Source organism: Erythranthe guttata, chromosome 6 (assembly GCF_056151865.1).
Source record: "Erythranthe guttata isolate IM_541 chromosome 6, IM_541, whole genome shotgun sequence".
Lineage (NCBI taxonomy): Eukaryota > Viridiplantae > Streptophyta > Magnoliopsida > Lamiales > Phrymaceae > Erythranthe > Erythranthe guttata.
Window position 1 is genome coordinate 15397948 of NC_142538.1, and position 60770 is coordinate 15458717.

Here is a 60770-nt window from a genome sequence, read left to right on the forward strand (position 1 = left end):
ATCAAACCCAACATATATGCCAAGTCGGCGTTGGGGACCCATTTTAGTCCTCTGAGGAGGAGGAATTGGCACTTGCACAGCGCAACCAAATGTGCGAAGGTGCGAAATATCGGGCTCAAAGCCTAATGCCAATTGCATTGGAGAATGCATATGATAAGCAGTGGGGCGTAATTTAATTAGTGTTGATGCATGCAATACTGCATGGCCCCATGCTGCACTAGTAAGTCTAGATCTCATCAGCAAAGTACGAGCAATTATTTGGACACGTTTAATCAGAGATTCCGCCAGTCCATTTTGAGTGTGAACGTATGTTACTGGGTGCTCGACATTTATTCCCAGTGCTGCACAATACTCATCAAAAGTTTTTGATGTAAATTCTCCGGCATTATCCATCCTTATATTTTTGATGGGATAATCAGGGAAATGTGCTCGGAGTTTAATAATTTGTGCTAGCAAACGCGCAAATGCAACATTTCGCGTAGATAATAAGCATACGTGGGACCATCTACAAGATGCGTCCACCAAAACCATAAAATATCTAAATGGCCCACTTGCATGGTGTATTGGTCCACAAATATCACCATGAATACGTTGTAAAAACGATGGTGATTCATAACCGACCTTTTCAATGGAAGGTTTTTTAATGAGCTTTCCTTGTGAACATGATTCACAGAAATATTCATTGGACATCAAGATTTTTGTATCTTTTAATGGATGTCCCTTAGTATGTTGTGCAATCCTACGCATCATAGTCGTTCCTGGGTGACCCAGTCGATCATGCCATAACCCGTATATATCGGGATTAACAAATTTCCATGGCATAGTGGCGTAGGATTCGAAAGCTCGAATTTGGACACTATACAGTCCAGAAGCTGTCGCTTCGAACTTCTCATGAACAATTCTTTTGTCCATGACATATGATGTGACGCATAGACACTCCATGGTATTTTCAACCAGTGTCTCTAAATGATATCCATTGCGTCTCACATCTTTAAAACTCAGTAGATTCTTATTTGATCTACCGGATATCAATGCATTTTCAATATGCAAAGTGGTACCATTAGGCAACATAATTGTTGCGTTCTCGGAGCCATCTATTATTTCAGCGGAACCTGCTATGGTTTTAACTTGTGCCTTGCACAAAGTCACACTCGAAAAATATATTTTATTATTGAATATTGAGTGTGTAGTTGCACTATCGAGTAGGCAATAATCATATTTGTCCATATTTTTCATGTACGCGTATCACAATCAGCTCGACCTCGGGTATTTATCCTCCAAGGGAGATATGTACATATGGGTTTACCCAAAACAACTCGATCTTGGAATCACATCATCCAAGAGAGGTTAAACATGGATACACACAAAATAACTCAATCTCGGGAATCACATCTTCCGAGAGAGATATATATACACTGGGTACAAGTGATACGCATTTTCCTCACGTATAAATTACCGCAAGTATACGGTATCGCATTTTGCAGAACAGTGGTTCCGGATATCGATCCACAGGGACCTTGTAGATTCAAATGCTGAGTAGTGTAATTATATTATCGTTATATTATCTAGCCGATCGTAAATAAGTGGATTGGTGATAAACCCTAATTTAAAAGCATGCAAGATCGTAAACATGCAAATATGGAATGTACGTAAATAAAGCACGACAACTCAACGCGGGGGGACTTCGATTTAAAGGGGACTTCTAGGGCCAAATCCACCTATATATAATCAACAACGATCTACAACTCCGTTATCTAACGCCACATTCCTATTCGTTAACCCAGGCGCTAAAGTACTCTAACCCCCGTCTCCAGTGTAGTTAGAGTCTACCCACAGGTCCGACGTCTCCGTTCAGAACCTGCTATTAAGAGAGCATTTAGGCCAAGTTCTTAAGGGCTACCCGAAGTGCATCACGTCTCCGTTTCCACACCCCGAGCTATGTTTTCCTAACTTCAAACAAGAAATCCTCTCTCGAGTTCATTCCTAATTAATATCAATCTGAGAGCTGATCAACACAATCAGAAGCATTTAATACAGGAAAACATAAACGAAATCAAAACACGACAAATAGATAACAGAAATGACGATCGAAATCAATATATACAAGGCTTCATTGCCCTAGAAGAAAATGTTCTTAGTTCATAACAAACATAGTATCAAAAGAATGTACAAAGGAAATGAAGAACAAAACGTAAAGAAATTTCGTAAGAAAAACCCAAGTCGGAACCCCCGTTGATGATTCCCGCGAAGAACCGTCGAAAACCGTAAAAAGTCGAAGAAGAACGAAGAGTGAGGGCTTGCTTCTATTTATAGTAAATTGCAAAGCTTCCTCAAGAAGCTTTGCTTTTTAAAATATCTGCCCTCGAAAATCGTGCCAGATCGCGATCCAATAAAGTCGGATCGCGATCTGGCTTCTCGAAAAAACGTGAACCGCCATCCCAGATCGCGATCCAGGAAGTGCGGATCGCGATCTGCCCCAAAATCACGATGCTACTGGAATTTGTCACCAGATCGTGATCCGACTTTCCTGGATCGCGATCTGGGTCTGAACTTGCTCGCTACTGGAATTTGCATCCAGATCGCGATCCGACTTTCCTGGATCGCGATCTGGGTCTTAATGGCCACTTTCTCGGCTTCAAAAATCGGTTTCGCTTCCAAATGGCTTCGACTTGGCAACAAAAGCTAACAAAACCTAAAAAAGGAAATAAAACAAGAAACGCAATAATATATACAAATAAAACCGAAACTCGGACGAACGAAGACCAAAACTCGAAGATTTGATAAGCAAAAATCGTGCAAAACGAACACTTATCAACAAGATAACCCAAAACCCCTTAAATTTGGGCTTGTGATTAATAGCCTCTAAGTTGGCTCTTGACGGGTTTTATCACGTCTTAACTCAACGAGCTTCAGGCTCGGAGATATACTCAGATATTTGGCCTTTAAATCGGCTTTTGACGGATATTATCACGTCTTGACTCAACGAGCTTCAGGCTCGGAGTTATAGTATGACCTCTATATGGTCTCTGTTAAACTCTACGGGTACTACGCCCGGAGTTGATAGCCTCTAAATCGGCTTTAAACGGAGATTATTATTTCCCCAACTCCACGAGCTTCATGCTCGGAGTTTATATCTTGGCCTCTAAGTCGGCCCACAGATCTGATGATATAGCACGTGTTTATAACACTGCTTGGGACCCACAAGCTTGCAAATATAAATTTCAGCAGTAATTCAACAAATAAATAAGCAATAGATTAATATACACGAATCCGTCATATCCTTTGAGAAATGATAGCGTATAAAATATCGAAGTATTCGCTAATCATTCTCGTTTGTCTTTTCGACAATAGATCGAGGATCTGAATTTTCGTAAAATAAAATAGAAAGAAGAATACGAAAATAGCAAATCACTATCGAGCAAAACCTCGTGCTGATAACGTGTTATAGAATAAATTATATAACAATATGTGTGTGATAATGGATTAGTGTGTATACTATGAATTCATAATATCAAACTTGGTAATACAGTAGAAGAGAGAGAGAGAGGATAATTTGGCAGAAGGAATCAGTATCTTATTCATTCATATATTGCGGATATATATACACAGTTTACAAGCTTTGTCATGTAATGACTAAGCATTCGTTATTGCAATAAATGACACGTATCAGGAGATGTATAACTTTGCTTACACTATAAGATATATATAATTCTGAGTCCACAAAGTAGATATGAATAATTCATATTATAATCATTCATTTTCGCATGTTCTTTAGGAACAGCGATCCTAGCTGGAACATTCACAGCTGGAATATAAGACTTCGTAACTTTACTGGCATCATTAAATGCATCAAGAAGTCTATTGGCAATATTTTGTAAGTGAATGATTCTATGGATCTCATTTTCACATTCAGAGGTACGTGGGTCGAGATGAGATAAATGTTGCTCACACCATGTGAGATTCTCGATTGGTTTTTGTTTATCATTATCACGGATATTCTGAATATCCTTACTAATCGGTATAAATAATGTCTCATCAAAATGACAATCCGCAAATCTAGCGGTAAATAAATCACCCGTCATTGGTTCCAAGAACCTAATAATCGACGGTGAATCAAACCCAACATATATGCCAAGTCGGCGTTGGGGACCCATTTTAGTCCTCTGAGGAGGAGGAATTGGCACTTGCACAGCGCAACCAAATGTGCGAAGGTGCGAAATATCGGGCTCAAAGCCTAATGCCAATTGCATTGGAGAATGCATATGATAAGCAGTGGGGCGTAATTTAATTAGTGTTGATGCATGCAATACTGCATGGCCCCATGCTGCACTAGTAAGTCTAGATCTCATCAGCAAAGTACGAGCAATTATTTGGACACGTTTAATCAGAGATTCCGCCAGTCCATTTTGAGTGTGAACGTATGTTACTGGGTGCTCGACATTTATTCCCAGTGCTGCACAATACTCATCAAAAGTTTTTGATGTAAATTCTCCGGCATTATCCATCCTTATATTTTTGATGGGATAATCAGGGAAATGTGCTCGGAGTTTAATAATTTGTGCTAGCAAACGCGCAAATGCAACATTTCGCGTAGATAATAAGCATACGTGGGACCATCTACAAGATGCGTCCACCAAAACCATAAAATGTCTAAATGGCCCACTTGCAGGGTGTATTGGTCCACAAATATCACCATGAATACGTTGTAAAAACGATGGTGATTCATAACCGACCTTTTCAATGGAAGGTTTTTTAATGAGCTTTCCTTGTGAACATGATTCACAGAAATATTCATTGGACATCAAGATTTTTGTATCTTTTAATGGATGTCCCTTAGTATGTTGTGCAATCCTACGCATCATAGTCGTTCCTGGGTGACCCAGTCGATCATGCCATAACCCGTATATATCGGGATTAACAAATTTCCATGGCATAGTGGCGTAGGATTCGAAAGCTCGAATTTGGACACTATACAGTCCAGAAGCTGTCGCTTCGAACTTCTCATGAACAATTCTTTTGTCCATGACATATGATGTGACGCATATACACTCCATGGTATTTTCAACCAGTGTCTCTAAATGATATCCATTGCGTCTCACATCTTTAAAACTCAGTAGATTCTTATTTGATCTACCGGATATCAATGCATTTTCAATATGCAAAGTGGTACCATTAGGCAACATAATTGTTGCGTTCTCGGAGCCATCTATTATTTCAGCGGAACCTGCTATGGTTTTAACTTGTGCCTTGCACAAAGTCACACTCGAAAAATATATTTTATTATTGAATATTGAGTGTGTAGTTGCACTATCGAGTAGGCAATAATCATATTTGTCCATATTTTTCATGTACGCGTATCACAATCAGCTCGACCTCGGGTATTTATCCTCCAAGGGAGATATGTACATATGGGTTTACCCAAAACAACTCGATCTTGGAATCACATCATCCAAGAGAGGTTAAACATGGATACACACAAAATAACTCAATCTCGGGAATCACATCTTCCGAGAGAGATATATATACACTGGGTACAAGTGATACGCATTTTCCTCACGTATAAATTACCGCAAGTATACGGTATCGCATTTTGCAGAACAGTGGTTCCGGATATCGATCCACAGGGACCTTGTAGATTCAAATGCTGAGTAGTGTAATTATATTATCGTTATATTATCTAGCCGATCGTAAATAAGTGGATTGGTGATAAACCCTAATTTAAAAGCATGCAAGATCGTAAACATGCAAATATGGAATGTACGTAAATAAAGCACGACAACTCAACGCGGGGGGACTTCGATTTAAAGGGGACTTCTAGGGCCAAATCCACCTATATATAATCAACAACGATCTACAACTCCGTTATCTAACGCCACATTCCTATTCGTTAACCCAGGCGCTAAAGTACTCTAACCCCCGTCTCCAGTGTAGTTAGAGTCTACCCACAGGTCCGACGTCTCCGTTCAGAACCTGCTATTAAGAGAGCATTTAGGCCAAGTTCTTAAGGGCTACCCGAAGTGCATCACGTCTCCGTTTCCACACCCCGAGCTATGTTTTCCTAACTTCAAACAAGAAATCCTCTCTCGAGTTCATTCCTAATTAATATCAATCTGAGAGCTGATCAACACAATCAGAAGCATTTAATACAGGAAAACATAAACGAAATCAAAACACGACAAATAGATAACAGAAATGACGATCGAAATCAATATATACAAGGCTTCATTGCCCTAGAAGAAAATGTTCTTAGTTCATAACAAACATAGTATCAAAAGAATGTACAAAGGAAATGAAGAACAAAACGTAAAGAAATTTCGTAAGAAAAACCCAAGTCGGAACCCCCGTTGATGATTCCCGCGAAGAACCGTCGAAAACCGTAAAAAGTCGAAGAAGAACGAAGAGTGAGGGCTTGCTTCTATTTATAGTAAATTGCAAAGCTTCCTCAAGAAGCTTTGCTTTTTAAAATATCTGCCCTCGAAAATCGTGCCAGATCGCGATCCAATAAAGTCGGATCGCGATCTGGCTTCTCGAAAAAACGTGAACCGCCATCCCAGATCGCGATCCAGGAAGTGCGGATCGCGATCTGCCCCAAAATCACGATGCTACTGGAATTTGTCACCAGATCGTGATCCGACTTTCCTGGATCGCGATCTGGGTCTGAACTTGCTCGCTACTGGAATTTGCATCCAGATCGCGATCCGACTTTCCTGGATCGCGATCTGGGTCTTAATGGCCACTTTCTCGGCTTCAAAAATCGGTTTCGCTTCCAAATGGCTTCGACTTGGCAACAAAAGCTAACAAAACCTAAAAAAGGAAATAAAACAAGAAACGCAATAATATATACAAATAAAACCGAAACTCGGACGAACGAAGACCAAAACTCGAAGATTTGATAAGCAAAAATCGTGCAAAACGAACACTTATCAACAAGATAACCCAAAACCCCTTAAATTTGGGCTTGTGATTAATAGCCTCTAAGTTGGCTCTTGACGGGTTTTATCACGTCTTAACTCAACGAGCTTCAGGCTCGGAGATATACTCAGATATTTGGCCTTTAAATCGGCTTTTGACGGATATTATCACGTCTTGACTCAACGAGCTTCAGGCTCGGAGTTATAGTATGACCTCTATATGGTCTCTGTTAAACTCTACGGGTACTACGCCCGGAGTTGATAGCCTCTAAATCGGCTTTAAACGGAGATTATTATTTCCCCAACTCCACGAGCTTCAGGCTCGGAGTTTATATCTTGGCCTCTAAGTCGGCCCACAGATCTGATGATATAGCACGTGTTTATAACACTGCTTGGGACCCACAAGCTTGCAAATATAAATTTCAGCAGTAATTCAACAAATAAATAAGCAATAGATTAATATACACGAATCCGTCATATCCTTTGAGAAATGATAGCGTATAAAATATCGAAGTATTCGCTAATCATTCTCGTTTGTCTTTTCGACAATAGATCGAGGATCTGAATTTTCGTAAAATAAAATAGAAAGAAGAATACGAAAATAGCAAATCCCTATCGAGCAAAACCTCGTGCTGATAACGTGTTATAGAATAAATTATATAACAATATGTGTGTGATAATGGATTAGTGTGTATACTATGAATTCATAATATCAAACTTGGTAATACAGTAGAAGAGAGAGAGAGAGGATAATTTGGCAGAAGGAATCAGTATCTTATTCATTCATATATTGCGGATATATATACACAGTTTACAAGCTTTGTCATGTAATGACTAAGCATTCGTTATTGCAATAAATGACACGTATCAGGAAATGTATAACTTTGCTTACACTATAAGATATATATAATTCTGAGTCCACAAAGTAGATATGAATAATTCATATTATAATAGTCCTTCTATTTTTACTTGTTTTTTTTTTTTTTTTTTTTTTCTTTTTTTCTTTTCTTTTACGGGCTTGAAAATAAAAGAAATATTAAAACAATATATGAAGTAATTTTTTATTGTTTTTGGGCAAAATTAAAAAGAAATTCTAACATTCAGGGTTTTGATGTAATTTGTAATATTTTGCTGTTTAGTAATGAAGTATTTATGTTAAAAAAAAAAAAAAAAGAGTTTATATTTAAATATTTTATCCGTCAAACTATCGTATCCATTACTTTGATGAATTAATTATAATATGTCTCGCGTTATTTAGAATATATGACATTTCAGAAAATAATTCTTGAGTAATTTTTTTTTTAATTGAATGAACAGCAGCCAACTGTATATGTGCACTAGGCAAACATACACTCTCGTATAATAGTTTGCAAACCATACGAGAGTAATTTAATTAGTTTTTGCAACTCTTTTCTCGTACAAATTGATGAGCATGTTTGCATATCCTACTCACATTGTGTGCATTAATGCAATAAATATGTCTGTCTCTCTCTATATATATACATCTCTCTATAAATGATCTAATAGCATGAAACCCCCTGTGTTATTTGTAATTGTTGAAAAAGTCCTTATGTTTTAAAAATTAACAAAAATCCCCCTATGTTTTATTTTAAAAAACACACAGCCCCTTATTTAAAAATTAGTTGTTGACTTACGTGCAATGACTCTAATGTCCCTACTTATTTTTACTAATATTTTAATTTTGATCAAACAAAATAAAAGAAAATATATAAAAAAAAAAAAGAAAAAAAAAAATAAAGGGACTCTATCTTCTTCCCGGCACCCCTCATCTCAACCCACCATTTTACTCATTCCTACAACAAATTCTGCCTAAAAATAACACCAGACACACAAAATCGAAAAAATCGACCAAATTCTTCCTTAAAGAAACAACAACAGTGAGCTTTGGCCAAATTCAGTCAAATTCTTCCTTCAAAAAAATTCGGCAAAATTCATATTCTTCATAGCTCACACCGCTGCCCCAAGGGTCTCTTCTCCATCAACAGTGAGCTTTGGGTTATCGAGAATGGTGAATTCCAAGTTTTGGGTTGTCGAGAATGGTGAAGTTGAGGTCAAAATCGAAGTTTTTTCTTCCAATCTTTTACATGGAAAAAATGACTAAAAGGCTATGTATTCTTCCCTTTTTATTTTTCTGGATTTGCAACAAAAATGACATTGAGGATATTGGTTCAGTTGATGGTTTTTGGTGGAAAAAATATTCAGAAAAAGTGGGTCAGAAAGATGGCCTTTCTGAAAATAGGAATGACTGAATTGAAAATTTTAAAAAGTTCATTTTGGTGCAGAAATTTTTGGGATAAATCTGTAATTATAAAAACTTCTAATATAGAGGGTATTTAGGTTATTTCAGGTTCGAAAACGTACCCCAGACGCACATACGGCGAGTGTGGCGCACGATAACCTGTCAGGGGTCTTTTTGGCTTTGAATAACTTTCATAGGGGGTTTCTTGCTAATTTTTTTAACATAGGGGCGTTTTCAGCAATTAGAGATTTTACAGGGGTAGTTTTTGCAAAAAACCCTACAATTATATATATTTAAAGGGGTTTTTTACAAAAAGAAAAAAAGAAAAAAAAAAAAAAAAGTCAACGGCGGAGACCGGCGGTCTCCGGCGGAATCTGGCCGGAAAAAAAAAACATTTCAGAAAAAAATTTATTTTCTGAAAAAAAAAAAAGTTTTGGTGGTTAATGTGATATATTTGTTTAAATTCGGGGTCAATGTGTAATATTAAGGAAGTTAGAGCATAATGGATGGAATTGATAATAATTATATTATTGAGGGTATTTTTGACTAAAGACATGGGGATGGGCTTAATTGAGAGACTGTTTTTTTGGTGGATTAAAATGCATTTAAGTCCCATGTGATGGGCCTTTTTGCCATTTGCCCTATTTAATTTCTTTACACTTTTTTTATTAAATAATTTTTTTGATATATTGAAAAAAATTTAACCTTGTATTTCTAAAAGAGCCAACATTGTATATCATTCAAAATTAATATTTTGCAATAGAATTACCGCGAAGGATGGTAATTAAAAATAATTATTATAGTATTCATAAATCAAAAATTGACATTTGACGCTGATTAAAAAATCAATTTCAAATCCAGTGAAATTTATTATCAATTAAGTTCGTTTGGCTAAACTTATTTAAAAAAGAATAGTTTGTAATGACCTAGTTGATGTAGTAAGAAGAGTAACACATCTAACATTTTTTTTATCAGCATTTTCTAGGTCAATTTCATCATATACAACTTGTTCAGTACGATTTACATTGAGTGTGGATAAAATTGAAGGTTTACCTGAACAAGTGTATGGAGCTAGTGAGCAAGCTATAGTCTCATGAAGTGTGTGTATGTGTGTGTAATTCCATGGTTTGTGTATGTGTATGTATATATTAGGGATGATAATATAAATTAGAGAAAATATTTAGGCAATAAAATGAAGGCATTAAATTATTATTTATTACAAAGTTGAAAACTATAACATAGAGAAGTTTCTTGTTTTTGTACAAGTTTTGGTATCGGATGCACCATCACCTTCAGTCTTTATCCATTCTTCCTTTTTATCTTTCTTGATTTTCACGCATTAATGAATATTCTTTGTTTTATTACTTCATTTACATTTTCTTATTTTTATTTTATTTACAATATACATATTTCATTGATTTTCCAACAAGTAATGATTCATCAACAACCTTATTTTTTCGAACATTATATTATAATATATAATAATAACTAATCAAACGTGATACATATGTACCATGCATCCTTTTGATTCATTAATCTTAATTTTAAGGCAGCGACTATTTGCAAGACGAAAATTACTTAGAGCAAGACCAAATTAATTTTTTTTATTAAATTCAGTATAAAAAGACTATAATAACCTTAATAAAATACAAACAAAAAAAAATTATTTTATTAATTTCCTTTTGCAAGACCAATTTAAAAAAGAAAAAATAATAAAAAAAGAAAGAAAAATTAATAAAAAAAGAAAGAAAAAAGAAATTGAATTGAGAATTGAAAAACGAGAAGGGAAGAAGGGAAGAAGAAAACAAAAATAATCAATTGCAGCAAAAAAATCATCGTCGCCCCGTTGCCGTCGCCCCGTCGTCGTCGCCCCGTCGCCGTCGCCGTCGCCGTTGAAGTCCACCACCTCCCCGTCGTCGTTGAAGTCCGTTGTCGAAATATCCGCAAAAAATCGACATGCACATGTCGAAATATCCGCTTAATATCGACACCACGGTGTCGAAAATTTCAATATAATTCGACAGTTAAGGAGTGTCGAATTATTTTGAAATTTTCGACACTACTGTGTCGATATAAAGCGGATATTTCGACCTGTACATGTCGAATTTTTTGTCCGTGAAATGAGGTGTGAAAAACGAGAAAAACGATCTCAAAGTAGAATATTTCTTACCTCTTTGTGTTCTTCGACCTTAGAATCCTCCATATTTATGTCTTGTGTATCCATAATGTCCTTCTTTTCAAGTTTTAGTAAGATTTGAGGGTTTTATGCGATAAGGGTTTTGGAGAATATGGAAGATTTTTTTGTGGAAAAAAATGTGTAAAATGAAGGTGAAGAAGAAGATGTTGGTGTTTTGTTGGGGGAGTGAGTTCCCTCTCTTTTTTCCTTTTTTTTTATTCTTTTTTTTTTGTATTTTTTTTTTGGTCTTGCAATAGCAATTAGCTTAATTTAAATTAATAATATCTAAATTATTATTGGGGTTATATTTGTAATTTCCAGTCTTGATCTTAGTAAATTTATTTATATTTTGGTCTTGCATGAAGTAAGATCTTGAACTTAGTAATTTTCGTCTTGCAAATATCTGCAGCCTAATTTTAATTCATTTCAATGTTGTACAACTTAAGTTTGCTAATGACTTAAGCTAAGCTTTAGTAGGTATCTTCAAGCCTCTTGACACACACGGTTCATACTCAAATTGAAAAAAAAAAAGTAGGGAAAAGTAATTGCATTTTTTGTTTATTAAACTTTAGTGAGTCTCAATATTAAATTTAGTATAATTACAAATACCCCCTGAGATAACACTAAATAACTTACAAGCCTCTGTGGTATTACTAATTACAAATACCCTTGAGTTACTTCTCTGTTTTACAATTACACCCTAACAGAGTTATGAGTAACATAATCTTAAAAACTCCATGAAATATCATTATAAATTTCCAAATCTACTCTTGGGGTAAATGTGAAATTTTATCTTACTTGAGGGGTTTACTCGTAATTTACCCAGAATTTGTTTGTTTAGCAATAAGGGTAATCTAGACAATTAATTAATTATATTAAGTTTTTGTAACAGGTTGTTAATTTTAAGGGCATATTTGTAATTACCAATACAACAGAGATTCGTAATTTATTTAGTTTTATCTAGGGGTGAACATATACCCGCCCAACCCGACCGACCCGCCCAACCCGAACCGACCCGCCCGAAACCCGCATGTTTTAAAATTCAATATTGTGCCAGCAGTTTTAAATGTGAGAAACCCGCATTGAGCGGGTCGGTTGGCAGTTTTTGTTTCTGTAACCCGCTTCAAACCCGACCCGCACGCATACCCACATTATATTTATATATATAAATGTTTTATGTAAAAATAATTAAATATATATTGAATAAAGTTGACATTTCCCGTCATCTGTCTGCCTCTATTCCCAAATCTAACCCTATCAATTCTTCTGATAAAATTCTCGAGAAAAGCTTATGTATTTCTCTGTATCTGTCTTTCTTAACTTCACGTTACATCATATATTTATATGCGGCTGAGAGAAATAAACCCTAGTTCTACAGCTTTGCCGTAAGAAAGGAAATAACCAAAGATAAGCTAAAGAAAATATATATCGTGATTTGGGTAAATCTGACCAAATCTGCCAATACTCCCCCTCAAGTGGGTGCATGAGGATTACGAGTGCCCAACTTGCAAAGAAAGTAGTCGAACTGTGGCTTTCCAACAGCCTTGGTGAAAATATCGGCCAATTGTGCATCTGTACGTACGTAGTGTGTCGAGATAATGCCATCTTGTAGAGCATTTCGAACCGAATGACAATCAATCTCTATATGTTTTGTTCGTTCGTGAAACACCGGATTAGATGCGATGTGCATCGCCGCCTGGCTATCACAATGAAGCTGTATGGGTAATGTATGTGAAACACCAAACGAGTTTAGCAACCCCTTTAACCACTTCAACTCACAAGTTGTCGTTGCCATGGACCGATACTCTGCTTCTGCAGATGACCTCGATACAGTATGTTGTTTCTTGGTCTTCCAAGATACCGGAGACGAACCAAGGAGTACAAAATACCCCGTTAATGAACGACGAGTAAGGGGACAACTCGCCCAGTCGGAATCGCAATAGGCAAACAACTGAAGATCACTATCCGCTCGGAGCATGATGCCTAGACCAGGCCGACCTTTCAAATATCGAACAACACGAAGCGCAGCCTCCCAGTGACGAGTTCGGGGAGATTGCATGAATTGAGCCAAAATATGTACCGAATAACACAACTCCGGTCGAGTAATAGTTAAGTAAATCAATCGACCAACCAGTCGCCGATACGCCTCGGGGTCATGCACAAATTCACTATTATCGAGAGCAAGGCCATGGTTTTGCTCTAACGGGATATTGGCAGGCTTTGCACCGAGCAACCCGGCCTCGCAAATAATATCCAATGCATATTTGCGTTGAGACAAAAAAATACCTTCTTTGCCGCGAGCCACTTCGAGACCTAAAAAATATTTCAGTCGCCCAAGATCCTTCATATGGAAACACCGATTGAGATAACTCTTGAAACGATCTATAGACTCCCGATTATCCCCTGCTATAATTAAATCATCCACATATACAAGTATGACCAAGAATACCCCATCACGTCGCATTGTGAATAAAGAATAATCCGAATAAGATTGGGAAAATCCATAAGACAACAATGCGCTAGATAATTTTGCGAACCAATTTCTTGGTGCCTGGCGTAAACCATATAACGATTTGCGCAAACGGCATACCTTATGAGGAGAAGAACTGAGAAAGCCAGGTGGCGGTCGCATGTATACTTCCTCAGCCAAGTCACCATGGAGAAAAGCATTTCGAACGTCCATTTGATGGAGTTCCCAGTCATGTATAGCTGCCAAAGCTAATAATACCCGAACGGTTCCCATCTTGGCTACCGGTGCAAAGGTTTCATGATAATCAATCCCTTCCTTCTGCCTGTTCCCTAAAATCACCAGGCGAGCTTTGTAGCGTTCAACCGTGCCATCGGAATTATATTTTATCTTATACACCCATTTGCAACCAATGGGTTTCTTACCCTGTGGCAAAGTCACAACAGACCAAGTTCCATTGTCTTCAAGAGCTTGAATCTCTTCTTTCATAGCCTGACGCCATTTTTCATCTTTCACTGCCTCGGAAAAATGTGTTGGCTCGACACCTGCACTCACGGCTGCAAGAAATTTTCTGTGTTGCACAGTGAACTTATCACAACAAGCATAATTAGCTATAGGATACGGAGTACCTGAGGAACTGTGAATAGGCGGTGGCACCGAGACGGGATCAAGAAGACGTGTGGTGTGACAAATGTAATCTGTTAAGTGACTGGGTGCTTTGCGAGTACGAGTAGGACGTGTTCCCTGGGTTGTTGCTGCTGCATCACCCTCGTCATTCGAAGTAGGGCGTGTTTCCTGGGTTGTTGTTGCTGCATTACCCTCGTCGCTTGAACTCCCCCTGCCAACAGTGTCATCAATTTTCTCCCTATCATCTGATGGCTCAGATGTAGATATCAAAGTAGAGTCGAAAAATTCCGGACTACCCAATTCCTCATTTTGCAACTCAATTTCCTTATCATCAGAATTATTCGTTGTACTTGCAAAAGGAAATTCATTTTCGCTAAAAACAACATCCCTAGAGACGAACAACTCCTTAGTCTCCAAATCGAACAAACGCCAACCCTTCTTCCCATAAGGATATCCCATGAAAATGCATTTCCGACTGCGAGAAGCAAATTTATCGGAGTCTCGCTTTCTAGCGAAACACAAACAACCAAAAGTCCGAAATAAATCATAAGAAGGAGGACGCCCAAAAATTAATTCATATGGAGTCTTACCACCCAAAGCAGAAGATGGAACACGATTAATCAAAAATCCGGCAGTTAAGATGCACTCCCCCCAAAATCGAATAGGAAGTTTAGCTTGAAACCTTAAGGCACGAGCTACATTGAGTATGTGCCGATGCTTTCGTTCAACACGGCCATTCTGTTGCGGTGTACCAACACAAGACGTTTGGTGTAAAATACCATTGGTTTCAAAATATTCTTTTAGACATGTAAACTCTGTTCCATTATCACTTCTCACTGTTTTAACGACTTTGCCAAATTGTCGATTCACCATAGCACAAAAATTTTGCAAAATAGCAGAGACTTCTCGTTTCTCAATTAACAAATAAATCCAAACAGACCGAGAAAAATCATCAACAATGGTCAAAAAATATACTGCTCCACAAGTAGAAGGAGTACGATAAGGCCCCCACAAGTCACAATGAATCAATGAAAATAACTCAGTAGCTTTATTATCACTTAAAGGAAAAACATCTCTTGTTTGTTTGGCACGAAGACAAATTTCACAATGCTTAAATATTCCACTATTGGTGTCAAAAGTAAAATTGGGAGAAGACCCGACTAGACGAAATGAGGGATGCCCGAGACGTTTATGCCAAAGCTCCTCGTTATCTTTGCAGCCAATCTTGTGAGCCCGTACCTTTGTCACACCACGCAATACGTAGATCCCGTCACGATAGTCACCCACTCCAATCACCGTCCTCATAGTGCAATCCTGTATTACACACAATTTTTTAGTAAGAGTGATTACAGAATTTGTCTCATTTAGAAACTGTCCAACAGATAGCAAGTTGCAGTTTAAGTTAGGAACAAATAACACATTATTCAATTTAATTTGTTCTCCAATAACCGCTGTCCCTTCTTTTGTTGCCACTATTTCTGCGCCATTGGGAAGTCCAACAGGACAGTTATGGACATCATGTGATTTAGTGAGAAGTTCATCACAGCCGGTCATATGATGTGATGCGCCGGAATCGATAATCCATTGATCGCAAATCTTACCGGTTTGTTTGTCTGTGAACGTCAATTTCTGGTCATTGAGTAAATTCCTCAAAGTGGCCCATTGTTCACTTGTCAAGATAGACAAGTCGGCTTTATCTGCATCAGTCAATGAAGAAGTAGAACCTTTGGCGAGTGTCGTTTGCGCTGCATGTGCACGAGCAATCCCACGACCGCGGCCTCCCCCTTTGACCGAGCCTTTACTACCTCCACGCCCCAACCCTTTCGGACGATCTCCCCACCAGTCCGGATACCCGACGACTTGGAAGCAACGAGTTTCTTCATGTCCCGCTCGACCACAGTGGTTGCACAGTTCTGATTTGTCTCGCGTAACATTTGGGCCAGCCCGAACTTTGCTTTGAGCGAGGTAGGCGACTACATCACTCCTATCATCTTTATTTCGAGCAACTGTACGGTGTTGCTCTTCGGTCATAATCATTGCATAAACCCGATTCAAGTTTGGCAGTGGATCTAAATTCAAGATGGTAGAACGCACTGTTCCAAACATGGAATCCTCAAGTCCCATCAAAAATTGATGGACTTGTTCGTCATCTCGTCGTGCCCGCAATTGCTGTGTTATCTGACATTTGCAGCCACCACAATTACACGTCAAAATAGGTTCGTAGTCATTGATCTCATCCCACAACATCTTCATTTTTCCGAAATATTCAGCAACTGAGTGTCCTCTCTGTTTGCAGTTTCCCAACTCAGTCTTCAAGTGATTGATTTTCGGCCCATTCGCGACCGCAAATCTCAACTGCAAGTCTTCCCAAAGTTCTTGAGCGGTTTCCCGATAAGTAATTGTTGATCGAAGCGTTGGTTCAATGGTATTAAAGAACCAAGCAATAAGCATGGAATTAATCATCCACCAATCGTCAAGTTTAGGGTCTTTCTCGGTAGGTTGAGTAACGGTCCCATCGACAAAACCTAATTTCTTCTTTGCCCGCAACGCAACTCTCATGGCTTTCGCCCACTCCTCATAATTCGAACCCTTCAACTGAACATGAGTTATGAGGCTTCCAGGGTGATCTGCCGAGGTCAAGGTGTACGGTGTGATTCCGCCTTCAACCTTATTCTTTGTATCGCCCATGGCAGCGAATTAAAGGAGAAAATAATTGCCTCAATTGTATGGCTCTGATGCCATGATAAAATTCTCGAGAAAAGCTTATGTATTTCTCTGTATCTGTCTTTCTTAACTTCACGTTACATCATATATTTATATGCGGCTGAGAGAAATAAACCCTAGTTCTACAGCTTTGCCGTAAGAAAGGAAATAACCAAAGATAAGCTAAAGAAAATATATATCGTGATTTGGGTAAATCTGACCAAATCTGCCAATATCTTCTCATCTTTTACTTTAATTACAAATCACAGCTGCATCTATTTTGCAACACCGTCGCGGCTGGCTAGATTCGCCACCACAGCCATTGATGCCGTCTGATTCTTCGACCGTCGAGCCCAAAAATCGTTAGTGGCAACTCCACTACTTCAGTCTTCACTCTTCCCAGACCACGGTAGTTCTAAATTTGATGGTTGGTTGATGAATAAAGAGATCTCCACTTCTTCGCCTGTGTTCTGAAATTATTTTTTTAGATGTAAGAATAGGTCTGTGTCTTTTTCTCTGGACATTAGTATGCATTGTTTAAAGGTAAAAAGAATGGTAATATAGTTTTTCTTCACCCGACCCGCCAACCCGCCCGCCAACTGCCAAACCCGACCAACCCGATCCGTGCGGGTATTTAGGATAATTAGGCAGGTGCAGTTTGTGGATTTGTCAACCCGCCTATGTCGGGTCGGGTTATTTTTTTGCCCAAACCCGCCCAAACCCACCCGTGTTCACCCCTAGTTTTATCTCAAGGGTATACCCGTAATTTATCCTTAAATTATGTAACTCACAGTCCTATAATGCATCAGATTTTTTTGTCCAAAAAAAATTTGTCCTCGTTGCTCATCACCTAAGTCTTGTCTCTCTTCTTCAATACAAACACATCTACATTAAAAAACATGGCAATATACACGTGTCTACTGTAATATGTGTACGTATATTATATCTATTTTTTTCTCAATTATTTATGTTCATAATATCTAATAGTAAAGCCCACATTGTAATATGAATCTATCTATCAACAAGCAAACAGGTATATTAAACTATATATGCAGAATCTTGTTGAGGTCATAATAATTAATATGGATTAAATTAAATTAAATGAAATGAATGAATAAATGATGTTGGTGGTGGAAAATTATGAAGGCATGTGACTTGCACACTACACTACTTAAAGTGTTCATCAGTTGAAATGTAACACATCCATCAATTAAAGTCATGTTTGTTAATTTAAGTAATTAAATTAGTTAGCCACTAATTACCCTACTTTAACTGCTCTCTAGACTATAATCATAGTAACTTAACCACTTTTCCACAATTGTTCCTTTTTTTTTCTCTTTTATGTAATGTTTGGTCGCTTGATCAAATAAGAGTGTTTAATCATTGACTGGAACAATTAAATTCAAAGTATTTTCACCAGCATTTGTTACTGCAGTAATCAATTGGAGATTGATTAGTGACAACAATTTCGATTAAATAGACGATGAACAGACGTTTAAAAGGTTAAAGCTTCGGAAGAAAACCTGAGCAGCTCGTGTGAAGAGAAGTCGATCGTAGCTCGTCGAAGATCTTGTTTTCTTGTTGGATTGACTTGCCATGTAATAATAATAATTATAGAAAAAAAAAAGCAACAGAATAAATTATCAGATCCATTAATTTGATGAATCAATCTGCAATTCAACAAAATCAAATATATTCCTGTACAACTTAGTGAAGAACACGCCTTCCCGAAGCTACAAATAAATATAAACAACAGTTCGTAAATCTATTACCACTACCTACATTTAAAAAACTTAAATGCTACAACACTTCACCGTTAATAAAACACTACGATCACAATCCCTGAGGTCAACAAAATATAGCAAACTTTTCGAGAAAAAAAACGCAATTAGGTATTATTCACATTAGTTCCGATAATTCCACTCCACCGTAGAACGCTGCATAACCAGGATTTTGCCTTCATCTGGCTAAAATAAACACAAAAAGTTCACTTGGGGGGTGGGGGGGGGGGGGGGGGGGTGGCCCCCCATTACCCTTAGCTCAACCACTGAGAGGGGAAAATGGCATTGGTTATATACTGACGTACTCTGCTCAAAATGTAGCGTTGTGGCTTCAAAAGTGGGCCCCACTAACGAAGAAGCATCGACTTTAGAACTGCATCGAACACCTTCTTTGCATATGAACCACATGTTCGACTGTGGGGGCAAACTTCAAGAATCAGGCGGCGATAGTTGACTCTACATAAGTGCAGCCGGGTACTTTTATAACTCCGTTCTTACTCATTTTATCCCTCACGTTAAACACGTTACTCCATCTATCAGCTTCCGCGTAAATATTCGATAACAGTACATAAATACCGGCATTATGAGGCTCGAGCTCGAAGAGTGTACTCGCCACCACCTCACCCAAGTCAACATCATAGTTGACCCTACAAGCCTCGAGTAGAGCACCCCACGCACCAGCATGTGATTCCACAGGCATTGACCGTATAAGTTCGTAAGCAGATTCAAGCTTTCCCGATTTTCCAAGAAGGTTGACCATACACGCATAATGATCTGGAGTTGGATTGATCGAGTAGCTCTTAATCATCAATTCGAACAAACGGCACACATCATCAACGAGTCCAGCGCGAGTGCATGCTGACAAGATAACGGTGAATGCCACGTCATCAGGCCTTATCCCTTCATTTATCATCCTATCGAAGAGGTGAACCGCTTGTGAACCGAACCCGTGAATGCATAAGCCCTGGATTGTGGAGCAATACGAAATCAAATATCGTTCAGGCATTTCTTCGAACAGTGAAGATGCACGATCCATGTTGCCACACTTTGCGTTCATGTCAACAAGAGCAGCAGCCACGTGGGCGCGCCTTAGGTCAAAGGATCCGTTTTTCATGTAGGAATCGATCCATTTTGCTAGCTCGGAACACCCTAATTGAGAACAGGCAGACATCAAATTCACCATTATGAATTCATCTTGCTTCAAATTTGAATCCTGCATTTCGGAAAAAGCTTTGAATGCCTCACATGGCTTCCCGTTTTGTACATACCCCGACATTGAAGCAGACCATGAAAACAAATCCTTGTGAGTCAACTGATCGAACAAGGATCTCGCAGCTGCCATGTCACCTCCCTTGGCATACCCGTCGATCAGGGTGGTAAACGAAACCTCGTTTCTTACAGGCATTTCGTCGAACAGGTTCCTTGCGCAATTCAAATCGCCCGACCTCACCAACCCCTTGATCATCGGATTCCACGTTGCCGTATTCCTCTTAGGCATTTCATCAAACAAGGATTTCGCAGCAGCCATATCCCCAAAGCTCAGGTACCCCACCATCATGGCTGTCCAAGAAACCTCATTCCTCACAGACATTCCATCGAACACCTTACGCGCGCAGCCGATCTGCCCACACTTGCCATAAAAGTCGACCAACCTAGACCTCACGAACACATCCCCATCAGTGCCACACCTCACCGTCACCCCGTGAAGAACCTTGCCTTCCTCCAAAGCCGAAACGTTAGAACAGGCTTTAATCACAGAAGGGAAGGTGTACTTATCAGGAACCACATCTAACCCCCTCTTCATCCTTCTGAAAAACGAGAAGCATTCGTTCAGAGAAGAGTTCTGGCAGTATGATTTCATCAAAACGTTCCATATATAAATATTTGGGCGGGTAACGCAGTCGAAAACGGCGGTGGGGTATGAGAGATTAGAGGGAAGAACGGCGGCACAGATGGAAATGAAGTGGGTAATCAAGAAATGGTCTTGCTCACAGCCTCCGCGAATGATTTGGGTGTGCACTTGGTTGAAATCCCGGATAGTTTTGCAACCTCTCAAGAGGGATAATATAGCTGAAGACGAATGCTCCAATTCTGAAGAGAAGCGCATTAGAGCTTTCTGTAATTTAAATAAACCCTAACTCCAAATTGCAGCCATCTCCGGCGAACGTTGCGACGGTGGGAAAACTCCGACACTCCCACTAACGGGGGAAACAGGAAGATTTATTGAGAGATTGTGTTCAAGCAGCAATTTTTCTAGGCATTTTATACTAAACCTTTTTTTAAAAAAATTATTGTTGCTATTTTTCTATAAATGTTAAAATATTGACATTAGGTTGGATTGTAGCTCAAGCAATGGAATTTGATTTTGACTCAATGCTACTTTGCCAAAACCATGCACTAAATTTAGATAGATATATGAGGGGATGGTTTAAACGTGCACATACATACAAAATTTGTAGAGCATAAATATTTTCTAGGACACAACTTCTCTCTCAATTTGAAGAAAATCTATAAATTTAATCTTGGGAATATTTTAATTTTATTTTAATCCGACAAAAATCGTAGACGATGCAGTGATCAATTCGCAGTATTCTCTAATCATAGTGCCTTCACTTCTCTAATCGTAAATTGTTTGGTCACATTTTAACCGACCAAACTCGAACACTTCGATTCGAGATTTTTAAATGTTTGGCCCCTCATTACCCTTAGCTCCACCACTGAGAGGGGAAAGTGGCATTGCTTATATACTGATGTACTCTGCTCAAAATGTAGCGTTGCGGCTTCAAAAGTGGGCCCCACTATTGAAGAAGCATTGACTTTAGAACTGCATCGAACACCTTCTTTGCCTATGAAGCACATGTTCGACTGTGGGGGCAAACTTCAAGAATCAGGCGGCCATAGTTGACTCTACATAAGTGCAGCCGGGTACTTTTCTAACTCCGCTCTTACTCATTTTATCCCTCACGTTAAACACGTTACTCCATCTATCAGCTTCCGCGTAAATATTCGATAACAGTACATAATTACCGGCATTATGAGGCTCGAGCTCGAAGAGTCTACTCGCCACCACCTCACCCAAGTCAACATCACAGTTGACCCAACAAGCCTCGAGAAGAGCACCACACGCACCAGCATGTGATTCCACAGGCATTGACCGTATAAGCTCGTAAGCAGATTCAAGCTTTCCCGATTTTCCAAGAAGGTTGACCATACACGCATAATGATCTGGAGTTGGATTGATCGAGTAGCTATTAATCATCAATTCGAAAAAACGGCACCCATCATCAACGAGTCCAGCGCGAGTGTATGCTGACAAGATAACGGTGAATGCCACGTCATCATGCATTATCCCTTCATTTATCATCCTATCGAAGAGGTGAACCGCTTGGGAACCGAACCCGTGAATGCATAAGCCCTGGATTGTGGAGCAATACGTAATCAAATCTCGTTCAGGCATTTCTTCGAACAGTGAAGATGCACGATCTATGTTGCCACACTTTGCGTTCATGTCAACGAGAGCAGCAGCCACGTGGGCGCGCCTTAGGTCAAAGGATCCGTTTTTCATGTAGGAATCGATCCATTTTGCTAGCTCGGAACACCCAAATTGAGAACAGACTGACATCAAATTCACCATTATGAATTCATCTTGCTTCAAATTTGAATCCTGCATTTCGGAAAAAGCTTTCACTGCCTCACATGGCTTCCTGTTTTGTACATACCCCGACATTAAAGTAGACCATGAAAACAAATCCTTGTGAGTCAACTGATCGAACAAGGATCTCGCAGCTGCCATGTTACCTCCCTTGGCATACCCGTCGATCAGGGTGGTAAACGAAACCTCGTTTCTTACAGGCATTTCGTCGAACAGGTTCCTTGTGCAATTCAAATCGCCCGACCTCACCAACCCCTTGATCATCGCATTCCACGTCGCCGTATTCCTCTTAGGCATTTCATCAAACAAGGATTTCGCAGCAGCCATATCCCCAAAGCTCAGGTACCCCACCATCATGGCTGTCCAAGAAACCTCATTCCTCACAGACATTCCATCGAACACCTTACGCGCGCAGCCGATCTGCCCACACTTGCCATAAAATTCGACCAAACTAGACCCCACGAACACATCCCCATCAGTGCCACACCTCACCGTCATCCCGTGAAGAACCCTGCCTTCCTCCAGAGCCGAAACGTTAGAACAGGCTTTAATCACAGAAGGGAAGGTGTACTTATCAGGAACCACATCCAACCCCCTCTTCATCCTTCTCAAAAACGAGAAGCATTCGTTCAGAGAAACGTTCTGGCAGTATGTTTTCATCAAAACGTTCCATAGATAAATATTTGGGCGGGTAACGCAGTCGAAAACGGCGGTGGGGTATGAGAGATTGGAGGGCAGAACGACGGCACAAATGGAAATGAAGTGGGTAATCAAGAAATGGTCTTGCTCACAGCCTCCGCGAATGATTTAGGTGTGGACTTGGTTGAAATCCCGGATAGTTTTGCAACCTCTCAAGAGGGATAATATAGCTGAAGACGAATGCTCCAATTCTGAAGAGAAGCGCATTAGAGCTTTTTGTAATTTAAATAGACCCTAACTCCAAATTGCGGCCATCTCCGGCGGACGTTGCGACGGTGGGAAAACTCCGACGCTCCCACTAACGGGGGAAACTGGAAGATTTATTGAGAGATTCTGTTCAAGCAGCAATTTTTCTGGGCATTTTATACTAAACCCTTTTTTTTTTTAAATTATTGTTGCTATTTTTCTATAAAAATAATAATAAATGTTAAAATATTGACATTAGGTTGGATTGTAGGTCAAGCAATGGAATTTGATTTTGACTCAATGCTACTTTGCCAAAATCATGCACTAAATTTAGATAGATATATGAGGGGATGGTTTCAATGGGCACAAACATACAAAATTTATAGAGCATAAATATTTTCTAGGACACAACTTTTCTCTCAATTTCAAGAAAATCTATAAATTTAATCTTGGGAAATTTTTAATTTTATTTTAATCCGACAAAAATCATAGAGGATGCAGTGATCAATTCGCAGTATTCTCTAATCATAGTGCCTTCACTTCTTTAATCGTAAAATGTTTGGTCACATTTTAACCGACCAAATTCGAACACTTCAATTGGAGATTTTTAAATGTTTGGCCCCTCATTACCCTTAGCTCCACCACTGAGAGGGGAAAGTGGCATTGGTTATATACTGATGTACTCTGCTCAAAATGTAGCGTTGCGGCTTCAAAAGTGGGCCCCACTAACGAAGAAGCATCGACTTTAGAACTGCATCGGACACCTTCTTTGCTTATGAAGCACATGTTCGACTGTGGGGGCAAACTTCAAGAATCAAGCGGCCATATTTGACTCTACATAAGTGCCGCCGGGTACTATTCTAACTCCGCTCTAGCTCATTTTATCCCTCACGTTAAACACGTTACTCCATCTATCAGCTTCCGCGTAAATATTCGATAACAGTACATAATTGCCGGCATTATGAGGCTCGAGCTCGAAGAGTCTACTCGCCACCACCTCACCCAAGTCAACATCACAGTTGACCCTACAAGCCTCGAGAAGAGCACCCCACGCACGAGCATGTGATTCCACAGGCATTGACCGTATAAGCTCGTAAGCAGATTTAAGCTTTCTCGATTTTCCAAGAAGGTTGACAATACACGCATAATGATCTGGAGTTGGATTGATCGAGTAGCTCTTAATCATCAATTCGAACAAACGACACACATCATCAACGAGTCCAGCGCGAGTGCATGCTGACAAGATAACGGTGAATGCCACGTCATCAGGCCTTATCCCTTCATTTATCATCCTATCGAAGAGGTGAACCGCTTGGGAACCGAACCCGTGAATGCATAAGCCCTGGATTGTGGAGCAATACGAAATCAAATATCGTTCAGGCATTTCTTCGAACAGTGAAGATGCACGATCCATGTTGCCACACTTTGCGTTCATGTCAACGAGAGCAGCAGCCACGTGGGCGCGCCTTAGGTCAAAGGATCCGTTTTTCATGTAGGAATCGATCCATTTTGCTAGCTCGGAACACCCTAATTGAGAACAGGTAGACATCAAATTCACCATTATGAATTCATCTGGCTTCAAATTTGAATCCTGCATTTCGGAAAAAGCTTTGACTGCCTCACATGGCTTCCCGTTTTGTACATACTCCGACATTAAAGCAGACCATGAAAACAAATCCTTGTGAGTCAACTGATCTAACAAGGATCTCGCAGCTGCCATGTCACCTCCCTTGGCATACGCGTCGATCAGGGTGGTAAACGAAACCTTGTTTCTTACAGGCATTTCGTCGAACAGGTTCCTTGCGCAATTCAAATCGCCCGACCTCACCAACCCCTTGATTATCGCATTCCACGTCGCCGTATTCCTCTTAGGCATTTCATCAAACAAGGATTTCGCAGCAGCCATATCCCCAAAGCTCAGGTACCCCACCATCATGGCTGTCCAAGAAACCTCATTCCTCACAGACATTCCATCGAACACCTTACGCGCGCAGCCGATCTGCCCACACTTGCCATAAAAGTCGACCAAACTAGACCCCACGAACACATCCCCATCAGTGCCACACCTCACCGTCACCCCGTGAAAAACCCTGCCTTCCTCCAGAGCCGAAACGTTAGAACAGGCTTTAATCACAGAAGGGAAGGTGTACTTATCAGGAACCACATCCAAGCCCCTCTTCATCCTTCTGAAAAACGAGAAGCATTCGTTCAGAGAAGAGTTATGGCAGTATGATTTCATCAAAACGTTCCATAGATAAATATTTGGGCGGGTAACGCAGTCGAAAACGGCGGTGGGGTATGAGAGATTGGAGGGAAGAACGGCGGCACAGATGGAAATGAAGTGGGTAATCAAGAAATGGTCTTGCTCACAGCCTCCGCGAATGATTTGGGTGTGGACTTGGTTGAAATCCCGGATAGTTTTGCAACCTCTCAAGAGGGATAATATAGAAGATGAATGCTCCAATTCTGAAGAGAAGCGCATTAGAGATTTCCGTAATTTATTTAAATAAACAAGTACAAACCCTAACTCCAAATTGCGGCCATCTCCGGCGGAAAACTCCGACACTCGGGCCAAACTGGAAGATTTATTGAGAGATTCTGTTCAAGCAGCAATTTTTCTGGGCATTTTGAATTCCGGGGAAAAAACAGACTTACCCAGAAGCCCTCTTGGCGGCAGCATCTGAAACCCGCGACAAAAGATCAGGAAACTCCGCTGCAGCTCAAAAAATCGAAATGGGTGTCCGAAAGATTCGACATTTTTTACCGAGATTCTCCCATTTTCCGCTCCTGGGCTCTGCTGTAGACCACTGCAGCTGTACTAGATATAGAAATTTTCAAGGGAAGAGTTGTGATTTTCCGGCGAGAATTTAGAGAGAGAGAGAGACTCAGTTCTGAGCGTGTGTTTGTGTGTGTTTAGAGAGAGAAAGAGTGATGGTTTGTGGTGGGGTGAGAATTTGGGGGAAACGGAAGGGTTTTTCGTAAATTCACACAAGGGGTGGGGTTCGGGGTTTAGAAACTTTAGAGGGACGTTACGCTAACCATACCATAACAACTTTGTAATATTAATTAATTAATTAATTAATAAGCATTTGTTTATTAATGTTTAAACTTTAAAGTACTTCTACTTGATTTTTTTATGATTAATATTTTGGTGTTGGGATAATTAATAGTTTATTTTAATTTAATTTAAGGTTGTGTGTATTTTAGTGGGACACGACCGTCTTTTTTGGTCTTCACAAAGTCCTTTTAGACATTGACGGCTTCTTTTTAACTCCAATATTTAATTTCTTTACACTTTTTTTATTAAATAATTATTTTGATATATTGAAAAAAAATTAACCTTGTATTTCTAAAAGAGCCAACATTGTATATCATTCAAAATTAATATTTTGCAATAGAATTACCGCGAAGGATGGTAATTAAAAATAATTATTATAGTATTCATAAATCAAAAATTGACATTTGACGCTGATTAAAAAATCAATTTCAAATCCAGTGAAATTTATTATCAATTAAGTTCGTTTGGCTAAACTTATTTAAAAAAGAATAGTTTGTAATGACCTAGTTGATGTAGTAAGAAGAGTAACACATCTAACATTTTTTTTATCAGCATTTTCTAGGTCAATTTCATCATATACAACTTGTTCAGTACGATTTACATTGAGTGTGGATAAAATTGAAGGTTTACCTGAACAAGTGTATGGAGCTAGTGAGCAAGCTATAGTCTCATGAAGTGTGTGTATGTGTGTGTAATTCCATGGTTTGTGTATGTGTATGTATATATTAGGGATGATAATATAAATTAGAGAAAATATTTAGGCAATAAAATGAAGGCATTAAATTATTATTTATTACAAAGTTGAAAACTATAACATAGAGAAGTTTCTTGTTTTTGTACAAGTTTTGGTATCGGATGCACCATCACCTTCAGTCTTTATCCATTCTTCCTTTTTATCTTTCTTGATTTTCACGCATTAATGAATATTCTTTGTTTTATTACTTCATTTACATTTTCTTATTTTTATTTTATTTACAATATACATATTTCATTGATTTTCCAACAAGTAATGATTCATCAACAACCTTATTTTTTCGAACATTATATTATAATATATAATAATAACTAATCAAACGTGATACATATGTACCATGCATCCTTTTGATTCATTAATCTTAATTTTAAGGCAGCGACTATTTGCAAGACGAAAATTACTTAGAGCAAGACCAAATTAATTTTTTTTATTAAATTCAGTATAAAAAGACTATAATAACCTTAATAAAATACAAACAAAAAAAAATTATTTTATTAATTTCCTTTTGCAAGACCAATTTAAAAAAGAAAAAATAATAAAAAAAGAAAGAAAAATTAATAAAAAAAGAAAGAAAAAAGAAATTGAATTGAGAATTGAAAAACGAGAAGGGAAGAAGGGAAGAAGAAAACAAAAATAATCAATTGCAGCAAAAAAATCATCGTCGCCCCGTTGCAGTCGCCCCGTCGTCGTCGCCCCGTCGCCGTCGCCGTTGAAGTCCACCACCTCCCCGTCGTCGTTGAAGTCCGTTGTCGAAATATCCGCAAAAAATCGACATGCACATGTCGAAATATCCGCTTAATATCGACACCACAGTGTCGAAAATTTCAATATAATTCGACAGTTAAGGAGTGTCGAATTATTTTGAAATTTTCGACACTACTGTGTCGATATAAAGCGGATATTTCGACCTGTACATGTCGAATTTTTTGTCCGTGAAATGAGGTGTGAAAAACGAGAAAAACGATCTCAAAGTAGAATATTTCTTACCTCTTTGTGTTCTTCGACCTTAGAATCCTCCATATTTATGTCTTGTGTATCCATAATGTCCTTATTTTCAAGTTTTAGTAAGATTTGAGGGTTTTATGCGATAAGGGTTTTGGAGAATATGGAAGATTTTTTTGTGGAAAAAAATGTGTAAAATGAAGGTGAAGAAGAAGATGTTGGTGTTTTGTTGGGGGAGTGAGTTCCCTCTCTTTTTTCCTTTTTTTTTATTCTTTTTTTTTGTATTTTTTTTTTGGTCTTGCAATAGCAATTAGCTTAATTTAAATTAATAATATCTAAATTATTATTGGGGTTATATTTGTAATTTCCAGTCTTGATTTTAGTAAATTTATTTATATTTTGGTCTTGCATGAAGTAAGATCTTGAACTTAGTAATTTTCGTCTTGCAAATATCTGCAGCCTAATTTTAATTCATTTCAATGTTGTACAACTTAAGTTTGCTAATGACTTAAGCTAAGCTTTAGTAGGTATCTTCAAGCCTCTTGACACACACGGTTCATACTCAAATTGAAAAAAAAAAGTAGGGAAAAGTAATTGCATTTTTTGTTTATTAAACTTTAGTGAGTCTCAATATTAAATTTAGTATAATTACAAATACCCCTGAGATAACACTAAATAACTTACAAGCCTCTGTGGTATTACTAATTACAAATACCCTTGAGTTACTTCTCTGTTTTACAATTACACCCTAACAGAGTTATGAGTAACATAATCTTAAAAACTCCATGAAATATCATTATAAATTTCCAAATCTACTCTTGGGGTAAATGTGAAATTTTATCTTACTTGAGGGGTTTACTCGTAATTTACCCAGAATTTGTTTGTTTAGCAATAAGGGTAATCTAGACAATTAATTAATTATATTAAGTTTTTGTAACAGGTTGTTAATTTTAAGGGCATATTTGTAATTACCAATACAACAGAGATTCGTAATTTATTTAGTTTTATCTAGGGGTGAACATATACCCGCCCAACCCGACCGACCCGCCCAACCCGAACCGACCCGCCCGAAACCCGCATGTTTTAAAATTCAATATTGTGCCAGCAGTTTTAAATGTGAGAAACCCGCATTGAGCGGGTCGGTTGGCAGTTTTTGTTTCTGTAACCCGCTTCAAACCCGACCCGCACGCATACCCACATTATATTTATATATATAAATGTTTTATGAAAAAATAATTAAATATATATTGAATAAAGTTGACATTTCCCGTCATCTGTCTGCCTCTATTCCCAAATCTAACCCAATCAATTCTTCTCATCTTTTACTTTAATTACAAATCACAGCTGCATCTATTTTGCAACACCGTCGCGGCTGGCTAGATTCGCCACCACAGCCATTGATGCCGTCTGATTCTTCGACCGTCGAGCCCAAAAATCGTTAGTGGCAACTCCACTACTTCAGTCTTCACTCTTCCCAGACCACGGTAGTTCTAAATTTGATGGTTGGTTGATGAATAAAGAGATCTCCACTTCTTCGCCTGTGTTCTGAAATTATTTTTTTAGATGTAAGAATAGGTCTGTGTCTTTTTCTCTGGACATTAGTATGCATTGTTTAAAGGTAAAAAGAATGGTAATATAGTTTTTCTTCACCCGACCCGCCAACCCGCCCGCCAACTGCCAAACCCGACCAACCCGATCCGTGCGGGTATTTAGGATAATTAGGCAGGTGCAGTTTGTGGATTTGTCAACCCGCCTATGTCGGGTCGGGTTATTTTTTTGCCCAAACCCGCCCAAACCCACCCGTGTTCACCCCTAGTTTTATCTCAAGGGTATACCCGTAATTTATCCTTAAATTATGTAACTCACAGTCCTATAATGCATCAGATTTTTTTGTCCAAAAAAAATTTGTCCTCGTTGCTCATCACCTAAGTCTTGTCTCTCTTCTTCAATACAAACACATCTACATTAAAAAACATGGCAATATACACGTGTCTACTGTAATATGTGTACGTATATTATATCTATTTTTTTCTCAATTATTTATGTTCATAATATCTAATAGTAAAGCCCACATTGTAATATGAATCTATCTATCAACAAGCAAACAGGTATATTAAACTATATATGCAGAATCTTGTTGAGGTCATAATAATTAATATGGATTAAATTAAATTAAATGAAATGAATGAATAAATGATGTTGGTGGTGGAAAATTATGAAGGCATGTGACTTGCACACTACACTACTTAAAGTGTTCATCAGTTGAAATGTAACACATCCATCAATTAAAGTCATGTTTGTTAATTTAAGTAATTAAATTAGTTAGCCACTAATTACCCTACTTTAACTGCTCTCTAGACTATAATCATAGTAACTTAACCACTTTTCCACAATTGTTCCTTTTTTTTTCTCTTTTATGTAATGTTTGGTCGCTTGATCAAATAAGAGTGTTTAATCATTGACTGGAACAATTAAATTCAAAGTATTTTCACCAGCATTTGTTACTGCAGTAATCAATTGGAGATTGATTAGTGACAACAATTTCGATTAAATAGACGATGAACAGACGTTTAAAAGGTTAAAGCTTCGGAAGAAAACCTGAGCAGCTCGTGTGAAGAGAAGTCGATCGTAGCTCGTCGAAGATCTTGTTTTCTTGTTGGATTGACTTGCCATGTAATAATAATAATTATAGAAAAAAAAAAGCAACAGAATAAATTATCAGATCCATTAATTTGATGAATCAATCTGCAATTCAACAAAATCAAATATATTCCTGTACAACTTAGTGAAGAACACGCCTTCCCGAAGCTACAAATAAATATAAACAACAGTTCGTAAATCTATTACGACTACCTACATTTAAAAAACTTAAATGCTACAACACTTCACCGTTAATAAAACACTACGATCACAATCCCTGAGGTCAACAAAATATAGCAAACTTTTCGAGAAAAAAAACGCAATTAGGTATTATTCACATTAGTTCCGATAATTCCACTCCACCGTAGAACGCTGCATAACCAGGATTTTGCCTTCATCTGGCTAAAATAAACACAAAAAGTTCACTTGGGGGGGGGGGGGGGGGGGGGGGTGGCCCCCCATTACCCTTAGCTCAACCACTGAGAGGGGAAAATGGCATTGGTTATATACTGACGTACTCTGCTCAAAATGTAGCGTTGTGGCTTCAAAAGTGGGCCCCACTAACGAAGAAGCATCGACTTTAGAACTGCATCGAACACCTTCTTTGCATATGAACCACATGTTCGACTGTGGGGGCAAACTTCAAGAATCAGGCGGCCATAGTTGACTCTACATAAGTGCAGCCGGGTACTTTTCTAACTCCGCTCTTACTCATTTTATCCCTCACGTTAAACACGTTACTCCATCTATCAGCTTCCGCGTAAATATTCGATAACAGTACATAAATACCGGCATTATGAGGCTCGAGCTCGAAGAGTGTACTCGCCACCACCTCACCCAAGTCAACATCATAGTTGACCCTACAAGCCTCGAGTAGAGCACCCCACGCACCAGCATGTGATTCCACAGGCATTGACCGTATAAGTTCGTAAGCAGATTCAAGCTTTCCCGATTTTCCAAGAAGGTTGACCATACACGCATAATGATCTGGAGTTGGATTGATCGAGTAGCTCTTAATCATCAATTCGAACAAACGGCACACATCATCAACGAGTCCAGCGCGAGTGCATGCTGACAAGATAACGGTGAATGCCACGTCATCAGGCCTTATCCCTTCATTTATCATCCTATCGAAGAGGTGAACCGCTTGTGAACCGAACCCGTGAATGCATAAGCCCTGGATTGTGGAGAAATACGAAATCAAATATCGTTCAGGCATTTCTTCGAACAGTGAAGATGCACGATCCATGTTGCCACACTTTGCGTTCATGTCAACGAGAGCAGCAGCCACGTGGGTGCGCCTTAGGTCAAAGGATCCGTTTTTCATGTAGGAATCGATCCATTTTGCTAGCTCGGAACACCCTAATTGAGAACAGGCAGACATCAAATTCACCATTATGAATTCATCTTGCTTCAAATTTGAATCCTGCATTTCGGAAAAAGCTTTGACTGCCTCACATGGCTTCCCGTTTTGTACATACCCCGACATTAAAGCAGACCATGAAAACAAATCCTTGTGAGTCAACTGATCGAACAAGGATCTCGCAGCTGCCATGTCACCTCCCTTGGCATACCCGTCGATCTGGGTGGTAAACGAAACCTCGTTTCTTACAGGCATTTCGTCGAACAGGTTCCTTGCGCAATTCAAATCGCCCGACCTCACCAACCCCTTGATCATCGGATTCCACGTCGCCGTATTCCTCTTAGGCATTTCATCAAACAAGGATTTCGCAGCAGCCATATCCCCAAAGCTCAGGTACCCCACCATCATGGCTGTCCAAGAAACCTCATTCCTCAGAGACATTCCATCGAACACCTTACGCGCGCAGCCGATCTGCCCACACTTGCCATAAAAGTCGACCAAACTAGACCTCACGAACACATCCCCATCAGTGCCACACCACACCGTCACCCCGTGAAGAACCCTGCCTTCCTCCAAAGCCGAAACGTTAGAACAGGCTTTAATCACAGAAGGGAAGGTGTACTTATCAGGAACCACATCTAACCCCCTTTTCATCCTTCTGAAAAACGAGAAGCATTCGTTCAGAGAAGAGTTCTGGCAGTATGATTTCATCAAAACGTTCCATATATAAATATTTGGGCGGGTAACGCAGTCGAAAACGGCGGTGGGGTATGAGAGATTGGAGGGAAGAACGGCGGCACAGATGGAAATGAAGTGGGTAATCAAGAAATGGTCTTGCTCACAGCCTCCGCGTATGATTTGGGTGTGCACTTGGTTGAAATCCCGGATAGTTTTGCAACCTCTCAAGAGGGATAATATAGCTGAAGACGAATGCTCCAATTCTGAAGAGAAGCGCATTATAGCTTTCTGTAATTTAAATAAACCCTAACTCCAAATTGCAGCCATCTCCGGCGGACGTTGCGACGGTGGGAAAACTCCGACACTCCCACTAACGGGGGAAACAAGAAGATTTATTGAGAGATTGTGTTCAAGCAGCAATTTTTCTAGGCATTTTATACTAAACCTTTTTTTAAAAAAATTATTGTTGCTATTTTTCTATAAAAATAATAATAAATGTTAAAATATTGACATTAGGTTGGATTGTAGCTCAAGCAATGGAATTTGATTTAGACTCAATGCTACTTTGCCAAAACCATGCACTAAATTTAGATAGATATATGAGGGGATGGTTTAAACGTGCACATACATACAAAATTTGTAGAGCATAAATATTTTCTAGGACACAACTTCTCTCTCAATTTGAAGAAAATCTATAAATTTAATCTTGGGAAATTTTTAATTTTATTTTAATCCGACAAAAATCGTAGACGATGCAGTGATCAATTCGCAGTATTCTCTAATCATAGTGCCTTCACTTCTCTAATCGTAAAATGTTTGGTCACATTTTAACCGACCAAACTCGAACACTTCGATTGGAGATTTTTAAATGTTTGGCCCGTCATTACCCTTAGCTCCACCACTGAGAGGGGAAAGTGGCATTGGTTATATACTGATGTACTCTGCTCAAAATGTAGCGTTGCGGCTTCAAAAGTGGGTCCCACTAACGAAGAAGCATTGACTTTAGAACTGCATCGAACACCTTCTTTGCCTATGAAGCACATGTTCGACTGTGGGGGCAAACTTCAAGAATCAGGCGGCCATAGTTGACTCTACATAAGTGCAGCCGGGTACTTTTCTAACTCCGCTCTTACTCATTTTATCCCTCACGTTAAACACGTTACTCCATCTATCAGCTTCCGCGTAAATATTCGATAACAATACATAATTACCGGCATTATGAGGCTCGAGCTCGAAGAGTCTACTCGCCACCACCTCACCCAAGTCAACATCACAGTTGACCCTACAAGCCTCGAGAAGAGCACCACACGCACCAGCATGTGATTCCACAGGCATTGACCGTATAAGCTCGTAAGCAGATTCAAGCTTTCCCGATTTTCCAAGAAGGTTGACCATACACGCATAATGATCTGGAGTTGGATTGATCGAGTAGCTATTAATCATCAATTCGAAAAAACGGCACCCATCATCAACGAGTCCAGCGCGAGTGTATGCTGACAAGATAACGGTGAATGCCACGTCATCAGGCCTTATCCCTTCATTTATCATCCTATCGAAGAGGTGAACCGCTTGGGAACCGAACCCGTGAATGCATAAGCCCTGGATTGTGGAGCAATACGAAATCAAATATCGTCCAGGCATTTCTTCGAACAGTGAAGATGCACGATCCATGTTGCCACACTTTGCGTTCATGTCAACGAGAGCAGCAGCCACGTGGGCGCGCCTTAGGTCAAAGGATCCGTTTTTCATGTAGGAATCGATCCATTTTGCTAGCTCGGAACACCCTAATTGAGAACAGGCAGACATCAAATTCACCATTATGAATTCATCTTGCTTCAAATTTTAATCGTGCATTTCGGAAAAAGCTTTGATTGCCTCACATGGCTTCCCGTTTTGTACATACCCCGACATTAAAGCATACAATGAAAACAAATCCTTGTGAGTCAACTGATCGAACAAGGATCTCGCAGCTGCCATGTCACCTCCCTTGGCATACCCGTCGATCAGGGTGGTAAACGAAACCTCGTTTCTTACAGGCATTTCGTCGAACAGGTTCCTTGCGCAATTCAAATCGCCCGACCTCACCAACCCCTTGATCATCGCATTCCACGTCGCCGTATTCCTCTTAGGCATTTCATCAAACAAAGATTTCGCAGCAGCCATATCCCCAAAGCTCATGTACCCCACCATCATGGCTGTCCAAGAAACCTCATTCCTCACAGACATTCCATCGAACACCTTACGCGCGCAGCCGATCTGCCCACACTTGCCATAAAAGTCGACAAAACTAGACCCCACGAACACATCCCCATCAGTGCCACACCTCACCATCACCCCGTGAAGAACCCTGCCTTCCTCCAGAGCCGAAACGTTAGAACAGGCTTTCATCACAAAAGGGAAGGTGTACTTATCAGGAACCACATCCAACCCCCTCTTCATCCTTCTGAAAAACGAGAAGCATTTCTTCAGAGAAGAGTTCTGGCAGTATGATTTCATCAAAAAGTTCCATAGATAAATATTTGGGCGGGTAACGCAGTCGAAAACGGCGGTGGGGTATGAGAGATTGGAGGGATGAACGGCGGCACAGATGGAAATGAAGTGAGTAGTCAAGAAATGGTCTTGCTCACAGCCTCCGCGAATGATTTGGGTGTGGACTTGGTTGAAATCCCGGATAGTTTTGCAACCTCTCAAGAGGGATAATATAGCTGAAGACGAATGCTCCAATTCTGAAGAGAAGCGCATTAGAGCTTTCTGTAATTTAAATAAACCCTAACTCCAAATTGCGGCCATCTCCGGCGGACGTTGCGACGGTGGGAAAACTCCGACGCTCCCACTAATGGGGGAAACTGGAAGATTTATTGAGAGATTCTGTTCAAGCAGCAATTTTTCTGGGCATTTTATACTAAACCCTTTTTTTTTTTAAATTATTGTTGCTATTTTTCTATAAAAATAATAATAAATGTTAAAATATTGACATTAGGTTGGATTGTAGCTCAAGCAAATTGAATGTGATTTTGACTCAATGCTACTTTGCCAAAATCATGCACTAAATTTAGATAGATATATGAGGGGATGGTTTAAACGTGCACATAGAGCATAAATATTTTCTAGGACACAACTTCTCTCTCAATTCCAAGAAAATCTATAAATTTAATCTTGGGAAATTTTTAATTTTATTTTAATCCGACAAAAATCGTAGACGATGCAGTGATCAATTCGCGGTATTCTCTAATCATAGTGCCTTCACTTCTCTAATCGTTAAATGTTTGGTCACATTTTAACCGACCAAACTCGAACACTTCGATTGGAGATTTTTAAATGTTTGGCCCCTCATTACCCTTAGCTCCACCACTGAGAGGGGAAAATGGCATTGGTTATATATTGATGTACTCTGCTCAAAATGTAGCGTTGCGGCTTCAAAAGTGGCCCCCACTAACGAAGAAGCATCGACTTTAGAACTGCATCGAACACCTTCTTTGCCTATGAAGCACATGTTCGACTGTGGGGGCAAACTTCAAGAATCAGGCGGCCATAGTTGACTCTACATAAGTGCAGCCGGGTACTTTCCTAACTCTGCTCTTACTCATTTTATCCCTCACGTTAAACACATTACTCCATCTATCAGCTTCTGCGTAAATATTCGATAACAGTACATAATTACCGGCATTATGAGGCTCGAGCTCGAAGAGTCTACTCGCCACCACCTCACCCAAGTCAACATCACAGTTGACCCTACAAGCCTCGAGAAGAGCACCCCACGCACCAGCATGTGATTCTATAGGCATTGACTGTATAAGCTCGTAAGCAGATTCAAGCTTTCCCGATTTTCCAAGAAGGTTGACCATACACGCATAATGATCTGGAGTTGGATTGATCGAGTAGCTATTAATCATCAATTCGAAAAAACGGCACCCATCATCAACGAGTCCAACGTGAGTGCATGGTGACAAGATACGGTGAATGCCACGTCATCAGGCCTTATCCCTTCATTTATCATCCTATCGAAGAGGTGAACCGCTTGGGAACCGAACCCGTGAATGCATAAGCCCTGGATTGTGGAGCAATACGAAAGCAAATCTCGTTCAGGCATTTCTTCGAACAGTGAAGATGCACGATCCATGTTGCCACACTTTGCGTTCATGTCAACGAGAGCAGCAGCCACGTGGGCGCGCCTTAGGTCAAAGGATCCGTTTTTCATGTAGGAATCGATCCATTTTGCTAGCTCGGAACACCCTAATTGAGAACAGACTGACATCAAATTCACCATTATGAATTCATCTTGCTTCAAATTTGAATCCTGCATTTCGGAAAAAGCTTTCACTGCCTCACATGGCTTCCTGTTTTGTACATACCCCGACATTAAAGTAGACCATGAAAACAAATCCTTGTGAGTCAACTGATCGAACAAGGATCTCGCAGCTGCCATGTTACCTCCCTTGGCATACCCGTCGATCAGGGTGGTAAACGAAACCTCGTTTCTTACAGGCATTTCGTCGAACAGGTTCCTTGCGCAATTCAAATCGCCCGACCTCACCAACCCCTTGATCATCGCATTCCACGTCGCCGTATTCCTCTTAGGCATTTCATCAAACAAGGATTTCGCAGCAGCCATATCCCCAAAACTCAGGTACCCCACCATCATGGCTGTCCAAGAAACCTCATTCCTCACAGACATTCCATCGAACACCTTACGCGCGCAGCCGATCTGCCCACACTTGCCATAAAATTCGACCAAACTAGACCCCACGAACAAATCCCCATCAGTGCCACACCTCACCGTCACCCCGTGAAGAACCCTGCCTTCCTCCAGAGCCGAAACGTTAGAACAGGCTTTAATCACAGAAGGGAAGGTGTACTTATCAGGAACCACATCCAACCCCCTCTTCATCCTTCTCAAAAACGAGAAGCATTCGTTCAGAGAAAAGTTCTGGCAGTATGATTTCATTAAAACGTTCCAGAGATAAATATTTGGGCGGGTAACGCAGTCGAAAACGGTGGTGGGGTATGAGAGATTGGAGGGCAGAACGGCGGCACAAATGGAAATGAAGTGGGTAATCAAGAAATGGTCTTGCTCACAGCCTCCGCGAATGATTTAGGTGTGGACTTGGTTGAAATCCCGGATAGTTTTGCAACCTCTCAAGAGGGATAATATAGCTGTAGACGAATGCTCCAATTCTGAAGAGAAGCGCATTAGAGCTTTTTGTAATTTAAATAGACCCTAACTCCAAATTGCGGCCATCTCCGGCGGACGTTGCGACGGTGGGAAAACTCCGACGCTCCCACTAACGGGGGAAACTGGAATATTTATTGAGAGATTCTGTTCAAGCAGCAATTTTTATGGGCATTTTATACTAAACCCTTTTTTTTTTAAATTATTGTTGCTATCTTTCTATAAAAATAATAATAAATGTTAAAATATTGACATTAGGTTGGATTGTAGGTCAAGCAATGGAATTTGATTTTGACTCAATGCTACTTTGCCAAAATCATGCACTAAATTTAGATAGATATATGAGGGGATGGTTTAAACGTGCACATAGAGCATAAATATTTTCTAGGACACAACTTCTCTCTCAATTCCAAGAAAATCTATAAATTTAATCTTGGGAAATTTTTAATTTTATTTTAATCCGACAAAAATCATAGACGATGCAGTGATCAATTCGCAGTATTCTCTAATCATAGTGCCTTCACTTCTCTAATCGTAAAATGTTTGGTCACATTTTAACCGACCAAATTCGAACACTTCAATTGGAGATTTTTAAATGTTTGGCCCCTCATTACCCTTAGCTCCACCACTGAGAGGGGAAAGTGGCATTGGTTATATACTGATGTACTCTGCTCAAAATGTAGCGTTGCGGCTTCAAAAGTGGGCCCCACTAACGAAGAAGCATCAACTTTAGAACTGCATCGGACACCTTCTTTGCTTATGAAGCACATGTTCGACTGTGGGGGCAAACTTCAAGAATCAAGCGGCCATAGTTGACTCTACATAAGTGCCGCCGGGTACTATTCTAACTCCGCTCTAGCTCATTTTATCCCTCACGTTAAACACGTTACTCCATCTATCAGCTTCCGCGTAAATATTCGATAACAGTACATAATTGCCGGCATTATGAGGCTCGAGCTCGAAGAGTCTACTCGCCACCACCTCACCCAAGTCAACATCACAGTTGACCCTACAAGCCTCGAGAAGAGCACCCCACGCACGAGCATGTGATTCCACAGGCATTGACCGTATCAGCTCGTAAGCAGATTCAAGCTTTCTCGATTTTCCAAGAAGGTTGACCATACACGCATAATGATCAGGAGTTGGATTGATCGAGTAGCTCTTAATCATCAATTCGAACAAACGACACACATCATCAACGAGTCCAGCGCGAGTGCATGCTGACAAGATAACGGTGAATGCCACGTCATCAGGCCATATCCCTTCATTTATCATCCTATCGAAGAGGTGAACCGCTTGGGAACCGAACCCGTGAATGCATAAGCCCTGGATTGTGGAGCAATACGAAATCAAATATCGTCCAGGCATTTCTTCGAACAGTGAAGATGCACGATCCATGTTGCCACACTTTGCGTTCATGTCAACGAGAGCAGCAGCCACGTGGGCGCGCCTTAGGTCAAAGGATCCATTTTTCATGTAGGAATCGATCCATTTTGCTAGCTCGGAACACCCTAATTGAGAACAGGCAGACATCAAATTCACCATTATGAATTCATCTTGCTTCAAATTTGAATCCTGCATTTCGGAAAAAGCATTGATTGCCTCACATGGCTTCCCGTTTTGTACATACCCCGACATTAAAGCAGACAATGAAAACAAATCCTTGTGAGTCAACTGATCGAACAAGGATCTCGCAACTGCCATGTCACCTCCCTTGGCATACCCGTCGATCAGGGTGGTAAACGAAACCTCGTTTCTTACAGGCATTTCGTCGAACAGGTTCCTTGCGCAATTCAAATCGCCCGACCTCACCAACCCCTTGATCATCGCATTCCACGTCGCCGTATTCCTCTTAGGCATTTCATCAAACAAGGATTTCGCAGCAGCCATATCCCCAAGGCTCATGTACCCCACCATCATGGCTGTCCAAGAAACCTCATTCCTCACAGACATTCCATCGAACACCTTACGCGCGCAGCCGATCTGCCCACACTTGCCATAAAAGTCGACCAAACTAGACCCCACGAACACATCCCCATCAGTGCCACACCTCACCATCACCCCGTGAAGAACCCTGCCTTCCTCCAGAGCCGAAACGTTAGAACAGGCTTTCATCACAGAAGGGAAGGTGTACTTATCAGGAACCACATCCAACCCCCTCTTCATCCTTCTGAAAAACGAGAAGCATTTCTTCAGAGAAGAGTTCTGGCAGTATGATTTCATCAAAAAGTTCCATAGATAAATATTTGGGCGGGTAACGCAGTCGAAAACGGCGGTGGGGTATGAGAGATTGGAGGGATGAACGGCGGCACGGATGGAAATGAAGTGAGTAGTCAAGAAATGGTCTTGCTCACAGCCTCCGCGAATGATTTGGGTGTGGACTTGGTTGAAATCCCGGATAGTTTTGCAACCTCTCAAGAAGGATAATATAGCTGAAGACGAATGCTCCAATTCTGAAGAGAAGCGCATTAGAGCTTTCTGTAATTTAAATAAACCCTAACTCCAAATTGCGGCCATCTCCGGCGGACGTTGCGACGGTGGGAAAACTCCGACGCTCCCACTAACGGGGGAAACTGGAAGATTTATTGAGAGATTCTGTTCAAGCAGCAATTTTTCTGGGCATTTTATACTAAACCTTTTTTTTTTTAAATTATTGTTGCTATTTTTCTATAAAAATAATAATAAATGTTAAAATATTGACATTAGGTTGGATTGTAGCTCAAGCAAAACGAATTTGATTTTGACTCAATGCTACTTTGCCAAAATCATGCACTAAATTTAGATAGATATATGAGGGGATGGTTTAAACGTGCACATAGAGCATAAATATTTTCTAGGACACAACTTCTCTCTCAATTCCAAGAAAATCTATAAATTTAATCTTGGGAAATTTTTAATTTTATTTTAATATGACAAAAATCGTAGACGATGCAGTGATCAATTCGCGGTATTCTCTAATCATAGTGCCTTCACTTCTCTAATCGTAAAATGTTTGGTCACATTTTAACCGACCAAACTCGAACACTTCGATTGGAGATTTTTAAATGTTTGGCCCCTCATTACCCTTAGCTCCACCACTAAGAGGGGTAAATGGCATTGGTTATATATTGATGTACTCTGCTCAAAATGTAGCGTTGCGGCTTCAAAAGTGGCCCCCACTAATGAAGAAGCATCGACTTTAGAACTGCATCGAACACCTTCTTTGCCTATGAAGCACATGTTCGACTGTGGGGGCAAACTTCAAGAATCAGGCGGCCATAGTTGACTCTACATAAGTGCTGGCGGGTACTTTCCTAACTCTGCTCTTACTCATTTTATCCCTCACGTTAAACACATTACTCCATCTATCAGCTTCTGCGTAAATATTCGATAACAGTACATAATTACCGGCATTATGAGGCTCGAGCTCGAAGAGTCTACTCGCCACCACCTCACCCAAGTCAACATCACTGTTGACCCTACAAGCCTCGAGAAGAGCACCCCACGCACCAGCATGTGATTCTATAGGCATTGACTGTATAAGCTCGTAAGCAGATTCAAGCTTTCCCGATTTTCCAAGAAGGTTGACCATACACGCATAATGATCTGGAGTTGGATTGATCGAGTAGCTATTAATCATCAATTCGAAAAAACGGCACCCATCATCAACGAGTCCAACGTGAGTGCATGGTGACAAGATACGGTGAATGCCACGTCATCAGGCCTTATCCCTTCATTTATCATCCTATCGAAGAGGTGAACCGCTTGGGAACCGAACCCGTGAATGCATAAGCCCTGGATTGTGGAGCAATACGAAAGCAAATCTCGTTCAGGCATTTCTTCGAACAGTGAAGATGCACGATCCATGTTGCCACACTTTGCGTTCATGTCAACGAGAGCAGCAGCCACGTGGGCGCGCCTTAGGTCAAAGAATCCGTTTTTCATGTAGGAATAGATCCATTTTGCTAGCTCGGAACACCCTAATTGAGAACAGGCAGACATCAAATTCACCATTATGAATTCATCTGGCTTCAAATTTGAATCCTGCATTTCGGAAAAGGCTTTGACTGCCTCACATGGCTTCCCGTTTTGTACATACCCCGACATTAAAGCAGACCATGAAAACAAATCCTTGTGAGTCAACTGATCGAACAAGGATCTCGCAGCTGCCATGTCACCTCCCTTGGCATACCCGTCGATCAGGGTGGTAAACGAAACCTCGTTTCTTACAGGCATTTCGTCGAACAGGTTCCTTGCGCAATTCAAATCGCCCGACCTCACCAACCCCTTGATCATCGCATTCCACGTCGCCGTATTCCTCTTAGGCATTTCATCAAACAAGGATTTCGCAGCAGCCATATCCCCAAAGCTCAGGTACCCCACCATCATGGCTGTCCAAGAAACCTCATTCCTCACAGACATTCCATCGAACACCTTACGCGCGCAGCCGATTTGCCCACACTTGCCATAAAAGTCGACCAAACTAGACCCCACGAACACATCCCCATCAGTGCCACACCTCACCGTCACCCCGTGAAAAACCCTGCCTTCCTCCAGAGCCGAAACGTTAGAACAGGCTTTAATCACAGAAGGGAAGGTGTACTTATCAGGAACCACATCCAAGCCCCTCTTCATCCTTCTGAAAAATGAGAAGCATTCGTTCAGAGAAGAGTTATGGCAGTATGATTTCATCAAAACGTTCCATAGATAAATATTTGGGCGGGTAACGCAGTCGAAAACGGCGGTGGGGTATGAGAGATTGGAGGGAAGAACGGCGGCACAGATGGAAATGAAGTGGGTAATCAAGAAATGGTCTTGCTCACAGCCTCCGCGAATGATTTGGGTGTGGACTTGGTTGAAATCCCGGATAGTTTTGCAACCTCTCAAGAGGGATAATATAGCTGAAGACGAATGCTCCAATTCTGAAGAGAAGCGCATTAGAGCTTTCTGTAATTTAAATAAACCCTAACTCCAAATTGCGGCCATCTCCGGCGGACGTTGCGACGGTGAGAAAACTCCGACACTCCCACTAACGGGGGAAACTGGAAGATTTATTGAGAGATTCTGCTCAAGCAGCAATTTTTCTGGGCATTTTATACTAAACCTTTTTTTAAAAAAATTATTGTTGCTATTTTTCTATAAAAATAATAATAAATGTTAAAATATTGACATTAGGTTGGATTGTAGCTCAAGCAATGGAATTTGATTATTTTTTTTTTTTGATAAGTAGTGGAATTTGATTTTGACTCAATGCTACTTTGCCAAAATCATGCACTAAATTTAGATAGATATACGAGGGGATTGTTTAAACGTGCACATACATACAAAATTTATAGAGCATAAATATTTTCTAGGACACAACTTCTCTCTCAATTTCAAGAAATCTATAAATTTAATCTTGGGAAATTTTTAATTTTATTTTAATCCGACAAAAATCGTAGACGATGCAGTGATCAATTCGCAGTATTCTCTAATCATAGTGCATTCACTTCTCTAATCGTAAAATGTTTGGTCACATTTTAACCAACCAAACTCGAACACTTCGATTGGAGATTTTTAAATGATAATTTCTTACACAAATTATGTTTCAATTTCAAAATCGATTGACATTAGAAATTCATCACATCGTATAATAATTTCTTCCCTTGTCAAGAAAACTTGAGAACGACCAAACAACCCGATTGCGTTCAAAACGAGTTATCAGTTGTCGCCGATGAACTCCTCTAATCGCTAGGGTTTCAGCGAGTACTCTTTTTCGACTGTATTTATATGTAGGAGACCCAAAACCCTAAGGTTGATTTGAAATAACGAATGCTGCTTGAGGGTGTTTTGGTCTTTTCCGTTCTGCTGCTTAATAAACAGGTCTCGTTGAATATTAGGGTATATTAAAGCCACCTCCCTGAAGTAATTTAGTATAATTACGAAACAACCCCTTATTTTTGATAAATTACATCCAACCCCTTTAGTTTATAAATTTCTTACATCCACCCACCCCTACAAAAAGAGTGTTAATGTAATAAATCTACAAATTGGACGGGTTGGATGTAATTATGAAAAAATGAGGATTTTTTTTGTAAATAGACCTTACCACAGGTTGATTGTAATTTACCCTTTAATATATTGTTAACAAGGGTCTTTCTAGGGTGAGACCGCCTATATTCTAAACTTTTATGAGATATGCACTAATCATCATTAATTTTCTAAGATTAAATCTGGACCCTAGAAAAATAACATGGCATATGTTCTAAAAAATGAAGTACTTTACCAAATTATCCTTCGATTATTTTTTTATTAAATTAATATAAAATTGATTAACATTGAATTGTCTAATTTACCCCCTACTATATTTTAATTAAATAATTAATTTAAATTCATTATGACCGAGTTTTATTTGATAAATAGTCGAAAAAATGCATTCATTAGGGATACAACTCGGGACATCTTAATACATTTATCACTGCTAACCATCCAAGCACATTAACTTATTATGATATATTTAACCATAATTGTATAAATAATGTTAATTAAAATATTAATTGCAACATTCATTATTATTAAATGATATTAAATAAATTATTAACAAATTTAATGTAATAAAGTTTGAAAAATATAAATAATAGCAGTTCAATACGCCAAACATCTATCATTAATTATATAATATTAGAATTATTAATAAACTCCACCATTTAACAATGTAAAGAATGCTCAATTAAATATGAAAAAAATGCATAACTTAATTCAAACTCACTTATGTTATTAAATCGATAGTGTGACAAATCCAAATAAAAAATAAAATAATATGTTTATTTAGAAGAAGAAAATTTTATAACTCATCCCAATTAGTAGTTTTCTCACTTTAAAATAAAATTATATACTACAAATACTATATTGTGAATTTTCTTTTAATATTTAATTTAATCAAATAGTAAAATTCGAATCGATTAAGTTCAAATCCTTTCAATTAGTAAACATTATTCAAATATTTGAATCGGTTGCTTAACTATTGACATAATGTGTTGCATAATTGATTTAACTATTTATAAGTAATGTGTAGTATTTTTTAATTTAATTTTGTCATAAAAAATAATAAATTTAATTCCTAACACATGTAAGAACCTAATCGTAAATGTAATATTTTATCAAAGCGTAATATATGAACCAATTAAGCTCAAGTCCTTTCAGTTTGTAAACATTATTCAAATATTTGAATCGATTAATTAGCGCGCTCAACTATTGACAAGAACGTCTTAATCAAATTAACTATTATTAATTAAAGTGTAATACATTTTTAATTCAATTTTATCATAAAAAAATAATTCCTAAATTACTTAAGAATCAAATCATAAGATTAATTAAAGCTTATGATTTGAATCAATTAAGCGCAAATCCTTTTAATTTGTAAATATTATTCAAAAATTTGAATCGATTAAGTTCAACCACTGACAAGAACGTATTAATCGAGTTAACTATTTATAATTAAAGTCTACTATCCTTTTAATTCAATTTTAACAAAAAAATAATAATTTAATTCGTAAAATCCTAAGAATCAAATCGTAAATCGTACGATTTAATCTGACCATGAACCGATTAAATCTTACGATTTTTACGAATTAAATTTTATGATAAAATTCAATTAAAAAAAAAAGATACTAAACTTTAACTATACATAGTTTAATTAATACGCTATTGTATATTATTGAGTTTAACCGATTCAAATATTTGAATATTGTCTACAAATTGAAATGAGTTGAGCTTTGAATGTTTTTTTTGAATTGAAAACACATGAGTTTAATTGATTCAAATATTACGATTTAATTAAATCTTACAATTTACGATTCAATTCAAACTTCAAATTCTTTCGAAATTCATTTTTAAAAAACACGAGTTGATCAACATTTCCTTAGATTTTTAAAATATATTATATAAAGATTTGTTATTATAGGATATTATTAATATATAATAATAATTATATGAGAATTAGTAATTTATTTAACATTATTTATATAAGTTTTACAACCATTATAAATTGTAGCTTTGTGATATATATCCGTATTATTAGTTTATTATCAATTATGTGTTGTGTTTTAATGGCAAGTATTCTTGCATGTTTTAAGATGGTCACAAGTTCGAATTCAAGTTGATGCAATTTTGGATGGGCGGTTTAATGCTTTTTATGAATAATGATATAATTGACTTTATAAATTTTAATTCAGCAATAAATATAGATTTAAAATTGCATTAAAATAGAGAGGGTAAAATTGACATTTCATTAATAATTTATAATTACCGATTTTTTTAAATAATTATTGTACAAATGATATTTGCGACAATACATAAATGAGGAAAAATAGGTTTTTTTGCTGGGACACGTGTCGCAATTTGAAGGGGTATCTTATAAAAGTTTAGAACACAGGATCTCACCGTGCTAACAATAGTTGTTTGTAATTTTTAATCTGTTTATCTCACCTTACGGTTAAATGTACTTTCTTCAAAATGCAGTCATTAAAATACCATTTTAAGAACCAATATCAATTTTATGTAATAAAATATATATTTTCTTTTAATATACGTAATAAAATATAACTAGATCAAAATCGAAGATTAAGCATTAAATAGGTTGAAAACGGGTCATGTTAACGGGCCGGAACAGGTTGGGCCAGTTATCGATTCGTAATTATATTAACTTATAATTATGTAACCCCTAAACCTCAACAAAGAAGTTAATAAGAGTTAATAATCAATAAACTCCCCCAAAAAAATAATAAAAAATGAATTTTTCCACTTTCCATATGTCGGTGTTTCTATAAATGTTCGAACAAGTACCGTTGATGCACTCGTCGTATTAATGTTAATACGATACAAATTCATTTCAATTCATTACTGAAATTCATTGAAGTCCCTTGTAGATCACACGCGCGCTGCTCGCACTCTAACTTACCCCATCTTGCGTCGACTCGTTCACATGGGAATACAAGCTTGCCTAGGCTGTAGAAATACGAGTAAAAATATTCGTTCATTTACAGTTTAGAAAAAATAAATAAACCAAGAGTTAATTTTACTCAAAAAATATATAAAGCAAATTATAAATACATTTACCTTCTGTTAACAACATTATGCACACGGCATACCCATTGGGAAAACTCGTGATGAGATCCAGCCTCCACCGGGTTTGATCTGTACGGAAATTAAAATACAGAAAAAGTCTATCAAATGGAATATTGAAATAATACGAAATTTCGGAGCATTCGAATTGCTTTCATAAATTCTATTTTATTTTTCACTAAGCATCTCCGAAGATTATGAAAATATGCCAAAATAAATTGCCTAACTTTCCGAAAAAGATTTAAAAAAAAATAGAAAGTTAGAAAATTGAGGGTGGTTGCGAAGGAGTGAGTATGCACCTTATAACTTCTTTAAAGTGATGTGCACATTCTTTACAAGGATACATACGAGATAATATTGCCATCTGCACGACGAAATGTAAAACTGACATGATTTTCGGAAACTAGTGATTAAGAAAACAAAATTACTCTGACATATATGATTATCGAGGGAAATCGTACTTTAGTAACTTTAGTCGAATCGAGATTAGTGTTCATAGCAAACATAGCATAAGAAAATACGAAGAAACGTCATTGACAATGTACAACAACCATACCAGTTCTTTAACGTCCCTCTTCTGTTGCCTAGTTGGCTTATCTGGATACTGAAAAAATTATAGGAAACCTTTTTACAACCAACACACAGATTAAGCAACAATATCTCTCGTAAAAACGTACGAATAAAAAGGAATAAACTGTAGTATAAACTGTTTTTTCGTGCCACTATTGTGTGAGGCCTTGTTTGGTTGATTAAATTAGTTTTGATTAGTTGAATAATTGGACTTTATCGGATTGGATGGTCTAATAACTTTTCTGGGTCGGAAAAACGGCTCTAATTGGGAAATATTTTTATTAAACATCCAATGGTTCAACAATACAAATTGGCTTTTCGTAAGATTGCTTTATCTCACCTTAGGAACCAAACATTGACGGATCGCGCTCCGAATCGGCCGATTCATCTCTCTCCGGCGCCGATTCTCCATCGCCGCCGTCGATTCCGAAACCGAAGAATATATCAGAAAGGCTTGAGGAAGTGACGTCATCGTCGGCGTGAGCGCTGCTGTGCTCGCTTCCGCTGCTGACGTAGCCCGCCGGTTCGGCCCGATCCCGGCCGAAGATCCGAGCCTTCACCTTATCATCTAACGGATCAGTCACTCTCTTTATTCTCGTAAAACCATACATTCTCAAATTATTTCTCAAAATTAGAAAAGCAATTGATAATTTTGCTGAAGCAGCTTTTTCAATAATCTGAACAACTATGATTAGAAAAAAAGCTGTTGCGATTTATATATAAATGGGAAGAGGCCTAGGAATTTAGAAAGGAATATTCGTAATAAACTAAATTCAAAAATAAGTAGGAGAAAAAAAAAAAAAAAGAATTAGAAAAAGAAAGTTTTGGTTATTGGTGGGAAAGGATATTATTAAAGCTCGAAAGAACATTTATCACATCCCATATCATAATTACAAATTCACCCAAGAATAACTTTCAATCCAAACATTCTTTTCTTTTTTTTAAATCAATTCAAATCCAAGTAGTTAAGCACACACTAATGTTAGAGAGAGAAGAGAGGAGAGAGAAATGATAATCTCACCTGGCTTACGTCTTCAGCAATACTGAGTCCTTCAATCACCGCCCGGGGCTCCACAGACGCTGCTTTACACACAATTCCTCCATTACCGTAGCCGGTGCTAATACTACTGTTACAAGCCCACTTTCTGGATCGGAAACGACACCGTCCAGCGGCAGAAAATTCCGGCGAACAGAGTTCCGACTTGTCAACGGCCATAAACAGAGAAGTCAACGGTATTCTCGCCAGTGAAGACATCGTCATTGCACCACTCTCTCTCTCTCTCTCTCAACTACTGTGTGTGAGATGATTGTGTACCATTCTGCAATTCAACAAAATCAAATATATTCCTGTACAACTTAGTGAAGAACACGCCTTCCCGAAGCTACAAATAAGTATAAACAACAGTTCGTAAATCTATTACCACTACCTACATTTAAAAAACTTAAATGCTACAACACTTCACCGTTAATAAAACACTACGATCACAATCCCTGAGGTCAACAAAATATAGCAAACTTTTCGAGAAAAAAAACGCAATTAGGTATTATTCACATTAGTTCCGATAATTCCACTCCACCGTAGAACGCTGCATAACCAGGATTTTGCCTTCATCTGGCTAAAATATACACAAAAAGTTCACTTGAGGGGGGGGGGGGGGGGGGGGGGTGGCCCCCCATTACCCTTAGCTCCACCACGGAGAGGGGAAAATGGCATTGGTTATATACTGACGTACTCTGCTCAAAATGTAGCGTTGTGGCTTCAAAAGTGGGCCCCACTAACGAAGAAGCATCGACTTTAGAACTGCATCGAACACCTTCTTTGCATATGAAGCACATGTTCGACTGTGGGGGCAAACTTCAAGAATCAGGCGGCCATAGTTGACTCTACATAAGTGCAGCCGGGTACTTTTCTAACTCCGCTCTTACTCATTTTATCCCTCACGTTAAACACGTTAGTCCATCTATCAGCTTCCGCGTAAATATTCGATAACAGTACATAATTACCGGCATTATGAGGCTCGAGCTCGAAGAGTCTACTCGCCACCACCTCACCCAAGTCAACATCACAGTTGACCCTACAAGCCTCGAGAAGAGCACCCCACGCACCAGCATGTGATTCCACAGGCATTGACCGTATAAGCTCGTAAGCAGATTCAAGTTTTCCCGATTTTCCAAGAAGGTTGACCATACACGCATAATGATCTGGAGTTGGATTGATCGAGTAGCTATTAATCATCAATTCGAAAAAACGGCACCCATCATCAACGAGTCCAGCGTGAGTGCATGCTGACATGATAACGGTGAATGCCACGTCATCAGGCCTTATCCCTTCATTTATCATCCTATCGAAGAGGTGAACCGCTTGGGAACCGAACCCGTGAATGCATAAGCCCTGGATTGTGGAGCAATACGAAATCAAATCTCGTTCAGGCATTTCTTCGAACAGTGAAGATGCACGATCCATGTTGCCACACTTTGCGTTCATGTCAACGAGAGCTGCAGCCACGTGGGCGCGCCTTAGGTCAAAGGATCCGTTTTTCATGTAGGAATCGATCCATTTTGCTAGCTCGGAACACCCTAATTGAGAACAGGCAGACATCAAATTCACCATTATGAATTCATCTGGCTTCAAATTTGAATCCTGCATTTCGGAAAAGGCTTTGACTGCCTCACATGGCTTCCCGTTTTGTACATACCCCGACATTAAAGCAGACCATGAAAACAAATCCTTGTGAGTCAACTGATCGAACAAGGATCTCGCAGCTGCCATGTCACCTCCCTTGGCATACCCGTCGATCAGGGTGGTAAACGAAACCTCGTTTCTTACAGGCATTTCGTCGAACAGGTTCCTTGCGCAATTCAAATCGCCCGACCTCACCAACCCCTTGATCATCGCATTCCACGTCGCCGTATTCCTCTTAGGCATTTCATCAAACAAGGATTTCGCAGCAGCCATATCCCCAAAGCTCAGGTACCCCACCATCATGGCTGTCCAAGAAACCTCATTCCTCACAGACATTCCATCGAACACCTTACGCGCGCAGCCGATCTGCCCACACTTGCCATAAAAGTCGACCAAACTAGACCCCACGAACACATCCCCATCAGTGCCACACCTCACCGTCACCCCGTGAAGAACCCTGCCTTCCTCCAGAGCCGAAACGTTAGAACATGCTTTAATCACAGAAGGGAAGGTGTACTTATCAGGAACCACATCCAACCCCCTCTTCATCCTTCTGAAAAACAAGAAACATTCGTTCAGAGAAGAGTTCTTGCAGTATGATTTCATCAAAACGTTCCATAGATAAATATTTGGGCGGGTAACGCAGTCGAAAACGGCGGTGGGGTATGAGAGATTGGAGGGAAGAACGGCGGCACAGATGGAAATGAAGTGGGTAATCAAGAAATGGTCTTGCTCACAGCCTCCGCGAATGATTTGGGTGTGGACTTGGTTGAAATCCCGGATAGTTTTGCAACCTCTCAAGAGGGATAATATAGCTGAAGACGAATGCTCCAATTCTGAAGAGAACCGCATTAGAGCTTTCCTCGTCGAATTGATAAACTGTATATTAATTTCACCACATCTAAATCAAAACTAGGTTTAAAAATCACAAGTGTCACACTTCTTTTCGATTGAAAACCTCGGATGAATCAGAATATGAAAATATCACTGCAAAAACTAGGCAATCTCAATCATCAACATCACCCGATTGAAAGAAAAGTCCACGTAGCTCTTCCAAGATCCTCTTTTGTAGTTGGACTCGAACACTGCCCCTGAAGAAGGAGAAAAAAAAGCATGAACACCAATAGAAATTATCGTACTTGTAGCTGATCAGTTAATTAAATGTATATATTTGCGTTATGAAAGAAACGGCATTATATCAAAAGCTGCAAATCACATAGAACTCAGCGAAGAATAGTTATCCGACTTGGATTCATACAAAACTGGAGTTGGAACAGTTACTTGAACTTTGCTGATACATGGTTATTTTTTTCCGCCGAAAATCAATTCTTATCGCTTACTAAATTACAGCAAAACACCATTCACCTGTTACGATTGTTGAAGCTAAGAAAGAAAAAAGGTGCTACTTCATCCACGAAACACAAGTATACACTGTCAAAGTTTTGACCTTGTGTAGTACTATTTAAACGAAACTACAAAGGAAAAGTTCATTCAGGACTTTTATCAAACAGTTGTGTTGTTCATCGCATAAGTTTATTCTACTCACTGCAGAGCAAAATTAGCAAACAAATGAGTAAAAAAAATCGGCAAGTACGAAAAAGGGGCGGCAACCTTTTGAAGGGTTTCGGCCGGTTGGAAAATATGAGTGTCGGCGGCGGAATTTGAGGAGAGAGATACAAGGCTTAGAGAAGGTGGCGATTTTTTTCCGGCGGGCGTTGAGTGAGCTGTGAAAGATGTGTCTGCACACACTACGACACTTTGCCGAACGCTTGGAAGAGATGATGAAGCGGATTTTCCGACATTTGTTGCTGTCAGTTGGGCTTCGGAGATGGGACACAATTACGCCAACAATCTTCAACGACAAACACCGCCGGCCTTCCCTTCGTCGCTTCAATAATTAACGGCTAAAGCGGCGGTTTCAAAAAAATTCGCCGACGTGGAATACTGATAGCGGCGAGTGTTGCCGGCGTTAAACGGCCCGAAACCAGAATTTGATACGAAAGCGCAGAAGAGGAAAAAGCCCATTGGGCTTCTATATCACCCATTTCTTTTTAGGGAAAATTAGGTAATAGCCCATATTATTTTTTAATTTAAACTTTTTAATTCAACAATTGACTTTCGACTTTCCTATTCAAAAGTATTACAATTTCAAAGGCTTAATCCACTATGTACCCCTAAAATATAGTTGTTTTAAACAATATTAAAACATTTATTTTGTAGCCTCGAAATACAATCAATCATGCATAATGCACATCGAATGAAATCTTAAAGCTAATGATTAATGAAGATAACATACAATACAGTTTTTTGTCAATTTGCATCCTCGAAATACAATAAATCATATAACATAGCATTATGAACATTCATGTTTTTTGTTTTTCGAAAAAATCCACTCCTTCCAAGTTTATTAGCAGTCAGGGCAAGAGAATTTTTTCGGACATATAAACTGAAAATTGAAAAGCCCTAATCTCGTTTTTTTTTACTCAATTTTCCTCTCTCTATCTTATAACCGAGCTACATATGTTTCCGATCTCCACCGATGTCATCAGCTATCATCGCCGATCATATGTTTCCGATCTCCACCGATGTCATCAGCTATCATCGCCAACAGTAATAAAGGTAAAAAAAAAAAAATAGTTAGTTATGGTCCATCTGACATTTGCGCGCACGTTTACAATGAGACAAGTATACTATTATCAATCCCATTTCCAATCTCTCCATCGTGTATCAAATATCAATCTCGTTCTGCAGATTCATTCACACTTAGTCAAAATCACAAAACTCAGCCATGAAAGTTTGATCATCAGATTCGTCAAATTATGCGATTTCTAGCTGTAGTATAAACTGTTTTTTCGTGCCACTATTGTGTGAGGCCTTGTTTGGTTGATTAAATTAGTTTTGATTAGTTGAATAATTGGACTTTATCGGATTGGATGGTCTAATAACTTTTCTGGGTCGGAAAAACGGCTCTAATTGGGAAATATTTTTATTAAACATCCAATGGTTCAACAATACAAATTGGCTTTTCGTAAGATTGCTTTATCTCACCTTAGGAACCAAACATTGACGGATCGCGCTCCGAATCGGCCGATTCATCTCTCTCCGGCGCCGATTCTCCATCGCCGCCGTCGATTCCGAAACCGAAGAATATATCAGAAAGGCTTGAGGAAGTGACGTCATCGTCGGCGTGAGCGCTGCTGTGCTCGCTTCCGCTGCTGACGTAGCCCGCCGGTTCGGCCCGATCCCGGCCGAAGATCCGAGCCTTCACCTTATCATCTAACGGATCAGTCACTCTCTTTATTCTCGTAAAACCATACATTCTCAAATTATTTCTCAAAATTAGAAAAGCAATTGATAATTTTGCTGAAGCAGCTTTTTCAATAATCTGAACAACTATGATTAGAAAAAAAGCTGTTGCGATTTATATATAAATGGGAAGAGGCCTAGGAATTTAGAAAGGAATATTCGTAATAAACTAAATTCAAAAATAAGTAGGAGAAAAAAAAAAAAAAAGAATTAGAAAAAGAAAGTTTTGGTTATTGGTGGGAAAGGATATTATTAAAGCTCGAAAGAACATTTATCACATCCCATATCATAATTACAAATTCACCCAAGAATAACTTTCAATCCAAACATTCTTTTCTTTTTTTTAAATCAATTCAAATCCAAGTAGTTAAGCACACACTAATGTTAGAGAGAGAAGAGAGGAGAGAGAAATGATAATCTCACCTGGCTTACGTCTTCAGCAATACTGAGTCCTTCAATCACCGCCCGGGGCTCCACAGACGCTGCTTTACACACAATTCCTCCATTACCGTAGCCGGTGCTAATACTACTGTTACAAGCCCACTTTCTGGATCGGAAACGACACCGTCCGGCGGCAGAAAATTCCGGCGAACAGAGTTTCGACTTGTCAACGGCCGTAAACAGAGAAGTCAACGGTATTCTCGCCAGTGAAGACATCGTCATTGCACCACTCTCTCTCAACGGTATGGCATTGGTTATATACTGATGTACTCTGCTCAAAATGTAGCGTTGCTGCTTCAAAAGTGGGCCCCACTAACGAAGAAGCATCGACTTTAGAACTGCATCGAACACCTTCTTTGCATATGAAACACATGTTCGACTGTGGGGGCAAACTTCAAGAATCAGGCGGCCATAGTTGACTCTACATAAGTGCAGCCGGGTACTTTTCTAACTCCGCTCTTACTCATTTTATCCCTCACGTTAAACACGTTACTCCATCTATCAGCTTCCGCGTAAATATTCGATAACAGTACATAATTACCGGCATTATGAGGCTCGAGCTCGAAGAGTCTACTCGCCACCACCTCACCCAAGTCAACATCACAGTTGACCCTACAAGCCTCGAGAAGAGCACCCCACGCACCAGCATGTGATTCCACAGGCATTGACCGTATAAGCTCGTAAGCAGATTCAAGCTTTCCCGATTTTCCAAGAAGGTTGACCATACACGCATAATGATCTGGAGTTGGATTGATCGAGTAGCTATTAATCATCAATTCGAAAAAACGGCACCCATCATCAACGAGTCCAGCGTGAGTGCATGCTGACAAGATAACGGTGAATGCCACATCATCAGGCCTTATCCCTTCATTTATCATCCTATCGAAGAGGTGAACCGCTTGGGAACCGAACCCGTGAATGCATAAGCCCTGCATTGTGGAGCAATACGAAATCAAATCTCGTTCAGGCATTTCTTCGAACAGTGAAGATGCACGATCCATGTTGCCACACTTTGCGTTCATGTCAACGAGAGCTGCAGCCACGTGGGCGCGCCTTAGGTCAAAGGATCCGTTTTTCATGTAGGAATCGATCCATTTTGCTAGCTCGGAACACCCTAATTGAGAACAGGCAGACATCAAATTCACCATTATGAATTCATCTGGCTTCAAATTTGAATCCTGCATTTCGGAAAAAGCTTTGATTGCCTCACATGGCTTCCCGTTTTGTACATACCCCGACATTAAAGCAGACCATGAAAACAAATCCTTGTGAGTCAACTGATCGAACAAGGATCTCGCAGCTGCCATGTCACCTCCCTTGGCATACCCGTCGATCAGGGTGGTAAACGAAACCTCGTTTCTTACAGGCATTTCGTCGAACAGGTTCCTTGCGCAATTCAAATCGCCCGACCTCACCAACCCCTTGATCATCGCATTCCACGTCGCCGTATTCCTCTTAGGCATTTCATCAAACAAGGATTTCGCAGCAGCCATATCACCAAAGCTCAGGTACCCCACCATCATGGCTGTCCAAGAAACCTCATTCCTCACAGACATTCCATCGAACACCTTACGCGCGCAGCCAATCTGCCCACACTTGCCATAAAAATCGATCAAACTAGACCCCACGAACACATCCCCATCAGTGCCACACCTCACCGTCACCCCGTGAAGAATCCTGCCCTCCTCCAGAGCCGAAACGTTAGAACAAGCCTTAATCACAGAAGGGAAGGTGTACTTATCAGGAACCACCAACCCCCTCTTCATCCTTTTGAAAAACGAGAAGCATTCGTTCAGAGAAGAGTTCTGCCAGTATGATTTCATCAAAACGTTCCATAGATAAATATTAGGGCGGGTGACGCAGTCGAAAACGGCAGCGGGGTATGAGAGATTGGAGGGAAGAACAGCGGCGCAGATGGAAATGAAGTGGGTAATCAAGAAATGATCTTGCTCACAGCCTCCGCGAATGATGTGGGTGTGGACTTGGTTAAAATCCCGGATAGTTTTGCAACCTCTCAAGAAGGATAATATAGAAGATGAATGCTCCAATTCTGAAGAGAAGCGCATTAGAGATTTCCGTAATTTATTTAAATAAACAAGTACAAACCCTAACTCCAAATTGCGGCCATCTCCGGCGGAAAACTCCGACACTCGGGCGAAACTGGAAGATTTATTGAGAGATTCTGTTCAAGCAGCAATTTTTCTGGGCATTTTGAATTCCGGGGAAAAAACAGACTTACCCAGAAGCCCTCTCGGCGGCAGCATCTGAAACCCGCGACAAAAGATCAGGAAACTCCGCTGCAGCTCAAAAAATCGAAAGATTCGACATTTTTTACCGAGATTCTCCCATTTTCCGCGCCTGGGCTCTGCTGTAGACCACCGCAGCTGTACTAGATATAGAAATTTTCAAGGGAAGAGTTGTGATTTTCCGGCGAGAATTTAGAGAGAGAGAGAGAGACTCAGTTCTGAGCGTGTGTGTGTGTGTGTTTAGAGAGAGAAAGAGTGATGGTTTGTGGTGGGGTGAGAATTTGGGGGAAACGGAAGGGTTTTTCGTAAATTCACACAAGGGGTGGGGTTCGGGGTTTAGAAACTTTAGAGGGACGTTACGCTAACCATACCATAACAACTTTGTAATATTAATTAATTAATTAATTAATAAGCATTTGTTTATTAATGTTTAAACTTTAAAGTACTTCTACTTGATTTTTTTATGATTAATATTTTGGTGTTGGGATAATTAATAGTTTATTTTAATTTAATTTAAGGTTGTGTGTATTTTAGTGGGACACGACCGTCTTTTTTGGTCTTCACAAAGTCCTTTTAGACATTGACGGCTTCTTTTTAACTCCAATATTTAATTTCTTTACACTTTTTTTATTAAATAATTATTTTGATATATTGAAAAAAAATTAACCTTGTATTTCTAAAAGAGCCAACATTGTATATCATTCAAAATTAATATTTTGCAATAGAATTACCGCGAAGGATGGTAATTAAAAATAATTATTATAGTATTCATAAATCAAAAATTGACATTTGACGCTGATTAAAAAATCAATTTCAAATCCAGTGAAATTTATTATCAATTAAGTTCGTTTGGCTAAACTTATTTAAAAAAGAATAGTTTGTAATGACCTAGTTGATGTAGTAAGAAGAGTAACACATCTAACATTTTTTTTATCAGCATTTTCTAGGTCAATTTCATCATATACAACTTGTTCAGTACGATTTACATCGAGTGTGGATAAAATTGAAGGTTTACCTGAACAAGTGTGTGGAGCTAGTGAGCAAGCTATAGTCTCATGAAGTGTGTGTATGTGTGTGTAATTCCATGGTTTGTGTATGTGTATGTATATATTAGGGATGATAATATAAATTAGAGAAAATATTTAGGCAATAAAATGAAGGCATTAAATTATTATTTATTACAAAGTTGAAAACTATAACATAGAGAAGTTTCTTGTTTTTGTACAAGTTTTGGTATCGGATGCGCCATCACCTTCAGTCTTTATCCATTCTTCCTTTTTATCTTTCTTGATTTTCACGCATTAATGAATATTCTTTGTTTTATTACTTCATTTGCATTTTCTTATTTTTAATATTGTTTTTTACATTATACATATTTCATTGATTTTCCAACAAGTAATGATTCATCAACAACCTTATTTTTTCGAATATTATATTATAATATATAATAATAACTAATCAAACGTGATACATATGTACCATGCATCCTTTTGATTCATTAATCTTAATTTTAATTCATTTCAATGTTGTACAACTTAAGTTTGCTAATGACTTAAGCTAAGCTTTAGTATAGATTAATTTTAAGGTAAGTGAATCAATGAGCAATGTAGGTATCTTCAACCCTCTTGACACACGCGGTTCATACTCAAATTGAAAAAAAAAAGTAGGGAAAAGTAATTGCATTTTTTGTTTATTAAACTTTAGTGAGTCTCAATATTAAATTTAGTATAATTACAAATACCCCTGAGATAACACTAAATAACTTACAAGCCTCTGTGGTATTACTAATTACAAATTCCATTGAGTTACTTCTCTGTTTTACAATTACACCCTAACAGAGTTATGAGTAACATAATCTTAAAAACTCCATGAAATATCATTATAAATTTCCAAATCTACTCTTGGGGTAAATGTGAAATTTTATCTTACTTGAGGGGTTTACTCGTAATTTACCCAGAATTTGTTTGTTTAGCAATAAGGGTAATCTAGACAATTAATTAATTATATTAAGTTTTTGTAACAGGTTGTTAATTTTAAGGGCATATTTGTAATTACCAATACAACAGAGATTCGTAATTTATTTAGTTTTATCTAGGGGTGAACATATACCCGCCCAACCCGACCGACCCGCCCAACCCGAACCGACCCGCCCGAAACCCGCATGTTTTAAAATTCAATATTGTGCCAGCAGTTTTAAATGTGAGAAACCCGCATTGAGCGGGTCGGTTGGCAGTTTTTGTTTCTGTAACCCGCTTCAAACCCGACCCGCACGCATACCCACATTATATTTATATATATAAATGTTTTATGAAAAAATAATTAAATATATATTGAATAAAGTTGACATTTCCCGTCATCTGTCTGCCTCTATTCCCAAATCTAACCCAATCAATTCTTCTCATCTTTTACTTTAATTACAAATCACAGCTGCATCTATTTTGCAACACCGTCGCGGCTGGCTAGATTCGCCACCACAGCCATTGATGCCGTCTGATTCTTCGACCGTCGAGCCCAAAAATCGTTAGTGGCAACTCCACTACTTCAGTCTTCACTCTTCCCAGACCACGGTAGTTCTAAATTTGATGGTTGGTTGATGAATAAAGAGATCTCCACTTCTTCGCCTGTGTTCTGAAATTATTTTTTTAGATGTAAGAATAGGTCTGTGTCTTTTTCTCTGGACATTAGTATGCATTGTTTAAAGGTAAAAAGAATGGTAATATAGTTTTTCTTCACCCGACCCGCCAACCCGCCCGCCAACTGCCAAACCCGACCAACCCGATCCGTGCGGGTATTTAGGATAATTAGGCAGGTGCAGTTTGTGGATTTGTCAACCCGCCTATGTCGGGTCGGGTTATTTTTTTGCCCAAACCCGCCCAAACCCACCCGTGTTCACCCCTAGTTTTATCTCAAGGGTATACCTGTAATTTATCCTTAAATTATGTAACTCACAGTCCTATAATGCATCAGATTTTTTTGTCCAAAAAAAATTTGTCCTCGTTGCTCATCACCTAAGTCTTGTCTCTCTTCTTCAATACAGACACATGCATCTACAATATATTTCGATACTTACAATATATACATTAAAAAACATGGCAATATACACGTGTCTACTGTAATATGTGTATGTATATTATATTTATTTTTTTCTCAATTATTTATGTTCATAATATCTAATAGTAAAGCCCACATTGTAATATGTATCAACAAACAAACAGATATATTAAACTATATACGCAGAATCTTGTTGAGGTCATAATAATTTAGGTAAATTACAAACACCCCCTGAGGTATGGTCAAATTACAAAAACATCCCTCTTGTTTGGATAATTACAACCACCCCCTCAACTCCTCAAATTTAGTGGAATCTTCGAGATTATATGGAATATTATCACTTTTGTACCCGTTTTATCCCATTCAAACTCTACATTATGAAGCAAGATGATCATAATATGTGATTTTTAACTTGTATATATCAGTTTGTGGTGCATCGGAAACTGTATTTTTTCACAAAACGAGTACAAACTAGAGCACATTTCACGGAATTTAGATGATTATGTTGAATTTGGCACCATAAGGGTGGAGGTGTAAGAAAATATCATAGTTGAAGGGGGTAGATGTAATTATCCAAACAAGATGGGTTTTTTTGTAATTTGACCATACCTAGGGGGTGTTTGTAATTTACCCTAATAATTAATATGGATTAAGTTTAATTTAATGAAATGAATAAATAAATGATGTTGGTGGTGGAAAATTATGAAGGCATGTGACTTGCACACTACACTACTTAAAGTGTTCATCAGTTGAAATGTAACACATCCATCAATTAAAGTCATGTTTGTTAATATAAGTAATTAAATTAGTTAGCCACTAATTACCCTACTTTAACTGCTCTCTAGACTATAATCATAGTAACTTAACCACTTTCCACAATTGTTCCTTTTTTTTCTCTTTTAAGTAATGTTTGGTCACTAATCAAATAAAAGTGTTTAATCATTGACTAGAACAATTAAATTTAAGGGGTCTTTAGCAATAAACCCCTTGGATGAATAATAAATGGTGATATATCCAACCCTCAAATCTTTCTTTGTGATAACCCCCTATAAATATTAATTTCAATACTACCCTTCTAAAATTATACAATCTCCTACACAATAATTGCACGGTTCTTGTTTCCTTAAATAATGCCTAAATAATAGTGATTTTTTTCCAACACTTAATATTCGAATTCCTTAAATTCGGCCAATTAATTAAAGAAGAAAATAAAAAAAAATCAGCACAATATCACATCTCCTTAAAATCAGCCAACAAATTAAAAAGAATAAAAATATGCTTGATCACGTACAAATCAAAACCCACTAATTAAAAGCTTTGCAGAG

The 60770-nt window shown here is 38.9% G+C and overlaps 3 protein-coding genes and 9 pseudogenes across 4 annotated transcripts; all 12 read right to left on the reverse strand.

The window, feature by feature from the left end:
* Positions 1–19144: 19144 nt before the first annotated feature.
* LOC148770255 (putative pentatricopeptide repeat-containing protein At5g37570 pseudogene) lies at positions 19145–21032 on the reverse strand (annotated as a pseudogene).
* A 702-nt stretch (positions 21033–21734) lies between these two features.
* Positions 21735–23483, reverse strand: LOC148770256 (putative pentatricopeptide repeat-containing protein At5g37570 pseudogene; annotated as a pseudogene).
* A 793-nt stretch (positions 23484–24276) lies between these two features.
* On the reverse strand, positions 24277–26457 carry LOC148770257 (putative pentatricopeptide repeat-containing protein At5g37570 pseudogene; annotated as a pseudogene).
* Positions 26458–30958: 4501 nt separating this feature from the next.
* On the reverse strand, positions 30959–33176 carry LOC148770258 (putative pentatricopeptide repeat-containing protein At5g37570 pseudogene; annotated as a pseudogene).
* Positions 33177–33818: 642 nt separating this feature from the next.
* On the reverse strand, positions 33819–35639 carry LOC148770259 (putative pentatricopeptide repeat-containing protein At5g37570 pseudogene; annotated as a pseudogene).
* A 606-nt stretch (positions 35640–36245) lies between these two features.
* Positions 36246–38088, reverse strand: LOC148770260 (putative pentatricopeptide repeat-containing protein At5g37570 pseudogene; annotated as a pseudogene).
* Positions 38089–38865: 777 nt separating this feature from the next.
* On the reverse strand, positions 38866–40644 carry LOC148770261 (putative pentatricopeptide repeat-containing protein At5g37570 pseudogene; annotated as a pseudogene).
* Positions 40645–41236: 592 nt separating this feature from the next.
* LOC148770262 (putative pentatricopeptide repeat-containing protein At5g37570 pseudogene) lies at positions 41237–43093 on the reverse strand (annotated as a pseudogene).
* Positions 43094–46679: 3586 nt separating this feature from the next.
* On the reverse strand, positions 46680–47777 carry LOC148770263 (FAD-linked sulfhydryl oxidase ERV1-like). Its single transcript, XM_088819928.1, has 4 exons — positions 47705–47777; positions 47448–47512; positions 47143–47220; positions 46680–47031 (listed from the first exon to the last, which is right to left on the reverse strand). Exons 2-4 carry the CDS (start codon positions 47510–47512, stop codon positions 46911–46913), a joined length of 264 nt encoding a protein of 87 aa, XP_088676054.1. The 5' UTR covers positions 47705–47777; the 3' UTR covers positions 46680–46910.
* Positions 47778–47934: 157 nt separating this feature from the next.
* Positions 47935–56699, reverse strand: LOC105958295 (putative pentatricopeptide repeat-containing protein At5g37570). The gene is made up of 4 exons (XM_088819926.1): positions 56388–56699; positions 54411–56308; positions 48740–49037; positions 47935–48278 (listed from the first exon to the last, which is right to left on the reverse strand). The coding sequence occupies exon 2, from the start codon at positions 56212–56214 to the stop codon at positions 54550–54552; it is 1665 nt and encodes a 554-aa protein (XP_088676052.1). The 5' UTR covers positions 56215–56308; positions 56388–56699; the 3' UTR covers positions 47935–48278; positions 48740–49037; positions 54411–54549.
* Positions 49044–51431, reverse strand: LOC148770264 (putative pentatricopeptide repeat-containing protein At5g37570 pseudogene; annotated as a pseudogene). The gene has a single exon (XR_016031875.1). The product of XR_016031875.1 is annotated as a putative pentatricopeptide repeat-containing protein At5g37570 pseudogene (transcript).
* Positions 53064–54385, reverse strand: LOC148770265 (uncharacterized). Its single transcript, XM_088819927.1, has 3 exons — positions 54131–54385; positions 53450–53696; positions 53064–53146 (listed from the first exon to the last, which is right to left on the reverse strand). The coding sequence occupies exons 1-2, from the start codon at positions 54368–54370 to the stop codon at positions 53451–53453; spliced, it is 486 nt and encodes a 161-aa protein (XP_088676053.1). The 5' UTR covers positions 54371–54385; the 3' UTR covers positions 53064–53146; position 53450.
* Positions 56700–60770: the final 4071 nt, after the last annotated feature.

Coding starts and splice junctions, on each gene's coding strand:
- LOC148770263 (XM_088819928.1), bottom strand. CDS start 47,512: ATGGCAATATTATCTCGTATGTATCCTTGTAAAGAATGTGCACATCAC. Junction 47,221..47,447: donor CACTTTAAAGAAGTTATAAG/GTGCATACTCAC, acceptor ATTTCCGTACAG/ATCAAACCCGGTGGAGGCTG. Junction 47,032..47,142: donor CATAATGTTGTTAACAGAAG/GTAAATGTATTT, acceptor GTATTTCTACAG/CCTAGGCAAGCTTGTATTCC.
- LOC148770265 (XM_088819927.1), bottom strand. CDS start 54,370: ATGACGATGTCTTCACTGGCGAGAATACCGTTGACTTCTCTGTTTACG. Junction 53,697..54,130: donor TTGCTGAAGACGTAAGCCAG/GTGAGATTATCA, acceptor ACGAGAATAAAG/AGAGTGACTGATCCGTTAGA.
- LOC105958295 (XM_088819926.1), bottom strand. CDS start 56,214: ATGCGCTTCTCTTCAGAATTGGAGCATTCATCTTCTATATTATCCTTC.